The 72,089-nt window shown below is 44.5% G+C and overlaps 3 protein-coding genes across 4 annotated transcripts; all 3 read right to left on the bottom strand.

Annotated features, from left to right (window-relative positions):
* Positions 1-21,231: 21,231 nt before the first annotated feature.
* Positions 21,232-23,028, bottom strand: LOC125547814 (putative E3 ubiquitin-protein ligase SINA-like 6). The gene is made up of 3 exons (XM_087516555.1): positions 22,930-23,028; positions 22,345-22,511; positions 21,232-22,221 (listed from the first exon to the last, which is right to left on the bottom strand). The coding sequence occupies exons 2-3, from the start codon at positions 22,489-22,491 to the stop codon at positions 21,496-21,498; spliced, it is 873 nt and encodes a 290-aa protein (XP_087372681.1). The 5' UTR covers positions 22,492-22,511; positions 22,930-23,028; the 3' UTR covers positions 21,232-21,495.
* A 5,155-nt stretch (positions 23,029-28,183) lies between these two features.
* On the bottom strand, positions 28,184-30,471 carry LOC125547813 (E3 ubiquitin-protein ligase SINA-like 4). Of its 2 annotated transcripts, XR_015599569.1 has the most exons (4): positions 30,363-30,471; positions 29,791-29,969; positions 28,720-29,696; positions 28,184-28,634 (listed from the first exon to the last, which is right to left on the bottom strand). XR_015599569.1 is itself a non-coding variant. In XM_048711577.2 (3 exons), the coding sequence occupies exons 2-3, from the start codon at positions 29,947-29,949 to the stop codon at positions 28,878-28,880; spliced, it is 978 nt and encodes a 325-aa protein (XP_048567534.1). In that variant the 5' UTR covers positions 29,950-29,969; positions 30,363-30,471; the 3' UTR covers positions 28,645-28,877. The 2 variants fall into 2 exon arrangements, 1 of the variants encoding a protein (XP_048567534.1); XM_048711577.2 differs by lacking the exon at positions 28,184-28,634 and having other exon boundaries at positions 28,645-29,696.
* A 16,900-nt stretch (positions 30,472-47,371) lies between these two features.
* Positions 47,372-50,694, bottom strand: LOC147978277 (E3 ubiquitin-protein ligase SINA-like 7). Its single transcript, XM_087514694.1, has 4 exons — positions 50,515-50,694; positions 49,355-49,552; positions 47,779-48,429; positions 47,372-47,518 (listed from the first exon to the last, which is right to left on the bottom strand). The coding sequence occupies exons 1-4, from the start codon at positions 50,692-50,694 to the stop codon at positions 47,372-47,374; spliced, it is 1,176 nt and encodes a 391-aa protein (XP_087370820.1).
* Between the last annotated feature and the right edge of the window lie 21,395 nt (positions 50,695-72,089).

The following is a 72,089-nucleotide window of genomic DNA, read 5'->3' as shown; positions in this document are numbered from 1 at the left end:
TGGGATATTGGGGGATTTCACCGAGTCAGGCGGGAAGCTTGCGCGGGAACGGGCTCACCGATAATTTATTGGCACCACCGTTTGGCCAAAACAACACCCCCGCGCGCTGCGCAAGCTTGCGCTGTAAGCCGTCTGTGGCAGCGGGGTGATAAGACGTGCGAAAGGAGGACGGGAGCACACGTACAGATACAGTTAATAAAAAACGTTTGCGATTTAATTACCTACTATACGCCGTCCTGGTTTATAAGTAGGATTTCTATACCTACTAATAAAGCAAGGTGCGTTTCTCCGTTTTTTTCATCCGTTCACAGTTAAAAGATTTTTTTCTATCAGAGGTGGTACTTTTGTTTTTGAAAATAAACCGAGGTGGTACTAAACTTGTGTACGTCTATCTATTAGCAAAGGAAAAATGAATTCTGCAGAATTTCATATATGGGCCGCGGGCGCTATGACCTAGTAAACTCAGCCCATTTTTTCCTGCCCACACAGCAATAAAAATCCTATTTCCCGCACAATGCGGCAAATAGTTCGAACTACACACAAGGCGCCCAAGACTGGGCCGCCCATTTTTTTCTGTGTTGTGTTTTAGTTTTTCTTTTTCTGTTTATTTTTATTTGTAATTCCTGTTTCTTTTTAATTTTTCCATTCCAAGACTATTTTTTTCATTTTTTTCTGCAAATTAAAATTTCCAAACAAATTTCTGAATTTACTTTTTATTCAAAATTTCGTAAAAATTTAGGTATTCCAAAAAAGTGCTCCTATTTCTAAAAGTGTTTGGAATTTTTATTTTTATAGTTCCAAAATCCGTTCAAAATTAAAAAAACAATAACTCTTTTTTTTAAACAATCTCGTATTTTTCACAATTGTTCCAGATTTCAAAATACGTTCATAAAATGTTCCAAATTTGAAAAATATTCTTGTTTTAGCGATATGTTCAAAAATTGAAATAAAATTTCATTAAAGAAACACATTTTCAAAAATTCTTCTGAATATTCAAAACATGTCCGTATTTCAAAATTTGTTCACAACCTAAAAAATGTTCATATTTTTATAAAAGGTTCATGTTTTCACGAAATGTATGTGAAATTCAAGAAATGTTCCATTCATATTTTTTGTTCTTGGTCTTTTCCAAAAATGCATGGAATTTTCAAAAAAAAAGTCGTAGTTTAGAAAATTGTTCACGTTGCCAAGTATATTTGGTAGTTCAAGTTATGAATTCAAAAATTGTGTTCCTATTTCAAAAATGCTTGAACTTTTTAATTATGTTACATTCCAATTTTTTCAAAAATTAAAAAAAACATTCCAATTTTTTAAACTTACGATTTTTCCAATTTTGTTCAAGATTTAAAAAATGTTACAAATTTGAAATATATTCTTGTTTTTGTGATATGTTCAAAAATTGAAAATATATTTTGCATTAAGAAACACATTTTCTAAATTTCTATGTTCAAAACACGTTTCCATTCCCAAAAATTGTTCACAAATTCGAAAAATGTTTGTATTTTTATAAAAGGTTCATGCTTTTAAGAAATGTTTTTGAATTACGAAAAATGTTCCATTCAAATTTTTTGTCCGTCTTTTTTTAAATGTATGGATTTTTCAAAAATTGTTGGTAATTTTGAAAATTGTTCACGTTGCCAAGTATATTTGGAATTTAATACATTTCTTTAAAGTTCAAAAAAATATTCGAATTTGATGTTGCATTAGATTCTTAAATATTCACGCTGAACATTCGTTAGCAAGACGCATTTGTTTGAGTGGCTAGCAACATGTGGTTGGGTCTTTGAGGTCGTGAGTTCGATCACTCCCATACTGGGCCTACTCCGCATCCGGTATATCAAGCTAGGTCCGCTTCTTCAGAATAAGGGATGCCACAAATTATTAACGTTGGTAGCTTCCATGTGCCAATAAAAAAAATATGTTGGTTAATTGCAATTGAAAGAAATTGTAGGCACACGTCAATAAAAGAGAATATACTGGTTTGACTCTAATTAAAGGGCGCCATGTTGAACTAGAGAATACGGACATGTGGGGATCTTGATCCATTCTTGTATTGAGACAGGGGCATGTAATTTTAAAATCCCGTTGAAATGCACAGGCATGTGTGCTAGTAACTAATAAAATACGAATGCATGTCGCCATAGATTATATCGTTGGAGTCGTATTTGAACATAGTTTCAGCTATACAATTTTTGTAACATGCATTAACACTTTTTTGGTTAAATTTAAGGTTATACACCAGCAGGCGTTTGCCCACAACACACACGGCTTATTCCATCACAAACAGCTCTAATGGATCAACTGTCTGCCACGTATCGCACACGCAACTCTAATATGTTTCGTGCTTGATGTCTCCGACATCACTCGCACAGTTCGTCTTATTTGCCACGTATCACTATGTCGAGACGTCCTCTGCTCGCGTCCCTCGGCAAACTCTGCTCGCCGTTAGGAGCCGCAGCGCGCTGCGCTCACCGTTAGGCGCCGCAACGCGCTCTGTCGCGTCCGTTGGCGCGCTCTGCTCGCGCCCGTCGGCGTGCTCGGCTTGTGGACAGCTTTTCCTTGAGGCGACCGCACAGCACTCTGTTCGCGTCCCTTCGCGCACGCTCTGCCAGCGGTTGGGCGTGCGCACGATCACGTCGGGGGCCCCATATACATGCGGTTGCGCCGCGCGCGTTGCCACACGATGCAGTTACGTGCGGCACGATGGAGTTACGCGCTGCCAACTAGAACTGCCATTAGGGCCTGCCGATATTCCTAGCCGTCCGGCTTCCCCTTTAATTCCCGCTGCCATTATAAACTTAGTCTCTTCAACCTTTTGATCGCGCCCCATAACACAACAAGCACACCCACGACGACACATAGAGTGGGGATGTCCGGCGGCGCTCCAATGGAGTTCGGCGAGCATAGAGTGGAGACCCACGCGAGGGAGACGGATCTCTCGGTGGTGTACACCATCGACCTAGCCGTGGTGGACAATTACATCAACAACGTTGAGCAGTTGCTTGCTGGAGACAAGTATAAGGTGGTCAGCATCGACCTCCAGTACACCGCCGGTCGTCCCGGCATAGATCAGAAGGTTGCCGTCGCCCAGCTGTGCGTGCGCCATCATGTCCTCATCTACCCCTACTGCATGGCCATAGAGCCTTGCGACCGTTTCAATAGGTTTGTCAACAGCACCGACTACAAGTTCGCCACGGTGGATACCAAAGACGATGTAAAAGCGCTCAGTGTTACGGGTTTGGCCTGCAAGAACCTTGTCGAAATCCGTGACCACTACAGGGTCTGGGACAGCACGAAACAGGACTCCCTAGTCGAACTCGCCTCGGCCATCATCGACCCCTACTACGAAAAGATGAAGTAGGATTCCCAGAGAACAAGTCCTGTATCCTGGCACAAGGTCTGGATGTGGCAACTGGATGAACCTCACCTCAGGTTCGCGGCCAAGAGCGTGTACACATGCTACGAGATGCACAGGCGGATCGTTGACATGAGGAAGTGCCTCGTTACCCAAATCGACGAGTCCGGATCGAGCCACAAGAAGAGCAAGTGTCACAAGAAGTAGATGATAATCAGATGATCGTTTATGCTAGTTAATCATGCATGTAATATATAGTTTACTTTATTGGTGTGTGTGGAAATGTCATGGGTGTAGTAGCCACCTATGTAATTATGCATGTAATAGTTTACTTTGGTGTGTGCAAATGCCATGGTTGTAGTAGCCACCTATGTAAGTGGATGTTTAATTTGGTTATGCAAGCATGTCCTTATAAGTGTGTGTATATATATGTTGTTGTTGTTGTTGTTCTGTATGCAATCCCATCGCACAACACATGTCTTATTAGCAGCAACCGTATGTGTTCTTATCGGTCTTCAGACACATTTTTTATTACAGACCTGTTTGCCGCGTATCACACACATATGTTAAGTTGAACCATTTCTGTTCTCATGTCTCAACGCAAACAGTTCATCCGAGTGAACCATGATACGTCTCCATCGTATCTACTTTTCCAAACACTTTTGCCCTTGTTTTGGACTCTAACTTGTATGATTTGAATGGAACTAACCCGGACTGACGTTGTTTTCAGCAAAATTGCCATGGTGTTGTTTTATGTGCAGAAAACAAATATTCTCAGAATGACCTGAAACTCCACGGAACATCTTAGAAAAAATAATAAAAAATCCTCGCCAAAGATGAAGACCAGGGGGCGCGCGCCCCCTACCTCGTGGGCCCCCTGGATGCCCTCCGACGCCAACTCCAACTCTATATATTTGCTTTCGGAGAGAAAAAAACAGAGAGAAGAAATCATCGCGTTTTACGATATGGAGCCACCGCCAAGCCCTAAAAGCTCTCGGGAGGGCTGATCTGGAGTCCGTTCGGGGCTCCGGAGAGGGGGATTTGTCACCGTCGTCATCATCAACCATCCTCCATCACCAATTTCATGATGCTCACCGCCGTGCGTGATCGTAGGCTTGCTGGACGATGATGGGTTGGATGAGAATTATCATGTAATCGAGTTAGTTTTGTTAGGGTTTGATCCCTAGTATCCACTATGTTCTGAGATTGATGTTGCTATGACTTTGCTATGCTTAATGCTTGTCACTAGGGCCCGAGTGCCATGATTTCAGATCTGAACCTATTATGTTTTCATGAATATATGTGTGTTCTTGATCCTATCTTGCAAGTCTATAGTCACCTACTATGTGTTATGATCCGGCAACCCCGAAGTGATAATAATCGGGACCACTCCCGATGATGACCATAGTTTGAGGAGTTCATGTATTCACTATGTGCTAATGCTTTGTTCTGGTTCTCTATTAAAAGGAGGCCTTAATATCCCTTAGTTTCCAATAGGACCCCGCTGCCACGGGAGGGTAGGACAAAAGATGTCATGCAAGTTCTTTTCCATAAGCATGTATGACTATATACGGAATACATGCCTACATTACATTGATGAATTGGAGCTAGTTCTGTGTCACCCTATGTTATGACTGTTACATGATGAACCGCATCCGACATAATTATCCATCACTGAACCAGTGTCTACGAGTTTTCCATATACTGGTTTACGCTTATTTACTTTCCCGTTGCTACTGTTACAATCACTACAAAATACCAAAAACATTACTTTTGCTGCCGTTACCACCACTATCATATTACTTTGCTACTAAACACTTTGCTGCAGATACTAAGTTTCCAGGTGTGGTTGAATTGACAACTCAGCTGCTAATACTTGAGAATATTCTTTGGCTCCCCTTGTGTCGAATCAATAAATTTGGGTTAAATACTCTACCCTCGAAAACTGTTGCGATCCCCTATACTTGTGGGTTATCAAGACCTTTTTCTGGTGCCGTTGCCGGGGAGCATAGCTCTATTCTTTGAGTCATGTGGGATTTATATCTGCTGAACACTATGAAGAACTTGAAAGACGCTAAGACAACAATTTATTCCTCAACTACGAGGGGAGGTAAGGAACTGCCATCTAGCTCTGCACTTGAGTCACCTTCTGTTATGAGTAAGTTAACGACACCTAAACCTGCTTCTGCTATTCGTTCTGATATGTCGCATGTTATTGATGATGCCACTTCTGTTATGCATGATACTTATGATGAAACTGCTTCTATGCCTGATACTACTGTGCCCCTTAGTGAATTTCTTGAAGAACAAATTGCTAGGGCTAGAGAAAGAGAAATTGATGAATCTGAATACGACGATGAAAGTGATGATGAAAATATGCCTGTTATTCCTCAGGGTTATCTTTTTGATAAAGATTCTTCTTTAGCTATTTTAGCCTGCAAAGATAGATATGAGCTTAAGAGGTTATTGATTAAATGGAACAAAGAATCACTTAGAGATAAAATGAAACCTGATCCGGTGCCTACGAGTTTTCCATATACTGGTTTACGATTATTTACTTTCCCGTTGCTACTGTTACAATCACTACAAAATACCAAAAACATTACTTTTGTTGTCTTTACTTTTGCTGCCATTACCACCACTATCATATTACTTTGCTACTAAACACTTTGCTGCAGATACTAAGTTTCCAGGTGTGGTTGAATTGACAACTCAGTTGCTAATACTTGAGAATATTCTTTGGCTCCCCTTATGTCGAATCAATAAATTTGGGTTAAATACTCTACCCTCGAAAACTGTTGCGATCCCCTATACTTGTGGGTTATCAAACCGCATGCTGTATATCGCACACACCTTTGATCTGGCTGACCGTTTCTTTTGTGTTGCCTAATCACAAACAGTTCACCCGAGTGAACCGTATGCTATGTATCGCACACGCCTCCATCTAGCTGCCCATTTCTTTTGTTCCTCGTCATCGCAAAAAGTTCATTGAACTGAACCGTATGCCCTTCATCGCACACGCAACTAAAACCTCAACCGTGTTTGATGCATCCGTCGTCGCAAACGTTTTACACATTTCTGACGGTTTTCATACAACACCGTTTGCGATTATGGAATCGCACACAGTTTCTTGAAGGATCTCTGATCGTAGTGCCGCGTTAGCAGCATCCTGCAGTAGTGATAGCTAGTAGCTATATGGCTTCTTCTCTCTCTCTTTGAACTTCAATACAATATTCTCCTCAATGTTCTTGGAGACCTATTCGATGTAATCTTCTTTTGCAATGTGTTTGTTGGGATCCGATGAATTGTGGGTTTATGATCAGATTATCTATGAATATTATTTGAGTCTTCTCTGAACTCTTTTATGCATGATTAAGATAGCTATGTTTTTCTCTCCGATCTATTGATTTGGTTTGGCCAATAGATTGATTTTTCTTGCCATGGGAGAGGTGCTTTGTAATGGGTTCAATCCTGCAGTGCTTATTCCTGGTGACAGAAGGGCACATGACATGCATTTTTATTGTTGTCATTAAGGATAAAAAGATGGGGTTTGTTCATATTGATTGGATCTATCCATCTACATCATGCGAACTTGCTTAAAGCGTTACTCTGTTCTTGTTAACTTAATACATGATGGCTCGTGTCCGCTTCAGTATTTCCCCGAAGAGGAAGGGATGATGCAGCACAATTACAGTAGGTATTTCCCTCCGTTATGAAACCAAGGTTATCAAACCAGTAGGAGAAGCAAGCAACACTATGTAAACGGTACCTGCACACAAAGAACAAATACTTGCAAACCGACGCATAAGAGGGGTTGTCAATCCCTCTCGGGTAAAAGATAGATTGGTTTGTATGATTTTGGATAAATAGATCTGGCGATACAACAAAATAAAATAAAGAAAGAAAATGCAGTAAGGTATTTTTCTGTTTGTAGAATAATAGATCTGAAAACATAAGCAAATAAAAATAGATCTCAAAGCAAATATGATAAAGAATAGACCCGGGGGCCGTAGATTTCACTAGTGGCTTTTCTCGAGAAAATAGCACACGACGGGTAAACAAATTACTGTTGGGTAATTGATACAACTTCAAATAATCATGACGATATCTAGGCAATGATCATTATATAGACATCACGTCCAAGATTAGCAAACCGAATCCTGCCTGCATCCACTACTATTACTCCACACATCGACCGCTATCCAACATGCATCTAGTGTCTTAAGTTCATGGAGAAACAGAGTAATGCAATAAGAACGATGACATGATGTAGACAAGATCTATTCATGTAGGAATATACCCCATCTTGTTATCCTTAATGGCAACGATCAATATGTGTCTTGCTGCCCCTTCTGTCACTGGGAAAGAAAACTGTACGATCGAACCCATCAAAAAGCACCTCTTCCCATGGAAAGAAAAATAGATCTAGTTGTCCTAACTAAACCAAATATTCGAAGATGAAATATGAGGCTATAGGTAATCATGCATACAAGAGATCAAAGAAACTCAAATAATTTTCATGGATAAATATATCTGATCATAAACTCAAAGTTCGGCGGATCCCAACTAACACACCGCAAAAACAGTTACAACAAATAGATCTCTAAGAGACCATTGTATTGAGAATCAAAAGAGAGAGAGGAAGCCATCTAGCTACTAACTATGGACCCGTAGGTCTACAATGAACTACTCACGCATCATCGGAGAGGCACCAATGAGGATGATGAACCCCTCTGTGATGGTGTCTAGATTGGATCATGTGGTTCTAGAACTTGCGGCGGCTGGAATTGTGTTTCATCAACTCCCCTAGGGTTTTTGGATTTTTTAGGTATTTATAGAGCAAAAAGGCGGTGCGGGAGGCGGCTGAGGTGGGCACAACCCACCAGGGCGCGCCTGGGCCCCCAGGCGTGCCCAAGTGGGTCGTGCTCCCCTTGGAGCCCCCCTCTGGTACCTCTTTGGCCCAACAGGTGTCTTTTGGTCTACAAAAATTCTCCAAAAAATTTCGCTATGTTTGGACCCCGTTTGGTACTGATATTCTGTGAAGTAAAAAACAAGCAAAAAACAACAACTGGCACTGGGCACTATGTCAATTGGTTAGTCACCAAAAATGATATAAAGTTGCTACAAAATGATTGCAAAACTTCCAAGAATGATAATATAACAGCATGGAACAAGCAAAAATTATAGATACCTTGGAGACGTATCAATACAGTAGATGCATGTTGGATAGCGGTCGGTGTGTGGAGTAATAGTAGTAGATTCAGACAAGAGTCGGTCTACTTGTCACAGACGTGATGCCTATATTCATGATTATTGCCTTAGATATCGTCATAACTATGCGCTTTTCTATCAATTGCTCAACAGTAATTTTTTACCCACCGTATGCGTTCTTTCAAGAGAGAAGCCTCTAGTGAAAACTATGTCCCCGGGTCTATTTTTATCATTATATTTTCATATCTATAAAATCAAAAACACAAAAATACCTTGCTGCTTTATCTATCTTTTATATCTATCACTATCAGATCTCATTCTTGCAAGTAACCATGAAGGGATTGACAACCCCTTTATCGCGTTGGGTGCAAGTATTTGTTTGTTTGTGTAGGTGCAACCATTGGTGAGTTGTGTGTTCCTCCTACTGGATTGATACCTTGGTTCTCAACTAAGGGAAATACTTATCTCTACTTTGTTGCATCACCCTTTCCTCTTCAAGGGAAAAACCAACGCAAGCTCAAGAAGTAGTAGTACGCCGACATGACATGTTCTTCCTCCACCAGTGGAAGTATGCTCATGAGCTTCTTGACCGTGTCAGCACGCTAAATTGCAAGCTCGTGGCCACGCCAGTGGACATGAAGACTAAGTTATCCACCACCAACGGTTCCCTGGCTCCGTGCACCTCCATCTACCAGTCCATTGTTGGCGCTCTCCAGTGCTTGATGCTCACTTGCCTAGAGCTACAATATGCAATTCAGCAGGTGTGTCTTGACATACATGATCCTCATGATGCTCATTGGTCCTCGGTGAAGCGGATCTTGCGCTACATCTGTGGTCACATGGATCTCGGGCTTGCCCTGATACCATCACCCTCCACTGAGATTGTTGCATATTCTGATGCTGATTGGCGTGGCTGCCTGATACGTCCCAAACGTATCTACTTTTCCAAACACTTTTGCTTTTGTATTGGACTCTAATTTGCATGATTTGAATGGTACTAACCAGGACTAATGTTGTTTTCAATAGAATTGACATGGTGTATTTTCTATGCAGAAATAAAAGCTCTCGGATTGGGCTGAAAATTTACGGAGAATACTTCCATAATATATAAAAAATATTGGCAAAGAGGACTACCGGAGGGGGGCCACCCAGGTGTTGGGTTTCGTAGTAATTTCAAAAAATTTCCTACGCACACGCAAGATCATGGTGATGCATAGCAACGAGAGGGGGAGTATGATCTACATACCTAGTAGATCGACAACGGAAGCGTTTAGTTGATGTAGTCATACGTCTCCACGATCCGACCGATCAAGCACCGAAACTACGGCACCTCCGAGTTCTAGCACACATTCAGCTCGATGACGATCCCCGGACTCCGATCCAGCAAATGTCGGGGAAGAGTTCCGTCAGCACGATGGCATGGTGACGATCTTGACGTACTACTGCTGCAGGGCTTCGCCTAAGCACCGCTACAATATTATCGAGGACTATGGTGGCTGGGGGCGCCGCACACGGCTAAGGAATAGATCACGTGGATCAACTTGTGTTTCTCTGGGGTGCCCCTGCCTCCGTATATAAAGGACTAAAGGTGGGGAGGCGGCCGGCCAAGGAGGGCGCGCCAGGAGAGTCCTACTCCCTCTAGGAGTAGGATCCCCCCCCCCCAATCCTAGTTGGAATAGGATTCGCGGAGGGGGGAAAACAGAGAGAGGGGCTGGCCCCCTCTCCTTGTCCTATTCGGACCAAGGAAGGGGAGGGGCGTGCGGCCCATGTAGGGATGCCTCTTCTCTTTTCCACTAAGGCCCATCATGGCCCATTTAGCTCCCGAGGGGTTCCGGTAACCTCCCGGTACTCCGGTAAAATCCCGATTTCACCCGAAACACTTCCGGTATCCAAACATAGGCTTCCAGTATATCAATCTTTATGTCTCGACCATTTCGAGACTCCTCATCATGTCCGTGATCACATCCGGGACACCGAACAAACTTCGGTACATCAAAATGTATAAACTCATAATATAACTGTCATCGTAACTTTAAGCGTGCGGACCCTACGGGTTCGAGAATAATGTAGACATGACCGAGACATGTCTCCGGTCAATAACCAATAGCGGAACCTGGATGCTCATATTGGCTCCTACATATTCTACGAAGATCGTTATCGGTCAGACCGCATAACAACATACGTTGTTCCCTTTGTCATCGGTATGTTACTTGCCCGAGATTCGATCGTCGTTATTCCAAATACCTAGTTCAATCTCATTACCGGCAAGTCTCTTTACTCGTTCTGTAATACATCATCCCACAACTAACTCATTGGTTGCAGTGCTTGCAAGGCTTAAGTGATGTGCATTACCGAGACGGCCCAGAGATACCTCTTCGACAATCGGAGTGACAAATCCTAATCTCGAAATACGCCAACCCAACATGTACCTTTGGAGACACCTGTAGAGCTCCTTTATAATCACCCAGTTACGTTGTGACGTTTGGTAGCACACAAAGTGTTCCTCCGGTAAACGGGAGTTGCATAATCACATAGTCATAGGAACATGTATAAGTCATGAAGAAAGCAATAGCAACATACTAAACGATCGGGTGCTAAGCTAGTGGAATGGGTCATGTCAATCAGATCATTCACTTAATGATGTGATCTCGTTAATCAAATAACAACTACTTGTTTATGGTTAGAAACATAACCATCTTTGATTAATGAGCTAGTCAAGTAGAGGCATACTAGTGACACTTTGTTTGGCTATGTATTCACACATGTATTATGTTTCCGATTAATACAATTCTAGCATGAATAATAAACATTTATCATGATATAAGGAAATAAATAATAACTTTATTATTGCCTCTAGGGCATATTTCCTTCAGTCTCCCACTTGCACTAGAGTCAATAATCTAGATTACACAGTAATGATTCTAACACCCATGGAGCCTTGGTGCTGATCATGTTTTGCTCGTGGAAGAGGCTTAGTCAATGGGTCTGCAACATTCAGATCCGTATGTATCTTGCAAATCTCTATGTCTCCCACCTGGACTAGATCCTGGATGGAATTGAAGCGTCTCTTGATGTGCTTGGTTCTCTTGTGAAATCTGGATTCCTTTGCCAGGGCAATTGCACCAGTATTGTCACAAAAGATTTTCATTGGACCCGATGCACTAGGTATGACACTAGATCGGATATGAACTCCTTCATCCAGACTCCTTCATTTGCTGCTTCCGAAGCAGCTATGTACTCCGCTTCACATGTAGATCCCGCTACAACGCTTTGTTTAGAACTGCACCAACTGACAGCTCCACCGTTTAATGTAAACACGTATCCGGTTTGCGATTTAGAATCGTCCGGATCAGTGTCAAAGCTTGCATCAACATAACCTTTTACGATGAGCTCTTTGTCACCTCCATATATGAGAAACATATCCTTAGTCCTTTTCAGGTATTTCAGGATGTTCTTGACCGCTGTCCAGTGATCCACTCCTGGATTACTTTGGTACCTCCCTGCTAGACTTATAGTAAGGCACACATCAGGTCTGGTACACAGCATTGCATACATGATAGATCCTATGGCTGATGCATAGGGAACATCTTTCATATTCTCTCTATCTTCTGCAGTGGTCGGGCATTGAGTCTTACTCAACTTCACACCTTGTAACACAGGCAAGAACCCTTTCTTGCTTGATCCATTTTGAACTTCTTCAAAACTTTGTCAAGGTATGTGGTTTGTGAAAGTCCAATTAAGCGTTTTGATCTATCTCTATAGATCTTAATGCCTAATATGTAAGCAGCTTCACCGAGGTCTTTCATTGAAAAACTCTTATTCAAGTATCCCTTTATGCTATCTAGAAATTCTATATCATTTCCAATTAGTAATATGTCATCTACATATAATATCAGAAATGCTACAGAGCTCCCACTCACTTTCTTGTAAATACAGGCTTCTCCAAAAGTCTGTATAAAACCAAATGCTTTGATCACACTATCAAAGCATTTATTCCAACTCCGAGAGGCTTGCACCAGTCCATAAATGGATCGCTGGAGCTTGCACACTTTGTTAGCTCCCTTTGGATCGACAAAACCTTCTGGTTGCATCATATACAACTCTTTTTCCAGAAATCCATTCAGGAATGCAGTTTTGACATCCATCTGCCAAATTTCATAATCATAAAATGCGGTAATTGCTAACATGATTCGGACAGACTTAAGCATCGCTACGGGTGAGAAGGTCTCATCGTAGTCAATCCCTTGAACTTGCCGAAAACCTTTTGCGACAAGTCGAGCTTTGTAGACAGTAATATTACCGTCAGCGTCAGTCTTCTTCTTGAAGATCCATTTATTCTCAATTGCTTGCCGATCATCGGGCAAGTGAACCAAAGTCCATACTTTGTTCTCATACATGGATCCCATCTCAGATTTCATGGCTTCAAGCCACTTTGCGGAATCTGGGCTCACCATCGCTTCTTCATAGTTCGTAGGTTCATCATGATCTAGTAGCATGACTTCCAGAACGGGATTACCGTACCACTCTGGTGCGGATCTTACTCTGGTTGATCTACGAGGTTCAGTAGTATCTTGTTCTGAAGTTTCATGATCATCATCATTAGCTTCCTCACTAACTGGTGTAGGTGTCACAGAAACAGTTTTCTGTGATGCACTACTTTCCAATAAGGGAGCAGGTACAGTTACCTCGTCAAGTTCTACTTTCCTCCCACTCACTTCTTTCGAGAGAAACTCCTTCTCCAGAAAGTTTCCAAATTTAGCAACAAAAGTCTTGCCTTCGGATCTGTGATAGAAGGTGTATCCAATAGTCTCCTTTGGATATCCTATGAAGACACATTTCTCCGATTTGGGTTCGAGCTTATCAGGTTGAAGCTTTTTCACATAAGCATTGCAGCCCCAAACTTTCAGAAATGACAACTTTGGTTTCTTGCCAAACCACAGTTCATAAGGCGTCGTCTCAACGGATTTTGATGGTGCCCTATTTAACGTGAATGCGGCCGTCTCTAGATCGTATCCCCAAAACAATAGCGGTAAATCAGTAAGAGACATCATAGATCGCACCATATCCAGTAAAGTACGATTACGACGTTCGGACACACCATTATGCTGTGGTGTTCCGGGTGGCGTGAGTTGCGAAACTATTCCACAATTTTTCAAATGTACACCAAACTCGTAACTCAAATATTCTCCTCCACGATCAGATCGTAGAAACTTTATTTTCTTGTTATGATGATTTTCAACTTCACTCTGAAATTCCTTGAACTTTTCAAATGTTTCCGACTTATGTTTCATTAAGTAGATATACCCATATCTGCTTAAATCATCTGTGAACGTGAGAAAATAATGATATCCGCCACGAGCCTCAATATTCATCGGACCACATACATCTGTATGTATGATTTCCAACAAATCTGTTGCTCTCTCCATAGTACCGGAGAACGGCGTTTTAGTCATCCTGCCCATGAGGCACGGTTCGCAAGTACCAAGTGATTCATAATCAAGTGGTTTCAAAAGTCCATCAGTATGGAGTTTCTTCATGCGCTTTACACCGATATGACCTAAACGGCAGTGCCACAAATAAGTTGCACTATCATTATCAACTCTGCATTTTTTGGCTTCAACATTATGAATATGTGTATTACTACTATCGAGATTTAACAAGAATAGACCACTCTTCAAGGGTGCATGACCATAAAAGATATTACTCATATAAATAGAACAACCATTATTCTCTGATTTAAATGAATAACCGTCTCGCATCAAACAAGATCCAGATATAATGTTCATGCTTAACGCTGGCACCAAATAACAATTATTTAGGTCTAATATTAATCCCGAAGGTAGATGTAGAGGTAGCGTGCCGACTGCGATCACATCGACTTCGGAACCGTTTCCCATGCGCATCGTCACCTCGTCCTTAGCCAATCTTCGCTTAATCCATAGTCCCAGTTTCGAGTTGCAAATATTAGCAACAGAACCAGTATCAAATACCCAGGTGCTACTGTGAGCATTAGTAAGGTACACATCAATAACATGTATATCACATATACCTTTGTTCACCTTGCCATCCTTTTTATCCGCCAAATACTTGGGGCAGTTCCGCTTCCAGTGACCAGTCTGCTTGCAATAGAAGCACTCAGTTTCAGGCTTAGGTCCAGGTTTGGGTTTCTTCTCTTGAGTAGCAACTTGCTTGCCGTTCTTTTGAAGTTCCCCTTCTTCTTCCCTTTGCCCTTTTTCTTGAAACTAGTGGTCTTGTTGACCATCAACACTTGATGCTCCTTCTTGATTTCTACCTCCGCAGCTTTTAGCATCGCGAAGAGCTCGGGAATAGTCTTATTCATCCCTTGCATATTATAGTTCATCACGAAGCTCTTGTAGCTTGGTGGTAGTGATTGGAGAATTCTGTCAATGACGCAGTCATCTGGAAGATTAACTCCCAACTGAATCAAGTGATTATTATACCCAGACATTTTGAGTATATGCTCACTGACAGAACTGTTCTCCTCCATCTTGCAGCTATAGAACTTATTGGAGACTTCGTATCTCTCAATCCGGGCATTTGCTTGAAATATTAACTTCAACTCCTGGAACATCTCATATGCTCCATGACGTTCAAAACGTCGTTGAAGTCCCGATTCTAAGCCGTAAAGCATGGCACACTGAACTATTGAGTAGTCATCAGCTTTGCTCTGCCAGACATTCACAACATCCGGCGTTGCTCCTGCAGCAGGCCTGGCACCCAGCGGTGCTTCCAGGACGTAATTCTTCTGTGCAGCAATAGGATAATCCTCAAGTTACGGACCCAGTCCATGTAATTGCTACCATCATCTTTCAACTTTTCTTTCTCAAGGAACGCATTAAAATTCAACGGAACAACAGCACGAGCCATCTATCTACAATCAAACATAAACAAGCAAGATACTAATCAGGTACTAAGTTTCATGATAAATTTAAGTTCAGTTAATTTACTTAAAGAACTCCCACTTAGATAGACATCCCTCTAATCCTCTAAGTGATTACGTGATCCAAATCAACTAAACCATGTCCGATCATCACGTGAGATGGAGTAGTTTCATTGGTGAATATCTTTATGTTGATCATATCTACTATATGATTCACGCTCGACCTTTCGGTCTCCGTGTTCCGAGGCCATATCTGTATATGCTTGGCTCGTCAAGTTTAACCTGAGTATTCCGCGTGTGCAACTGTTTTGCACCCGTTGTATTAGAACGTAGAGCCTATCACACCCGATCATCACGTGGTGTCTCAGCATGAAGAACTTTCGCAATGGTGCATACTCAGGGAGAACACTACTTGATAATTTAGTGAGATATCATCTTATAATGCTACCGTCAATCAAAGCAAGATAAGATGCATAAAAGATAAACATCACATGCAATCAATATAAGTGATATGATATGGCCATCATCATCTTGTGCTTGTGATCTCCATCTCCGAAGCACCGTCGTGATCACCATCGTCACCGGCGCGACACCTTGATCTCCATCGTAGTATCGTTGTCGTCTCGCCGAGCTTGTGCTTCCACGACTATCGCTACCATTTAGTGATAAAGTAAAGCATTACAGCGCGATTGCATTGCATACAATAAAGCGACAACCATATGGCCCCTGCCAGTTGCCGATAACTCAGTTACAAAACATGATCATCTCATACAATAAAATTTAGCATCATGTCTTGACCATATCACATCACAACATGCCCTGCAAAAACAAGTTAGACGTCCTCTACTTTGTTGTTGTAAGTTTTTACGTGGCTGCTACGGGCTTAAGCAAGAACCAATCTTACCTACGCATCAAAACCACAACGATAGTTTGTCAAGTTGGTGTTGTTTTAACCTTCGCAAGGACCGGGCGTAGCCACACTCGATTCAACTAAAGTTGGAGAAATTATCACCCGCAAGCCACCTATGTGCAAAGCACGTCGGGAGAACCGGTCTCGCGTAAGCGTACGCGTAATGTCGGTCCGGGCCGCTTCGTCCAACAATACCGCCGAACCAAAGTATGACATGCTGGTAAGCAGTATGACTTATATCGCCCACAACTCACTTGTGTTCTACTCGTTCATATAACATCAACATATAAAACCTAGGCTCTGATACCACTGTTGGGTTTCGTAGTAATTTCAAAAAAATTCCTACGCACACGCAAGATCATGGTGATGCATAGCAATGAGAGGGGGAGTATGATCTATATACCTAGTAGATCGACAACGGAAGCGTTTGGTTGATGTAGTCGTACGTCTCCACGGTCCGACCGATCAAGCACCGAAACTACGGCACCTCCGAGTTCTAGCACACGTTCAGCTCGATGACGATCCTCGGACTCCGATCCAGCAAAGTGTCGGGGAAGAGTTCCGTCAGCACGACGGCGTGGTGACGATCTTGACGTACTACTGCTGCAGGGCTTCACCTAAGCACCGCTACAATATTATCGAGGACTATGGTGGCTGGAGGCGCCGCACACGGCTAAGGAATAGATCACGTGGATCACTTGTGTTTCTCTGGGGTGCCCCTGCCTCCGTATATAAAGGACTAAAGGGGGGGAGGTGGCCGGCCAAGGAGGGCGTGCCAGGAGAGTCCTACTCCCTCTGGGAGTAGGATTCCCCCCCCCCCCAATCCTAGTTGGAATAGGATTCGCGGAGGTGGGAAAAGAGAGAGAGGGGCCGGCCCCCTCTCCTTGTCCTATTCGGACCAAGGAAGGGGAGGGGCGCGCGGCCCATGTAGGGCTGCCTCTTCTCTTTTCCACTAAGGCCCATCATGGCCCATTTAGCTCCCGGGGGGTTCCGGTAACCTCCCGGTACTCCGGTAAAATCCCGATTTCACCCGGAACACTTCCGGTATCCAAACATAGGCTTCCAATATATCAATCTTTATGTCTCGACCATTTCGAGACTCCTCGTCATGTCCGTGATCACATCCGGGACTCCGAACAAACTTCGGTACATCAAAATGTATAAACTCATAATATAACTGTCATCGTAACCTTAAGCGTGCGGACCCTACGGGTTCGAGAACAATGTAGACATGACCGAGACATGTCTCTGATCAATAACCAATAGCGGAACCTGGATGCTCATATTGGCTCCTACATATTCTACGAAGATCTTTATCGGTCAGACCGCATAACAACATACGTTGTTCCCTTTGTCATCGATATGTTACTTGCCCGAGATTCGATCGTCGGTATTCCAAATACCTAGTTCAATCTCATTACCGGCAAGTCTCTTTACTCGTTCTGTAATACATCATCCCGCAACTAACTCATTGGTTGCAGTGCTTGCAAGGCTTAAGTGATGTGCATTACCGAGAGGGCCCAGAGATACCTCTCCGACAATCGGAGTGACAAATCCTAATCTCGAAATACGCCAACCCAACATGTACCTTTGGAGACACCTGTAGAGCTCCTTTATAATCACCCAGTTACGTTGTGACGTTTGGTAGCACACAAAGTGTTCCTCTAGTAAACGGGAGTTGCATAATCTCATAGTCATAGGAACATGTATAAGTCATGAAGAAAGCAATAGCAACATACTAAACGATCGGGTGCTAAGCTAGTGGAATGGGTCATGTCAATCAGATCATTCACTTAATGATGTGATCCCGTTAATCAAATAACAACTACTTGTTTATGGTTAGGAAACATAACCATCTTTGATTAACGAGCTAGTCAAGTAGAGGCATACTAGTGACACTTTGTTTGTCTATGTATTCACACATGTATTATGTTTCCGGTTAATACAATTCTAGCATGAATAATAAACATTTATCATGATATAAGGAAATAAATAATAACTTTATTATTGCCTCTAGGGCATATTTCCTTCACCAGGAGCCAGAAGCTCAGGGGGCATGCCCACGCCCCTAGGGCGCGCCTAGTGAGCTTGTAAGCCCCTGGAGCCTCCCATAACCCTAATTCCAACTCCATATACACCTATTTGTGGAGAAAAAAACAGGGAGAAGGAATCATCGTGTTTTACGATACGGAGCCGCCGTCACATCTTGTTTTTTCATCGGGAGGGCTGATCTGGAGTCCGTTCGGGGCTTCGGGGAGGGGGATTCAACGCCATCGTCATCATCAACCATCCTCCATCAACAATTTCATGATGCTCACCACCGGGAGTGAGTATTTCCTTCGTCGGCTTGCTGGACGGTGATGGGTTGGATGATATTTGTCATGTGATCAAGTCAATTTGTTAGAGCTTGATCCCTAATACCCACTATGTTCTATTATTGATGTTGCTATGACTTTGCTATGCTTAATGTCTGTCACTAGGCCCCTAGTGTCCTGATTTTAGATCTAAACTCTTTATGTTTTCAGCAATATATTTGGATTCTTGATTCTATCTTGCAAGTTAGATGCACCTATTACATGTTATGATCCGCATACTCCAAGGGGACAATAATTGAGATTCTTTCCGGTGATTACCGTAGTTTGAGGAGTTCATGTATTCACTATGTGTTAATGCTTTGTTCCGGTGCTCTATTAAAAGGATGCCTTAATATCCCTTAGATTTCCTTATGGGCCTTGCTGCCCCGGGAGAGTAGGACAAAAGATGTCATGCAAGTTCTTATTATAAGCATGTATGACTATATAGGAAATATATGCCTACGTTACATTGATGAATTGAAACTATTGTGTGTCGCTCTAGGTTATAACTGTTATATGATGAATGTCATCCAACATAAATATCCAATGCCTACGCTTTTTGCATGTTGATCTTTACTAAGTTACTACTATTGCTGCTACTGTTACAATCACTACAAAACTGCCTATTACTGTTATCGCTACTGTTGTTATGGCTATCAAACTATCATACTACTGTGCTACTAAACAATTTGCTGTAGATATTTAGTTCTTCAGGTGTGGTTGAATTGACAACTCAACTGCTAATACTTACAAATATTTTCTGACTCCCCTTGTGTCGAATCAATAAATTTGGGTGAAATACTACCCTCGAAAAATGTTACGATCCTCTGTACTTGTGGGTTATCACTGCCCTGACACTGGACGCTCCACCTCTAGATATTGTGTCTTCCTTGGGCCATTACTCAGCCCACGGTATCCCATTCGAGTGCCGAGGAGGAGTATCGAGCAGTGGCTAACACTGTTGCTGAGTGCACCTAGCTTCACCAACTCCTTCATGAGCTTTGTTTTCCGGTCAACAAGGCCAATGTGGTGTATTGGGACAATGTCTTCGCCGTCTACCTCTTCGCCAATCCGGTTCATCATCGACGCACCAAGCATACCGAGCTCGATATCCACTTTGCTCACAAGCAGCTGGCTCTTGAGAATGTTCGAGTTCTTCACGTTCCCACGACGCAGCAATTTGTGGATATCATGACGAAAAGCTTGCCAACGTCCACTTTTGAGGAGTTCCGGTCCAGTCTTTGCATTGTGCACGTACGTCATCATATTAGTTGTAGTGGTCCTGCTTGTTCCCCAAGTACATATTCTGTAACTGCTCTAAAAATGGTACATATTTTGTAATTAGGATCTTAGTTGTGGACGATACTACCCATGTACGTGCTATATTTGGGCACCCATCACGTGAATACAATTGTGTTGCGCCAAATGCTTTCACTACAATCTTTATTGCCCCGACTAGCTTCTCTTGAAGACAACAGAGTGTGCCATGACATCACGACTTGATTTTTCTAAATACATTTTTTATAACAAATTTGGAAAATTTATGCCCTAATTCAAAAAAAAATTCAAAACTATCACCCGGTCAGCCTTCATTATAGGCTGAAAAAGAACTCTTCGGCCTCCCTTAGGCTGAAGTGGTGTTTTCGGCCTTCTTTGGACCGAAGAGCAGATGGGCTGGGCCGAAGAGATTAACGCCGGCCTTTCGTAGACCGAAGAGATGTCTTAGGCTTCGCTCAGGCCGAAGAGTTGTGGATAAGAGCGACGCAACCGTCTTCTTGTACGCATGGGGAAAAAAAAATCATAACTTCCTGTGACATCTAAACTAGCATTTTAAATTGAGTTATAATCAAGCATGAGAAAATTAGTTTCCCACACAAAAAAGCATAATAAGAAAATTTGATTAGTTTTCTCACGGCTTATATGTTACCTCTCTCAACTCATGCTATTTTTAGAGATATTATACAGTTCCATCCTTTTCATTTGTATAACCAAGTCTGCACAACTGGTGCAAAAGAACCAACTCATTAACATGTGAATGGTAAACATTTTAACATAATACAATTGCTACAAAACGGATTCAAGATACTAATAGTGCTTAGCATATCTCCCCGGAACACAACCAGACAAACTCAAAAAAAAGGAACAAAAATCTTGTTGACGACGCTCTCAATGCCGGAAAAGAATTCTATGAGATCAGGTCTCACGGGTTAGCAGGTGAGACCCGACCTGATGGATGACACGTGGCATTCACAAATCACAAAGCATCTACCCCACCCCCCACTTGAAATCAGGGGGGAAGAGATTAGATGCTTTGTGATTTGTGTATGCCACGTGTCATTCATCAGGGCGGGTCTCGCCTGCTAAATATGAGACCTGGTCTCATATAGGCTGTGTGGTTGCTTTCTATGAACAGAAATGTGTTGTTTATAATGTTTTCATGAGATAGCATTTTTAGTAGTTTCCATACTATTGTATTCGACAAAACAAGTGATTCTCAGAGTAATTAATCATGTCCTGAGGATTGTAGCATACGGATTGAAGATAGAATGATTGAATTGATGCGCTGAAATACTAATTCGAACACTCGTCTACTACTCTACTGCTACCGTTACTCCAGTTCAGTTTCATGACAGTAAAACAGAACCTACTTCATGGATTGTACAGTCTCAACTCTCAACACATGCTGCAACAAAGAGCGATAAGAAGCACCAAAATAAACCGAATTCTCCCGCATCTTACCAGGAGACGATCCATCAGTCAGCCCCTACTCCTCACCGCCGTCCTCCTCCCCGTAGCTGTCATCATCGTCAGACGCTTCCTCCTCCAGCTCATCATCATTGATATCACACATCAGCTCCGTATCTATGGTGACTGTGAGCACGGCAGATGACTTGGGCACGAAGCTGAAGAAACTGCTCTTAGGCAGCCCGTCTGACAGCGACGTGCTCGTGATCGCGTCCAGTGACGAGAGCTGGTAGTGCCCCTTCCAGCACGAGAAACCGACGGAACATCCAAACCTGGACAACTCCGAGACCTTGGGCTGGATGCGCACGAGCGAGATGCCGTGCAGCACTGACTCCGGCGAGGACACGTTGAGTAGGAACAGATTGCCATCTTGGGCACGGAGGACATGCATGCCAGGCTTGGCAATGAGATCAAACGACACGTAGTACTTGAACACCGTAGTCGGCCACTTGTGCTGGGAGGTGAAGTGGTCCAGGAGCGCAGCTGTTGTGCCGGCGAAGCCACAGCCGGGCTCCGGGCAGTAGCACGGCTCGTGCGGACACGCCTGCTTGTGTTCTCCCTTGAGGTAGTAGGTGATCATGTCGGTGCATCCATGCTCAGCGTATGGGCAAGGAACAAGGATGGATTCGACGATGCGCTCGATGCCATAGCAGCTGCTCTTCAGGACAACTCCGGAGCAGGCCTGGCATTTGCTGTCTGGGAGCTTGTCGCGGCAAGGTGAACAGACGAAATGCCCAAGGGCACACTGCAAAGGATTCACCGAGCAAGCTCAGAATTAACTTCCACATAAATAAGGCAACACCACATCAAAATGAACACCTCAACAGGATTTGGATGTCAGCATAGTAGAAGAGATGCACCAGATTACCTGGAAAACGGGGGGCCTCAGAGGGGTAGAGCAGACGGGGCAGTCAAAGACCTCCATTGCCATGGTGACATTCTGCTTCTTGACAACCCTCTCCGCCTCTTCCATTGCTTCTGTTTCCTTCTTGATGCTGCTACTCTTTGCCTCCATGAGAGCTAGGGCCACCAGTGCTACAGATTACAAACCAATCCGTTAAAACGTAAACATTTCTCCACAATTTGTAGGCGATTAAAATTACAGTCAACGTAAGGAGTGCATGGCCATTTATTTTGAAAGTTACAATTACTTCCACACGAAATTGGGGACTCCTTGATATTGTACCATAACAATCAGAGAGTGAATGAGCTCTACATGTCCCACACAAGGTCCTAGACACAAGGCACAAAATGGAAGTAAAATTGTACTGTAGCAAATATGCAGACACGGGTGGCCTCTGACCAGGGAGGCAAATCAGCAAACACATGGACTGCATATAAAGCAAGCACCGAACAAGCAGCCACGAAGAGCCTCAAATCCTCTATCTACCGGGCAAATGCAAGAAGAGCAGTTGGATCCATAGACAATAGATGCAGAGCACCGGCTCGGTACCGTAGCCTGCAGGGAGTAGAGAAACGAGGTGCTCGGATCGTTCGACGGAGCGAGCGAGCGACCGCCGGCGGCTCGGCTGGACGAGGAGGAGGAGGCGAGACTCACCCACTCACCGTGGCGGGACCCGCAGTCCAGATGGAGCCGGCGGGGTTCCGGCGGAACGGCGGGGGGCGACTGGGCGAGCAGCAGGGAGGATGCGGCGGCCGGGGGATTCGGAGCTGCGTAAAGTGAGGAACCTAAAAAGCCAGCCGCTTTCTGATGTCAAAACAAAAGGAGAGTGGGTTTTAACTTCGACCACTGACTTCAATATAATTTAAAGTTTTAAATAAATTTCAAAAATCTACTCCCTCCATCTCATAATGTAAGACATTTTTTGACACTAATCTAGTCTCAGAAAACATATTACATTATGGGACGGAGGGAGTATAATTTTACCTTTTTGTGTGATTTATTGTGCTATTCTGAGGTGACAATATTTGTTCACGAAATCACTGAAGGGCAGACAAGTAAATTTTACCGAGACAGTATGCGGACCGAAAATGATAGACTTACGGGCAAACAACGGACTGTTATGGAAGCCTTAACGCTAACTAACCTCTCCCCATCTGATTTTCAGTGGGGTGGGACCCTTCCTCCCCTGAATCCCAATCAGATGGTGCCATGTGTGACAATCCGTGAAATCTGTAAAACTTTGTCCGTGTGTCTAGTATCGCTCGTATGCGGACTGTTCCATTCCTCCACGAGGCGACACACGAGATTAAAGTTTCCATCCTCTCGCTGACTCCAATTCTTCCCACCTCTGATGACCTTTGGGCCTTGGGGGTGCGGCGAATCCCGTCCCCTCGCCGGCGGATTGGATCCCGTTTTTCTTTAGGTAGTTTTAGTGTCTTGGTTGGGGTAGCGAGGTGGCAACATCCCAAAGTTATTATAATGTCTTCTCCGTTTCGATGGTGTGTCTAGCATTGATGGAGGACGTGTAGATGTATGTCTTTGATGGATCATGTTGGATTCAGTCGGCGTTGGTCTTTGATGGATCCGCTTGGATCTATTCCGTGTTCGTCACCGGTAGGTCCATCAGGATTCGGCTGGCCAGTGTGTGTTGTTCATGCGTTCACAAGTATGACCCTTCCGATCTATGCTTCTCATCGTCGGCGATGGTTGATGTTATAGTGCACTAGTCCTTTGGGGGCTTAGGCCAACTCCAACGCATGGATGCATTTCCTCCTTTTACGTTCGTTTGGGTCCGCGTGGGCAGAAATCACGGGCCAATGAGCGGATGCAAACCCCTTTTGAGTCCATCTGCTGTTCGCCTGGACGCAAATCCATCCCAAATGAGGGTCGGGTTTGAGTCCACATAGACAAACGGACACACCGTGACTCTGCCCCAGCCCCACGCACCAGTGACCCAACCGCCAAAGCCAGCCCTTTTAATGCGCCAGTGCAGGGTAAAGGGCGCATACCGTACCCACTCTTCCCCCTTCCTCTTCCTCCCAGAGGACCGATTGTCAAACCCTAGCCACAATCGCCGCCACCGCCCGGCCCGCCCGCGCACGATGTTGTGGGAGGTGGATTCCCTGGATGGCTGGGAAGCACGACCATGAGGCCGACTCTTCCTCAGGGCGCCGCCGTCGCGCGGCAACCCTCATTGTGACGCCAGTCGGGTCGACTAGTGCCAGCGGTACTGGGAGGAGGCCAACCCTGTGCCATGGCCCGATGTCCATTAGTCGAACAACTGACATCTGAACCCGGATAGGATTCCTGTGTCGATCTTTCTGGCCTCCGACCGCATGTGTGAGGCCGAGATTCATCGCCGCCGAGCTCAGCTCCTTGCTGACCTACCCCACGACCCGGCGTACGTCATCGACTCGCTATACTGGGAGACTTGGTTCGTCGACGAGCACGACCAACGTCGTCGGTCTTTCTTGGCCGCTCTTGTGCATGCTCCCAGTCCTCCGAGTGCGTGTGCGCATGCTCCCAATCCGCCATGCGCTCCATCGCCACAACTGGCGGTTGAGGTGGAAGCCAAGGCGGAGGCCGACGAGGCTTATAAGAAGGCTCTCGAGGACTCCCAACTCGACGAGTTTGCCATGTGGCTTGGCCTGGCACTGGCATTGGTCGACTCGGCCGAAGTACAGGTCGGCGTTCCCCCGCCCGCACCTAAGCCCGAGCCGGAGCATGTGGTAGAGCTAAATCCGGTAGATCTCAAGTAGGGGGTCCCAAACTAAGGGTCTTACACGTTGGTAACAGGGGCACGAGTTTTTACATAGGTTGGGGCTCTCCTTAGAGATAAAATCCTACGTTCTGCTTGTGTTGTATTGCTTTTGGGTGTAATACAAAGCACAGATGATCTACCTTGAGATTGTTGTGTGTCCTCTACGAGCCTACTCCTCGGTTTAAATAGGTATGGGAGGAGAGGTCTATGGTTACATCCTAGTCGGCCACGTACAAGAAGAACGTGTTGTAGCTGGTTTTTAATATCTTGAAGTATACATCAAGTCTTCGAGAGACTTCATTTCGTACGCCACAGGCCGTGGCCCAGTGGTGAACCGAGATGAGGGTCCTCGGCCCGGCCCACCTGATCGGGAAACAACGTGATTAGAGATTCTCTAACTCTAGCCGGAACACCGCTAATAGGAGTCATTGCCACTGGCACCACTGGTGGGTCACCAGTGATTGTGGACGTCCACAGTCGCTTGTACGCTCGAGTGGGCGGAGCATGAGCATCAGCAGCCGTGGCCACCGGAGCAGTAGGAGGCGCCTGCTGTGTCACCGCATGCGCTAGCGCCACATCCGGCGGCAGTACCGTGGCTGTTTCCATGACCGGCTCCGGTCTTCATCTACCTCAGCGACAACAACCACTATATCTATATTTTATTATGTTTTTGGTTTTAATTAATGTAATTAAGGGACTTCTGACCGTAATTTTTATATATTAAATTTGAAAATCGTGCAAAACCTAAAATGCGTCCCAACGTGTTGGGCGCACCTATGTGCAAGCAGACAATGCTGGACTTTGGTGTCCGCCTGACGGATCCAAATGTACAAAAAACAATTTGCGTGTCCGTTTAGGTCGACCGGTTAGAGTTGTCCTTAGCATGGTGACTTCCTGATTGTCCAATATAATAAGGTTTGCTCGGTTTCGATAAGGGAAGGATGATATGGTGGCGCGCCTTCGGCTCGCTTCAGTGTTTGTAATCGTCGCTAGGTGGTTCATTGACCTAGTTATAATTTTCGTTACTTCTGATGATTTTTGTACTACCATGACCGTTAATAAAAGACTGGAAGACTTTTCACAAAAAAAATTGTTTGTGAAATCACAACTTACCTTTTCTGCTCTAATTTGTTGCAAAATTTTCAGAGAACATAGACACGACGGATCTGGCAGTGGCACTAGCGATGCCTCCTTCAATGAAAGTGGAAGACTCGCCATTGGTGGCAGAGCTGGGTACTCTCCTTCCAAACGATTCCCAGACATATCAGAATGAAGCTTTCTCGTTGTACGTCGCCCAAGCAAACCTCAGTTTCGAGGTCACCTGACCCATTCCAACAATAATTATCTCATAAAACTCTTTTTTTTCGCGAATACGCAAAGCTTGCGTATCATTGCATTGATAGAAAGAAGTAGAATGAGTATAAAAGGGGTACAACACATAACACGAACGCAGGAAGGCGTGTACATGATGCCCAGAGCAGAGAGACAGGAGATGAGAGGATACAACACAGCTAAATCAGCCAGACCCTAGCCAAGAATGGTAATGCCAAACCAACAAGAATTCCACCATCGTCCGAGCTGAAAACAGGGACACCTCGAGCGAGCAAGATAGTGCCTTCAGGAAGGAAGATGACGCCAGGACATCGCCACTATCAGGTCTGGGGGACCCGGACCTAGGGTTTCCCCTGAGCTCGAAGAGGGGCTAAGCTGAAGGCCTTCGCAGCGCCTCCAAGAAGGACACGACACCCGCGGGCGCCATCGCTACCAGCACCGGCAAGCCGAGCATGGATCTCTCCCTGGCCTAGAGCTGAGCAATCCCATAGCCGCCAAATCGGGAAACGTAGATGGGGAGGCCAACGCTAGTCGAAACCACCATGTCAGGAAGGGGTAGGTGGGCTGCACCTGCCGTCGGAGGGTGGCACCTCCTCCGAATCCACGAGCGTAGGATCAGGCAAAAGGGGAAGCTTTGAGGTGTACTGGATAGGGCGGGCGACAAGGCGAACCACATGGGGGTACCAGGGTGACGGCGTCCAGCAACGGCAGCAAGCGAGGACCGGAGGACGCAAATCCAAACTACTGTGGCCTTAGCCGTCGGGACATCGGCAAGCAAGGTGAGCTGGAAGGGACGCAGCTACCTAGCCGCCAAGGCCGGAGCTGCCCGGTAGCGGACGCCGGCAGCGAGGAACACCGGAGAAACGCGGGCCTGAGGCTGCCTGGCCGGACAAGCATCGACAAGGACCACCACAAGAAGCCTAGTGCCAGCCACAACCGCAGATGTGTCACCGCCTCCACACAAGAGCCACCACCGCGGCTCGGGAGGGGAGGAAGGCCGCCAGAGACGAGGGGGCCGCCTACACAGGAGGCAGACCGCGAACGCATCCGTAACCGGCCGCAGGCCTAAGAACCAACCACGACCGGCCGAAACGAGACCATGTGAGGGATGAGGAGCTGCAGGGGGTGGCGCCCATGGCAGTGGCCAGGAGCACCGCGTCGCCGCCGGCCGGCAGGCTCATGCAACAGCTGGGGTAAGGGCGCTCGAGAATCGCCGGGGAGGATCCCGGGATCGCAGGCCGAGGGGGGTGGAGGCGCGAGCGGTGCAGGGGTTCGCCGAGGTCGAGGACGATGTGGGTGGCGCGGCCAGCCGGAGACGGCAGGGGCTAGGCCACTGGGGACCGGATCCGTCGCCGCCGGACAGGCGGGGGAAGGTGCGATGCGTGGGGGTGGTCGTGAGGCGTGGGGGGCACGGATCCGCCCCGCCACCACCTTCCCGGGGCCCGGCGCGGCTTCGCCGGCCGGCCCTCCGGCGGCGGCGATGCGGGAGAGGGCGGCGGGGGAGGTTGCTAGCGACGGCAGCTAGGGTTCCCCCGTGTCGCCAGAGGAGGGCGACGCAGGGGGAGGGGGTAGGGGGGAGCACCTTAAGTTTGCACTTCCCTTGTGCTCTCTTATCTCATAAAACTCAGTCTTGCTCTAGCTTCGATCCTCCGCAAATAAATATAAGAGCATTTAGATCACTAAAGTAGTGATCTAAACGCTCTTATATTTCTTTACAAAAGGAGTAACAATTAAGTGGATGTAGTAAAGTACATCATCCTCATTCCTCAAACTTGTCGGGCTTGATGGCAAGGTTTGGCCTCAAGACCACTACACAAGAAAACATATTTTCCTACGGATCTCTATTGAGAAAACACCATTGCCAACCCTTGTATGGCACGGGGCCGTGAGCGTGCTCCCGCCTCCCTCCATGGCTCCTCGCCGACCTTCGTCGCCACGCCACTTTCCCTTGGACTTGGAGTACTGCTGCCGCTCCTCGGCCACAGCTCCATAATCCTCCGCCGGACATCACAGTCCAGCGGCTCCTCGTGCCTCTCCATGGCGCACCTGCAAGCTCTCGGCATTCGGAGCCAACTCCACGGCTTCCTGAGTTCATATGCATGCCACCGTGCTCATTCAAAGTTTCTTTCACATGTCATTGAAAAATGATCATCAACGTCACCTGATGGATATTGCAATGATAGATCAGATGATGTACAAAAAGATCTTGTAAATAAAGATGATGTACAGAGCCCAGATTCGATAACCTTCAACAGAAAGCTGGTTATATTGTATCACCACATAGTCAGCTGGAAGCATGAGATCAAGCAGAGCCTACATTCAGTGATATTCCAAAACGTAGTCTCAACAACACACTGCCCATCAAACCAAAATCCCCCAAAACTTGCTCATCCAACAGATCGAGTCAATGCCTGATCAGACCAACGCATCCCTCGTCCACCTGATCCTCACCGTCATCGTCACCATCCTCCTCGCTGACCTCGTCATCCTCCTCACCATAGATGTAGCTCTTGTCGTCATCGCACTCCTCCTCCAGCTCGTCCTCCACGCCATACACCATCTTACTGTCTATGGTCACCCTGAGCACCACACGCCGGCTGCCCTCACGCTGAGCCTCGGGAACGAAGCACAAGTAGCCCGTTGGCAGTCCATCGGAAAGTGACGTGGTATGGATTGTGTCAGCCGTTGAGACCTGGTAATGGCCCTTGAACCACGAGAAGCCAACTGAGCATCCGAACCTGGACTCCGGCGGGTGCGGATGGACGCGGACCAGCGAGACCCCATGGAGGGGAGACTCCGGGAACGTCACATTCAGCAGGAAGAGGCCGATATCTTTGTCCTCCCCACCGCACCAGAGGATGTGCATGCCGGCCTTCACGGGCACTTCGAACGGCTCGTAGTATTTGAACGCTTTCACAGGCCACTTGTGCTGGGCGGCGAAGTGGTCCATGAGTGCTGCCTTGGTGCCGGCGAAGCCACAGCCTTTCTCTGGGCAGAAGCATGGCGCGTGCGGGCACCACTCCTCGTGCTCTGCCTTGTCGTGGTAGGCCATCACGTGGGCACATCTGCGCGCGGCGTAGGAACACGGAACGACAACGGAGGCGATGACGCGCTCCATGCCATGGCACCGGTCCGAGACGGGTTTGGAGCACACGCTGCAGGCCTTCTCGGTCCCCGGGAGCTTGTCGCGGCAGGGCGAGCAGATGAAATGCCCCATTGAGCACTGCAGAGAATCAACCAAATTTGTTAACTTCAGCTGAACAACATCAGACTAACACAAGAAATTCAGTGTGGCGAAATTGCATCAATTCGATTACCTGGAAGATGGGAGGGCTGAGGGGGGTGGAGCAGAGTGGGCAGTCCAGGACCTCCATCCCCATGGTGACCTGCTGCTTCTTGACCATGATGGCCACACCCTGTTGCAGACCATCATCTCCCCCTTCCTTGATCTTGCTGCCGTTGCTGTTCCCCTCCATGACAGCAACAGTCTCCAGTGCTGCAGATTTAAGCCCCACTAGTCAGTTAAAACAGATCAAAACGCCTCCAGTTAAGTAGTGAGGATTTATGGCGGCGATTGGCAACTCAAGAAGCAGAAATTCATCCTGACTAATTACGAAAAACTAGATAAAAGATGAACATTTCGAATGTGGGTCTGCAGATGTGCAGTTTGGGCGACTCCCGTAGCGGGCAGAGGGCAAAATCTAACCAGGGCTGGGGGCGCAAGAACACCTAGGGCACCAGAACGGGGCGGAATACATCAAGTAGGACAGCGCACGAACAGGCCGGAAACCCCAACAATGGCGGCGATTGGCAAATAAAGAAACCGGGGGGAGGCGATTAGCAAAGGGAGGCGGCGCGAGAAGAAGCAATCAGCGGAAGCGGAGCTCACCGGGTTGGCCGGCAGGCCGGGAAGAGGACGGCGGATGCGTCGAGGTCGAGAGGAGGAGCGGCGCTAGGTTTGCCGCCGGCGCTGCAAGCGTGGTTGTTCTGGTCGGACGTGAGCCCTTCACGGGCCGAGCCACGAGCCAAAAGCCCAAGCAAATACATCCCCACCCAGCCCACACTCCACTGCTGCCCTCAATCCTCTGACGCTACCCCTAAAAAAACAAATCCTCTGAAGCTTTTTGGAGCAAAAGTAATAAGCCCGAAATGAAACCATACTACAGCTGCTTCAGCACGCAAAAAAAAATTGTTCTTTCAAATAATTACATAAAATACAACCATTTTGGAAGAAGCGTCCAAATTTTACCGTTTTATTTGTTTGTCTTTAGAACAAGACTCTATTTTGGTACCCTCTCTGCTCAAAATAATGGAAGTTCTGGCTTTGTCCAAAGTCAAGCTTACTTTAGTGTAACAGTTCTATAGAAAATATGTTAACACGTATAATATTAAATTAGTGTTATTAGTTTCTTTATTATAAATAAATTCCCGTTAATTTGGAAAGGGGGGGAGCATATTATAGTGGAAAATATTGATGATACTTTTTACTTCAATTAAAATATTTAATATACAAACCTAAAAATTCTATTTAAATATATTATTTTTTGTTTATTTGAATTATTATTGAGTAATGACACTGTCTAAAAGTCAAATTTGCTAAACAAGGGTTTAGTTTTTTTATTTATGTCTACGGCGAGGAGTAAAAAAAGACTATAATATGGTACACTGCATTTTAAAATTATTGTAGCTTCCTAATAATTATTGTAGCTTCATAATAATTAGGGTTTAAAATTATGGTACACTGGAAAACTAAATATAGGTTTTTGAGAGATTGCACAATGTGAAATACCTCAATTTAAAATAGATCAAAATATGTTCATATTATTGAAGTATATTTTAATTAGGGTTTGATCCAATATCCAAAATTGATACTCCCTCCGTAGAGAAGTATAAGGGCGTTTAGATCACTAAAGTAGTGATCTAAACAACACTCTTATATTTATTTACAGAGGGTATACCTGTTAAACCTTAAGCATATGGGGCCCCATGCATTAAATATGAGGTTGTATCCAAATTATTTAGGGTTTGAGATGGGCATTTTGTATATTTGGATTTTTTATAGGGTTTTTGCCTTTTAAGAAAACCCGAGAGTTGATTAAATCCTCATTTTCATATTTCAATGATGCTTACGAGATGCTCATGATGCACAATCAATTTCCAATAAAATGTGTTGCTCCTGGGCTATTAGAATCGACCCCCCTCGAAGGACTCTCACCTCCAGATTCTAAGGCAAGGAAGAGGGAAGGGATTGGGCTGCAAATGGAACTAATCTTCTCGTTCATGTTGCTCTTTTTTTACAAGGCCGATTCATTGCATCATGGCTAATTTGGAATTGTTTCTTCAAGATCTTCATCTTTCAAAACTTGAGGCTGCCCAACCGTCTTGTCTGATAGGCTTGACAAAAGAAATGGAGTTGAAACCAAGCTCAACACAAGCAAGCCCTTCTGTCAATCTGATAGGTGTTACATTAAGTTGAACAACATCTCCAAGCAAAGTATTATGCAATGAGAACAAATAATATGGGCTTTAGCGTTGATGTCTGTACTCACAACTATTGATATTGATACTAAGAACATATGCTAGTAATGTCAGCTCCATTACCTGCTTAAGCATCGCCCTTTTAGTTATTTTGATCTTTTTGGGAGACTCCCTTGTTCTAAGAATAGAACTTTTCTTCCTGACGTTGACATTTTCGTGCGACTTATCATGCAACCTGCTATTGCTTCTGGAAGTGTCGGATACCCTACTTTGTGTTTGTCGTCGCCTTAATGTTCTCCGCCTCTTGAAGGAAGATTCAAGTACAAAGAATGGAATTTTCATCTGTTAGTGATATAATAACCCAAAATGGGATTTAATATATAACACACCTCGCATATTGAATACCCAATGAGTACTTGAAATGTATAATAATTCAAATGAAACAGGCGTGAACACAACAATTGTTAGATGGTATAATCTGAACACATAAAATCATATATTGTAAGATTAAAATGGCATTGGCATGAGTTGGTAATACAACCGCCCTACCCTCTTGTTATTTCAAGAAACCGAGCCTTCTTAGAGCTCATTGTTTTGGACCATCAACCATAAGGCATAGAATTCCCACCAAGATTTTTCCACTTTAGGCTCGAAGATGAATATTTTAGTGCCACTGCATCCTTTCCGCCAAGGATTCATAAACACAGCTTCCTACTTGGCCGAGCTACATGGGGAGTTGAGCGGGTCTCCTCTAGGGCCGAAGTATGAGTCCATTTAGATTTGGATGAGAAACAACGTAGACAGCAACCCGTCACGATGGACTTGTCATTACATCTTCAACAACTTTTCTCCCCCGACAGTTGGAATATTTGAAGCAACTATACTAACTATGCTAGGATATGCCAGTCCAACATGTTCTCAAGGATATAGTTGGCATAGATGACTTAATGTATGACCAGAGTGACTCGGTAAACCCCTAAATTCCATCGCAGTTCCAGTCTAGTTCATAAGCTCACCAGCTAAATATGTATTGGCAGCGAGAGATATCTTCGACGTAGTTGTTGAAATCAAATTCCGGTCGTCATACGCAAAAAAATAATCTAATTTTAGATTGGACAATTAATTTTACTCACAAAGTAAGATATGTTAAGGTTCTAGGCTCCATATAAAGTTGTGTCAACAGAGATTTTGAAAGTGCTAGATGGCGCTCATAACGGCGATGATATATACCACCACTACTAGGAAAAGGCCTACTAGTGGTGTACCTGTTTTGGCTACTAATGGCGCACTACAGATGCGCCACTAGCATCACGCCATTAGTAATTAATACTAATGGTGCACCCCTGGTGCGCCATTAGTATACCAGATACTAATGGCGCACCAGGGAGTGCGCCATTACTAACCCTTAGGTGCTCCACTGGTATTCCCTCTAGGTGCGCCACTAATAGCCATAGATGCGCCACTAGTAATAAAGGAAGGTGAGCCACTAATAAGGACTGAAATGCGCCACTAGTAATGTATTTGGAAAACAAAAAAAAATCCAAATTTATAGAAAACAACCTATAAGGAAAAATAATTTAAAAACAAAAAATGAAATAGAATCATAATTTTTATTATAGTAAGAATATTACAATGTCTTTACAAGTATCAAATAAAAGAAAAATTACAAAGAAATAAAAGGAAATTCTAAAACTAATCTTCGAGTAATCTTTTCTTCTTTTTCTTTACTCTGTCCCTGCAAAGAATGATAGAAATATGTGAGGATGAACATTGCAGAGAAGTGAAATTGAGCAATTATTTGCATCCGACATCGAAGATCTAAGATACCTTGAATCATAGACATGGGTCATTTCATGAAGCCAAGAGTCTATGCCATTCAGGATGCACAGTTCCATGTCAGAAGAACTTAATTATTCAGTAAACACAGTCCTAAGCTTTTTACATGAGACAAAACATAAGGTACATGCTTGACCTAAGCTACGGCCACGCTAATCCTGCTAACAACACACATGCAACTAGCTAATCAAGATTACTACTAACATAATTCACCAAAAAGAGTAACAGGTGATGCATCAAAAGGAATCTGGCCAGATCCGATCACATTAGACAAGCCTAGGTGTGTGGATCCAAAACAAAGGTTGCTGATCTTTGATAAATGAAAGTTAAGGTTAATAATCTAAACTTTAATATTCTGAACTTTGTTACAGTTTAGCCCAAGGAGAGATGCTCTATTCCTAAGAAATTAACTATTTAGTGACATAAACGTTGTGATTGATGTGACGATGAAGGAGTTTAAGTTCTGTACCTCATGCATTGTGCCACCGTCCAGTGCGGCTCGCTGTGCCGTAGGGTCCTCATCTCGACAGTGTGTGCGTTTTGAAATGAGAATGTGTTCTATTCTAGAACCATAACTGAATTCTTCAGCTCCAACGGTTTGATTAAAGCAAGTATAAGCTCCCTCCCTGCACAAAACAAATGAAGGAAGCATACGGTACATCGTTAGCATGTGATTATCATGAAGTACACTATGGTTGTAATAATCCTATATAACTATAAAGTCAATCCCCACTGAACATTTTTCCTGCCCTCACAGCCTACCACATCAGCAAATTACTAACTTCTTTTAGTTGTTCAAAGATGGAAACCAACACTGATATACGTGCAAAGTTCTGAGGACATTGTTTAACCAATAGTAAAATATGTACTTACATTGTTGGTTCTGAGGACATGGAGTAATAAGCTATAAAAAAGTTGCAAAATTATGAGAAGAATAAGAGTAGCAAGTAAAAAACAGGAGCCGCGATACCTTTCAGGGTATTTTGATCTGAAAGCATCCAATAAGGGACCTCCATGTTCTCTCAACATGTATCTCAGCCACTCACGAAACCTTGAATCAGAAGTAAAATTCACTAAAACACCTACACATGTTCTACTGCAACTAGGACATCCTAAGCAGTACATAGATTCCTATATACCTAAGAAACTACTGAATCGATCTAAACATCTAAAAATTCAGAGCTTGAACCCTAGGCTAGTGACAATTCAGTACATAATGCAGAAGCAGAGCAGAGAGAGAAGGAGGAGGATTACCTGGAGATCTCGATGCAGAAGGAGCGTCGATGCAGTGAAGAGGCGAGGCAGTGAAGGTGTAGCACCATAGTACCATCCAAGGCGGAACCCTCTGCTGCACCAGCAGACGACACCAGCCACGGTGGGCACCACAGCGCCGAACGGCGGCACCAGAGACGCCAGCACCACCAGTGTATACAAAAGAAAGTTAGGGCTTGCAAACAGGTCATGCTTATACTCTTCCTTTAATACAATTATACAATGTTTACAAATATATTACAAAAGTAATTTTTAAAAATCCTAAACTAATTTTTATTGCTTTAATACAAATACAATGTTTACAATATATTAAAAAAGCAATAAAGCTCCAAAGTCAAAATAGGGCATATTCTTATACATGAGACTAGAAGCGAGCCATCTCAAATCCTTGCTCCTTGCTCCTCACAGGCATCTCGTCCTCCAAACCACCGACTAGAAGAACCTGCAAAAGAGTAGTAGCAGCATTGGCAGATCAAATCTCCAAAACCAGGCAGTATTGCTTCAAGTATCATGCGGCATATTCTTCATGATCAATATGAATTCTTATAACTAACCAATACCGCTGTTGCCGAATGGCTAAGTCCACTGCCTACTGCCAATGCATAATTAGCACACACAAGGATTTTATTGAGTGAAACAAAATTACCATCCATACTTCTTCTACTGCCTACACATCCAACAGGATAAAAAGAAACATTTTTCAGCAAAATCGAGTTAAATAGATGGATTTCCATCTTGCATAAATGTGTGCTTAGCAAATAGATGTAGGGGGAGAAGATAGAGCTTACCAACAGCATCTGGTTGGGGAGGTGGTCATGAGCAGCATGTCGGAGAGGTTGCCGGCTAATGTTTCAAAATGAAGAATAGTCAAGTTAAGTGTTAACCAACATTGTACAAAATACAGTAATTCACCGTTTTGATAACTCACTTAACATTGTACAAATTGAGGTAACTGAAGATAAAATGGAGCTTATGGAAACAATATTCAGAGAGTAGGAGAATAGATCCTAAATTAAAAGGATCCACTAACAGCATAATATTTTTCGTAGATTAGCATGTAAATTTTTTTTGGCAGAACACAGAATGCACATCTGAATCAATCAAGACGGTCAGATCAAAGATTAATTATGATTGTGAAATTCCAAACAATATTCAGTCAATCACGGGCATCATTTAGCAAACAACTACGTAATGAAGCTTAGCAAAAAATAAGAAATGGGAAGCAATTATTATGCTCCCTTGAGGCAGTCGATATACAATATATCAGTAGAAGTGTAGAACTACAAGCTTCAGGTTCAATATTATGCAAGGAAGTGCTTTAAAGTGTTACAGAAGAAAAATAATTGCTTAGCATTAGCTTTATGGAAGCAAACAAATATCATCCCAGCACGGACGCCTCCACCAGCACTAGTAGAAAAAGGGTCAAATGTGAAGCACATTAGTGTCGGTTTGAATTAGAGCCGGCACTAATGTGTACATTAGTGCCGGTTCCAACGGCTAGCCGGGCCGCTCTCATTAGTACCGGTTCGTGGCGAACCTTTAGCACCGGTTCGTGCCACGAACCGGTACTAATGAGAGTGGTGGCAGGATGTTGTTAGTCTGGGGCCCCTCCAGCACCTTTAGTACCGGTTCGTGTCACGAACCGATACTAAAGGTCGTCCTACATAAACCCTTCATCCACCCGAGCTCGCTCTGTTCTTCCCCTTTCCCCTCCCTCTCTGTTCTTCCCCTCTTCCTCTCGAGCTCATCGCACATTTTACCCAAAATTTGTCAAGATTTGAAGGTCCCCATCGATTCAAATGATCACAAAGGTTAGCAACTTTGTCCTTTCATCTCTCATTGCTAGATTAGCTCTTGCAATGCTTTATATAGTGTTTAATTTGTGAGTTTAGTAATTTGGGAGGAATTATATGTGCTAGTATTTGATTTATATGCAATTTGAGGTCAAAAATAGCACTTAGTTTGCATATGTAGGTGTGGTTTACTTAGTGCCTTCTAAATCTCCGCCGTAACCACCGTCGATCGCCCGCACCGTCCCGTCGCCGGCACCACCTTGTGGTGAGCCTCTTGTTCATGAAATTTTATATAAAAATTGATGTTTGTGTGATTTGGATATATAGTTACTCGTATAATTATCTTACCCGTACGTTGTTTGTTATACATAGTGCCATGGTTTTGATATCCGTCCCCGTCGGCCCTCGTCCTTGTTATGATTCGGATGTGGTATATATATTCTCTTTTAAAACTAGTTGCATTTCGTGTTTACGACAAATTATGCCCATCAAGTTGACATAGATATTTTTTCTAGGAGGTATGTGAACCGGAAATTCCAACCGACCCTATTGTCGAGAGGCTAAATTTAGTTGAAAGAGAAAACGAGTACTTGAAAGAAAAATTGAAAAGAATTGAGGGGGAGAAGATGGAATTGGAGTTTCATGTTGCCGATGTCGTCGATGATCACAAGATCAAGATGGAGAAAATGCGCTTGAAGATTAGAAAGATTAGAAAATATTCCATCGATAGTGAGGCTTGGTATCATTATGCTGTTGGATCAATTGTTACCTTAGTTGCGATCTTGATTGCATTTGTTGTTGCATTTAAATGCTTTAGCTAGAGATTTATTTGTTTGTTGCATTTAAGTGTTGTATGAACTTTATGTATGAACTTGTATTAAGTTGGTGTTTTTGGTGCTGTGTATTGAAGATGAGCCGACAATGGATGTACGATGACCGATGCTCTCCCGAGTTCATTAATGGCGTGCAAACTTTTCTGCTTGCGGCTGAGGCAAACAAGCGGGCGAATGGTTTTATGCCTTGTCCATGTGCTATCTATAAGAATGGTCAAAATTACTCTAAGTCAAGAATCATTCACGTCCACCTGTTTAAGTCCGGTTTCGTGCCCCACTATAATGTTTGGACCAAGCACGGAGAAAGAGGGGTTATGATGGAAGACAATGAAGAAGAAGAGGACGACGATAGCTATCCTGGCCATGGGTTCCCTGAATACGATGATACAACAATGGGGGAAGAAGCTGAGCCGGTAATGCGGGAAGAAGCTGAGCCGGCAATGCGGGAAGAAGCTGAAGAAGAGGCATCAGATGAGCCCGTTGATGATCTAGGTCGGGCCATTGCCGATGCAAAGAGAAACTGCGCAAGTGATTTGGAGAAGAAGAAGTTGCAGCGCATGTTAGAGGATCACAAAAAATTGTTGTACCCAAATTGCGTAGGTGACAAGAAAAAGCTGGGCACCATACTGGAATTGCTGCAATGGAAGGCAGAGAATGGTGTATCTGACAAGGGATTTGGAAAGTTGCTGGTAATGATAAAGGATATGCTTCCAAAGGACAATGAATTGCCCGAGAGTACGTAGGAAGCAAAGAAGGTTGTCTGCCCTCTAGGGTTAGAGGTGCAGAAGATACATGCATGCCCTAATGATTGCATCCTCTACCGCGGTGAGTACGAGGATTTGAATGCTTGCCCGGTATGCGGTGCATTGCGCTATAAGATCAGCCGCGATGACCCTGGTGATGTCGAGGGCGAGCGCCCCAGGAAGAAGATTCCAGCCAAGGTGATGTGGTATGCTCCTATAATACCACGGTTGAAACGTTTGTTCCAAAACAAAGAACATGCCAAGGCGATGCGATGGCACAGAGAAGACCGTAAGAAAGACGGAAAGTTGAGAGTACCCGCTGACGGGTCGCAGTGGAGAAAAATCGAAAGAAAGTACGGGAAGGAGTTTGCAGATGACGCAAGGAGCGTATGGTTTGGTATAAGCGCAGATGGCATTAATCCTTTTGGGGAGCAGAGTAGCAACCATAGCACCTGGCCTGTGACTCTATGTTTGTATAACCTTCCTCCTTGGTTGTGCATGAAGCGGAAGTTCATTATGATGCCAGTGCTCATCCAAGGCCCTAAGCAACCTGGCAACGACATTGATGTGTACCTAAGGCCATTAGTTGAAGAACTCTTACAACTGTGGAATGGAACAGGTGTACGTGCATGGGATGAGCACATGGGGGATGAATTTGACCTAAAGGCGTTGCTGTTCGTGACCATCAATGATTGGCCTGCTCTCAGTAACCTTTCAGGACAGACAAACAAGGGATACCACGCATGCACGCACTGTTTGGATGATACCGACAGTATATATTTGGCTAATTGTAAGAAGAATGTATACCTGGGACATCGTCGATTTCTTCCGAGCAGGCATCCCGTAAGAAAGAAAGGCAAGCATTTCAAAGGTGAGGCGGATCACCGGACGAAGCCTCGCCACCGTACTGGTGCTGATGTACATGATATGGTCAAGGATTTGAAGGTGGTCTTTGGAAAGGGTCTTGGTGGACAACCTGTTCCGAATGACGCTGACGGACGCGCACCCATGTGGAAGAAGAAATCTATATTTTGGGACCTGCCCTATTGGAAAGACCTAGAGGTCCGCTCCGCAATCGATGTGATGCAGAAGAATCTTTGTGTGACCCTGCTTGGCTTCTTGGGCGTGTATGGGAAGACAAAAGATACACCTGAGGCACGGGAGGACCAGCAACGTATGCACAGAAAAGACGACATACATCAGGGTCATGCAAGCTACACTCTTACCAAAGAAGAGAAGGAAATCTTCTTTGAATGCCTGCTCTGTATTAAGATACCGTCTGACTTCTCGTCGAATATAAAGGGAATAATAAACATGGCAGAGAAAAAGTTCCAGAACCTAAAGTCTCATGACTGCCACGTGATTATGACACAACTGCTTCCGGTTGCATTGAGGGGGCTTCTACCGGAAAACGTTCGATTAGCCATTGTGAAGCTATGTGCATTTCTCAATGCAATCTCTCAGAAGGTAATCGATCCAGAAATCATACCAAGGTTAGAGAATGATTTGGTGCAATGTCTTGTCAGTTTCGAGTTGGTGTTCCCACCATCCTTCTTCAACATCATGACGCACGTCCTAGTTCACCTATGCGAAGAGATTAACGTTTTGGGTCCTGTATTTCTACACAATATATTCCCCTTTGAGAGGTTCATGGGAGTCTTAAAGAAATATGTTCATAACCGTGCTAGGCCAGAAGGAAGCATCTCCAAGGGCCATGAAAATGAGAAGGTCATTGGGTTTTGTATTGACTTTATTCCTGACCTGAAGCCGATTGGTGTTCCTGAATCGCGGCATAAGGGCAGACTGGGTGGAAAAGGCACACTAGGAGGGGAACAAATAATATGTATGGACGGACATTCTCTCACTGAAGCACACTACACAGTTCTACAGAATTCCGCCTTGGTGGCTCCGTATATGGATGAACACAAGAATTTGCTACGCTCCAAATACCCGCAGCGGTCTGATGACTGGATTACACGTGAACAAACCAGGAGTTTCGCCAGCTGGTTGCAGACACGTACCATGCATGACACCTCTATTGAAGATGACCTGTACTTGCTGTCCCAGTTACCATCTTCGAATATAATGACTTTCAAAGGGTACGAGATAAATGGTAATACATTTTACATGATCGCCCAAGATAAGAAGAGCACCAACCAAAACAGTGGTGTCCGCTTTGATGCAGAAACCAAGACGGGAAAGGAAACATATTATGGTTATATACAGGACATATGGGAACTTGACTATCGACGTGGTTTGACATATTTAAACTATTCAAATTTGGAAACTACGGGCACTAACAGAAAGTTTGTAAATTTTTGTACCTAAAGCAAAAATATTCACAAAGAAACTCTAAATACACAAAAAACAACTCAAAAATAAATAAAGCAAAAAAAAGCCCGCCTACTGGACCAGAGTGGCCTGCATACGACTAGAAACCCAAACTGTTGTTGGGCCAGGATGCAGCCCCGCAAAGGCCCAGTAGGCCAACAGGGCAGGGCAGAACATGTAGGCCCAGTAGGCCTGCTTTGGAGAGGAGCTCGAGAGAGCTACCGCACGGGGGGTTATAAACCAGTACGGACGCCCCTCGGCTAGCGAGGTGGGACTAAACTTGCCGCACCGCACCTGCGCCAGCGCACCCCCTTTAGTACCGGTTGGAGCCACCAACCGATACTAAAGGGGGGGCCTTTAGTACCGGTTGGAGCCACCAACCGGTACTAAAGGGGGGGCCTTTAGTACTGGTTGGAGCCACCAACCGGTACTGAAGGGGGTGCGCTTCCCGCTGCTTGGCCTGGCCAAAACAGGCCTTTAGTACCGGTTGGTGGCTCCAACCGGTACTAAAGGTCCATCCTATATAAGAATACACTTTAAAAATTTCAGTTTCTCATCTGCTTCTTCTCCTCTGCCCCGTTGCCCGCCGCCCCCGTCTCCATATCCCTCGTCGCCGCCCCGTCCCCGTCGTCGCCGCCCCATCGTCCCCGTCCCCCTCGTCCCCGTTGTCACCACCGCCCCGTCCCGCGTCGTCCCCGTCCCCGTCGTCGCCGCCCCATCCCCGTCGTCGCCGCCCCGGCTCGTACGTCCCCGTCCCCATCGTCGCTGCCCCGTCCCTGTCCCCGTCGTCGCCATCCCCGTCGTCGCCGCGCCCGTCGCCGCCCCCCGTCGCCTCTCGCCTCGCCGGGGAGCACACACACACATACATTTTTTAGTTTTTTAGTTATAGAAATAGTTATAAAAAAGTTAGAAATTTTTCTTTTTTTAGTTATAGAAATAGTTAGTTATATAGCATTGTTAGAAATGTTAGAATTGTTAGAAATTTTTCTGTTTTTCAGTTATAGAAATAGTTATAAAAAAGTTAGAATTGTTAGAAATTTTTCTGTTTTTTAGTTATAGAAATAGTTATAAAAAATTTAGAAATTTTTCTTTTTTTAGTTATAGAAATATTAGAAATGTTATACAAATGTTAGTTATATATATAGAAATGTTATATTTTTTTTTTTCTGTTTTTTAGTTATAGAAATATTAGAAATGTTATAGAAATGTTAGTTATATAGCATTGTTAGAAATGTTATAGAAATGTTAGTTATATAGAAATGTTAGAAATTTTAGTTATCAAAATCCAATCATGAAAAAAATGTTACTTTTTGCGGGCATATAGCTAGTACTAAAGAGGCTCGATCGGGGGGTGTTCCAGCCCAACAAAGAGAACGACGAGCTTACGCGTGCCCTGGGAAATCCTGAACACCCGGGAAGAACACGAGGCAAGGGCGCTATTCCGTGGTATGAGGGGTTTTCAGACTGGAACGCCGACTACAGAACCCGTGCGAGAAGGAAGATTGCGGAGGAGAAGAAGAGGAAGATGGAGGAGGAGCAGAGGAAGATGGACTATGAACGCCTTCAAGGCCTAGAATCAAAGCACGCGGACTTGGCAGTCAAATTCCAGCGGCAGCAGGAGCAGATCGACTCACTTAGCCAGCAAAGGGGGTCTCAGCAGCTGCAGCAGATACCAGATGATCCAGCATTGGATAGCACCGTCCCATCCATGCCGAGAAGCAGCGTGGGTTCCGCCCCGGGCGACGCAATGCTGGATAGATACCCCGTGGATGACATCATGGAGAACACTAACTATGAGCTACACTTCAAAATGAAGAACATATCCATGAAGGTGGCGGACGTCGTTGCTTTTACAAATCCCCCTGAGGCAACCTTCCATTGCAACCCGATTCCAGCAGGCTATGCTCGTATCTTGGTTGATGAGGTGGTGGACCAATATTCGGGGCTAGAGCTTGACATTCCTGGAGGTGACGACGAGCACACACTCGGAGAGGCCAAACATTGTATCATCCTATGGAGAAAGGATTGCATCATCTTTCGAAGGCCACCGACACCGCGTCAGCCGACTCCTCGTCGAAGTCCGCCATCGAGTCAGCAGACTCCCGCTCCTGCAAGTCCACCAACGCGTCAGGCCACTCCTCCTCCTCCAAGTCCGGCAAAGCGTCAGGCCACTCCTCCTCCAAGTCTAACACAGCGTCAGACGTCCACTCCTCCTCCAAGTCCGGCACAGCTTCAGGCCACTCCTCCTCGTCCAACTCAGCCCCGTTAGCCGTCTCCGCCGCCTCAGCAATCGCAGAAGAGACACCCCGCAGCTATGGTGCGTAGCGGTACGAGTCGAGGTAGTACAGGAAGTACAGGCGGAGGCAAGCGATATAAATATGGTCCAAGCCTCACTACTCCTCTTCCTCAGAGGGCTTACGACAGGACCGAGGAGCAAACCAATGCCATAGTGTGGGCAGAAGTGGACGCCCATTTTGGACCGAAACCGCCACCGCCGCCAAGGGAGAAAGTGCTTGAGGAAAAGATTGACCACTTCATTCGTATGGCTCAACCACCAGCTCTCAAGCCTGTTGACACAGACTATGAGCACCACATCAGGAAGTTAAATCGAGCACGTCTATAGAAGAAGGCGAGCTCGAGCTCGAGCAAACAACAAGCAACTGTCAAAAAATGCGGGAAAACTGTTCCGCAGCTGGGAGAACAGGCGGCGCAATCGATCCCCTCACTTGTTGTGCCAACAACACGTGACAGTACGCGCGCCTAATATTATTGTGGGCAAATAGTTTACGTTCCCGAGGTGGGCAATGTGGTAATAACCGAGAAGCATATAACGCAGGCTGAAATTCTCAACATCACTGTTGGATAACTCCTCGAGATCGAGCCCATGCCTGTTCTTACAGAGGAGGAAATAAAACGGAAATATGTCCAGGGCGAACCATTGGTCAAGCCAGACGAGGTCAAGAAGCTCCCAACGAGAATGTATGAATTGCATCAATGGTACATGGACATTACCAAGAGTTCCAATCGAGAGTCCCTCATGGTGGAAGTCAAGAAGGATCATTACTACCATCAGAAAGCTGTGGCCGTTGAGTATAATGAACTATTTCAGTTATACAATCAAGACGCACTCGACAAATCTATCGTCAGTTGCTATTGTCTGGAAGTGATTTCTTTCTGTAATTTAAATCTGAAGCTAGCTGTAGTGATCCTTTTGATCAATCATTACCTGTAATTATCCTCACTATATTCTTTTCTGTGGTATTATGCAGGATGAAGATGTATGAAATGAAAAAAGGTGGACGCTATGGCATTGGGTTCATTGACCCAAACACCATTAATGAATACACATGGAAAATAGATCCACATCATGAAAAGCATGTAGAGGACAGCATGCTAGAGTTCTTGAAGCGCCTCAAATACAATGAAGATATACTACTTCCTTACAACTTCCAGTGAGTCACATTGTCTTGTACTACAAATTCTCTGTTTTTGCCTACTAGCTAGCTACATGTTTTTGCTTACATATGTCCGCTTAATTAAGACATGCAAACGTGTGTGCATGCAGATTTCACTGGATCTTGTGTATCATTAAAGTTGACGCCGGAACAGTTAAAATACTGGACTCACTACTCAAAGTAAATATTGACTATAACATCTTGTTTGGGATAGTCAACAGGTAATTTCAATCATTATTAACTATATATTTCGGCCTATTTAGTTCGTCATTTCATGATATGAACTATTTAATAACCCCTTTATTCATTTTCTTTGTCGGCGGGCAAGGCTTGGGCAAGGTTTATCAGCGTCACTAAAGGTGAATGGAAACAAAAGCTGAAATGGTTTCGACCCAAGGTAAGTAATTAAGTAGTACTAGCTAGCTAGCTAGCTGCCATCTCTTTAATTATCATGCTGGATTAATTATTATCTGATCAAATTCCATTCTCGTAAAGGCCCTGAAGCAGGCGCAGGGGGCTGATCTGTGTGCATACTGCGTTTGCGAGAACATTCGCATGATGGCGTCCGAAAAGAGCAGATCTCAAAAACAGGAATGGGTACATTTGTCAGAACACTATTCACAATTTGTGTATGTGTGAATTAATATGGTGGTTTGTGAGACATTTGATGATATATATATGATCGGTTCTACTAGAAATTATATATATATATATATATATATATATATATATATATATATATATATATATATGCATAACGTGTACAATGTGTAGTATCGTAAAATACCAGCAAACGAAAAAGAATTAAATGGAAAACACAAAATTAAATGAAAAAGAAATCATAAAACCAAACCCCCCCAAACCTTGTAGTACCAGTTGGTGTTACCAACCGGTACTAAAGGGCTCCCGCCCCCCGGAGCTGGCTCGTGCCACGTGGTTGCCCTTTAGCACCGGTTCGTGCTGAACCGGTACTAAAGGGGGGGCCTTTAGTGCCCACACTTTAGTGCCGGTTACGGAACCGGCACTAAAGGGCCTTACGAACCGGTGCTATTGCCCGGTTCTGCACTAGTGCAGCACTATTGTTGTGCAGCAACTAGTTCCACAAACTTTGCCTCCCAACTCCTAAGATATAACTATTTACTGTTTAAATGGAGCAGTAGTGTGCCTCTCTTCTGATGGATGAAGCTGGTATCTCACGAGCCTGTACATCGTGAGTAATAAGTACTACACACATCGTGAGCTGGGTTTCTCAGTATCTCAGTTTCCTTCCGACGAGTACAAACTAGTAATGGGATGTACTACATACCAACTAGAAGCACTGGTCATCAGGGGAACACGAGGCGCCTATCTGCTTCGAGAACTAATTATCAACAAAGGTTTCAGACGTTCAGCCCGTCATCTCCTAGTATAGTAGTAGTAGGCAAATTAATTAATTCACTAGCAGTTTTTGAGCATGGTCCTATGATCCTCCTGACGAAAGATAGATTGATACACTAATGAGCACAAATTCGGGAGGGAGAGGAAGACAACTCACAGCCAGGTAGATTCCTCACCGCCCACCTCATAGTCACACCTCGCCGCCGGGCAGATTCCCCATGGTCGCCGCCCCCACCCTCTCACCCTTCCCCTCCACCTCCCCTCGCGCAACCGCACTGATGCGTCGTCGCCCAAGCAGAACAACCACGCAGAGGAAGCCACCCCCTCCTCTCCCGGCGGGGTGCAGCGCTGCAGCCGTCAATCTGGGAGCCGCCTGGCCATGGCCGCGGGGATCCCTGCCCGATGGAGGATGGGGACAAGAGCTGGAGATGGGGGAGAAGGAGATGTGGAGAGGAAAGGGGAGGGCCGGCTGGCCACTGGGTGGGAGGAGAACGGCGGCGGAGGACGACGAAGACGACCGCTAGGTGGGCAGAGAACGGCGGCGTCGACAGAAGAAGAGAACAGACAACGCCTCCACCAGCACAGACACGGCATCCAGATGCGAGGTCCCGGCTGGCCTAGGTTTTTGTGGCGGCGCGCTTGAGGCTCGATTGGAGGCGTGTCCGCGAGGGAATCTATAGGGGGGCGGCGTCGGAGCTTCCCCGGACGGTGGCGAGGTTCGGGAGGGCTGGTAGGCGGCGGGGCAGAGGTGGGGCGAGGTTGGGTCTCGCGCAAGCTCAGGGACAAAGGGGGATTCGGGAGAGGACAGGGAGGCGGATGGGGTAGGAGGGGTCTAGGGCCGGCAGCGGAAGGAGGGCTGCGGTGGCCGGCCGGCGGCGCAGGTGAGGGGACGTGGTGGCCGGCGGCTGTTGGTGGAGGTGAGGAATCGTGAGACGGAGCTCGAGCTATGCGGTGGATAGGTGAGAGGGGAAAAGAAAAGAAAAAGGCGGGCCGGTCGGTGCGGCACATAGCAATGGCGCATCAGGGGGTGGTGCGCCATTGCTAGCCAAAAATGCCCACCTCCTCTGGCTTACCAATGCCCACCTTTGCCAGGTGCGCCATTGCTACCTAAAATAGCAATGGCACAAGGTAGCAATGGCGCACCTGGCAAAGGTGCGCCACTGGTAAGCCTGTGGAAGGGGATGGACCCGGGGAAAAAATAGCAATGGCGCATTGGACTAAAGGTGCGCCACTACTAAAAAAATAATAATGGCGCACCTGCTTCTGGTGCGCCATTGCTATATAGCAGTGGCGCACCATCACTATGGTGCGCCACTAATAGGGATATTGGCTATTGCCATTTTCCTAGTAGTGCACCTTCGACCTACTTTCTTAGAATAAGACATACTGCATTCATAGTACTAATATTTAGCTGGCTTACACTGCCGCATAACTCGGTCAATCACCAATATGTACTTTAGAAAAATTACATGCTATCTAATAAAAGCCTCTGTTGTACTTTGTGCTAAATCCACCCAGCTTGTGGGTGTACCAGATGAGTAATAGCCATATGATTTGCTTTATCTATTTGACATAGAATAAACAGACCTTTTTATGAATCAAAACATTTTGATCACTTTAAGCAACCAACCTAGTGGCTCACGCATTAGGTTAAATCTACCAGCATCAGGACATCCCTAACGATCCTGCAGCCTTCCCATTCAATTATCTTCAAAGCATGTCGCCATAAAATTAGGCCGCCGTGGCTCATCCTTTGCTTCACTTTTGGAAGTGAATTTGGCTATCTCCTGAGTTGCAGCTGTGCAGGGTTTAGGGTTTGCAAAATGGCCATGTAATCATTGTTTGTACTCGGGTCGCCTCGGTCGATTTTCACTATCAAATCTATTTCTAGATCACACCTAAAGACGGCTTGACACAAGTTCGAGTGCTGGTAAAACAAAACATGGTGCGCATGTCATGCATATTTGCTGGAACAATCGAGTTCAACAATGTATTTCTGTGCTCCATCTCAATGATTTGAATCAATTTTTTTGCCAAGAATACAAACATAATGCTCAGTAATCGAATACAAACAGACAAAAATAACACTAGTGCCTTCTCCAAAGCTGAGAGATTCAGAAGTATAGTCACTTGTCAAACCCAATCACCCACACATGGGGCCTACTGTGGCGTGAGTTGCATACTCACCAGGACCGTTTCACTTGTACCAGCGCCTGGAAGCATCGCCTTGGGCACAAGGAATAGGAAGCAGTCATCAGGAAACCCATCATACAGGTTGGTGTTCCTTGTTTGAAACTCTGTAGCCTGGGAGTAGCCCGTCTCAGCCGACGACAATGACAGATTGCACTTGAACTTGGATCCAGTAGTAATGTGGGGCTGGACACAGCAGACCGCGATGCCAACGCCGAGGGACTCTGCCTTCATGTAGACAATAAAGAGGTGTCCATCCTCAGACACAAGAATGGTTGGTTCAGGAAGATCGCCATTAACATTGAAGCTGATGAGGATCCCGAAACCCTTGTTGTACGGAACTTCCGTGGAATCCAGATTGTGCTCGCGTGAGAAATGCTCCAGGAGCCTTGCGGTTGGTCCGCTGAAGCTGCAGTCGGCTATGGGGCAGAAGCATGCCGCCTGCGGGCAATCTTCCTCATGTTCTTCTTTTTGGTAGTATTTTATACTCGCAGCGCATCCATTATTGGGGCAAGCAACTTTGAGGGATTCAACCATATTTTCTAGCCAGCGGCAGCGACTGTAGACTGTTGTTTCGCAACAGAAGCAGCACTTGCCTGGGAGCTTGTCATGGCAAGACAAACATATGGTATGAAGCCCCTCAGTGCACTGAGGAAACACAAACAACAAATCAGTGCATATCATATGAATCAGTAAATATGCTAATTAGAAAATGCACCGATTTGTTTGTGTTAGGAGTGTGGTTTTGTGTAGCTTGAGCTACACGGTACCCCTTATCTTAGCCATCCATTTTGGCATCAAGATCCGTGCAGGCGCATTTATTATTTTTATTTCTCTCAAACGAAACAATGTATAAACTTCAAACTTTGCAGGACAACAAAACATTCTAATTACTACATGGGAAAAAAATCAGATTTTTTTATGCACTTAAAATGATAAAATTTATTTTTTTAATCAAAAAAAAAATCCTCATTTTGTATATTTATGTTGGCCCAAAAAATCTAAAAGTTTTTTCACACATTGAAGTTGTAAAGTGCGTTTGATCTGCAAAGTTTGAAGTCCATATGTTGTTTTATTTAAGAGAAACAAAAAAGAGAAATCTGCTTGTTGCAACTCAGTTGGAGAGTACGGTTCTCAAAGCAGTGTTGAAGGGCTGAAGATAAGAGGTTTCATGTAGGACGAGCTACAAAGGAACTTTGTGTTTTGTTAGGCATTTGGCCTAGTGTGCGCATCTGATGTGATGTTTCTCTGATTTTTCAGACTTCAGAGATGTCTACCTTGACTTGCAATTTCGCAACTACAAAATTACAGTCCAAAAACTTATAATCTGGTAATCACCCTTACCTATTCTAATTAACTAAATAATTTCGGGGAAATCCCTTCAGTTTGGGGACAAAATTAGGCTAACTGGACATAGCTAGTATATTAATTAGCGAATCTAATAATGAACGAATTTCGAAATATTATAAGACACCCAGATAGTTCCTCAGATCCATTGATGCTATCGTCTCGGAGGAGCTCCTAGGGATTGAGTTGTAAGAACAGAGATCAGATCAAACACAGGGGATATTACCTGGAAAATGGGAGGGCGCAGGGCGTCGCAGCAGACGGCGCAGTGGAGGACGTCGAGGTCCTCCATGGTGAAGACGGGGGTTGCCGCCCCAGCCTTCCTCCTTTTTCTGACGCCGCCCTCATCTTTCTCCCTCTCCTGCCGCTTTCCCGTCGCTTCCTCCGTTCCCTCGATCGGCCAAACGTAGTGGCGGGCTGGCGGCTGCGGCAAGCCCAGCCGCCCGATCACACACGAAGAGGTTTCTCGTTGCTCGGCCTCTCTTGGTTGATGTTGTCTCACTGGCGGCCGCCACCCTATTTATTTGGTCTCTGTCTGGCGTTGTAGGCGGGAGCGGGAGCCAAAAGGAGAAGGAAACACGAGAAAGATCAGATGTGGGCGGGAGCTGAAAATAGAAGGAAACACGAGCAACGGCCCAAATAAAAGACGCGCTATTTTATTGTTTTTTCTGCCGATCATACTTCTTTTAAAGGGTTTTTTTCGGCCCCAACTCATACCTAAGTGAGGTAGAAGACAATGAACAGGAGACTTGCAGCTTGGCTCATTTATTTTCCACTAACTAAAGAAAATCCTAACTGACGAAACTGAACTTTTTAACAGAAACTATGCCTGACAAAACTGATTTTTTCGGAAACTTTGACAGCAGCTGTTAACGGACATTGCCAGGTCATCCACAGGGCGTCGTCCTCAGCCTCGGTGGTGATCGCCACTCGCCAGCGTGAAGCCGAAGAGGATGCATATGACACACACCAGTACATTTTTTTTTCGAAAAGGGGGGACTCCCCGGCCTCTGCATCAGAACGATGCATACGGCCACATTTATTAGAAAGTAATAAGGTTCAACAAGGTCTTTAAGTCTGCGAACAAAAGGATCAGCTAGCTCACACGGAGCGTCAATGCCAAAACAGAAAGCCTAACAAGCCACAACCGGTTGGCAAAATGACACACACCAGTACATGCATCAAGGAGGATGTTGCTGTTCTTGAGATTCTTGTGTATCTAGGGAGGGTCAGTGTGGTTGTGCAGGTAGTTGAGCCCGCCTTCCGCGTCCAACGCGAACTGCACGTGCTGACTCCACTGAGCACCCCACCGCCGTGGATGTGCAGCTACTCGCTGAGCGCGCCGTTCTCGGTGAATTGGACATCACTCGATGGCTCGATGCTCACCTCGACTGCAGTGCCCACGTCGCCGGGCACGTCCTTCACGATCGTCTTGTTCGTTATGGGCTGGTACACTGCCAACTCAATCCATTTCATGCCGCGGTCGATGGTCAAGTACATGGGCTCCAAATACGACGCCGTGGACATGGACGACGACACGAAGGTGTCATGCTTCCTGCGTGTCATGATGCATCTCCGCCTCGAAAAGGAGCATTGACCACTAGCTCGTGCCGGGGGGGGGGGGCACCTCTCCATGGCCGGAGGGGGAAGGAAGTAATGGGCGACGACGCCAATGGCAGTTCCCGGTCTGCTCAGTAGGACCGGGCGAAATCCTGACCGGACCGGTAGTGTATTCGGGCCGAATTATACAGACGGGACTGGCCCAATATACCAGCAGGCAGGGACCGTTCGGTCCGGTCCTTAGCGGGCCACGAGCGAGCCGGTATGTCCACCCTGAGTAGCAACCAAGCTCGACAAGGGGCGGCGGTCGAGGTCCTGGGTAAGGAAGGAATCCTGGAGGATTTGAACGGTGGTGGCAGATGAGAGTCACAGGAAGGATATAGCGCCTCACATGCGGGAGAGATCACTAAGAAATTCCTGGTTGTGAATCTAAGGGATACGAATATGAGGACACCACCATCGAGGAGGATTTGAAGGAGTTAGAGAAAGATTCTGACTTATGGCGCTCGCTAGGGTTCATACTACCAGAATGTTTAGCCATGCCATGTTCTTTGGAGGGATGAGATCCGCTTGGAACTTGACGCGGGAAGTGGAGTTTCGGGATACGGAGGATAATCTAGTCTTTGTACCACTATAATGCCTTGTTGATTTTGGAGGGTGTGATGATGGATGGCAGGCCCCTCCATATTTCATAGTGTTGGACTTGAAAGAGAAATAGACGACGGGTGACATCACAAGTGAGTAACAGAAGGAAGGAAAAGGTGGACTGAGTGGATGAACAATCGGTGAAGGGACAATTTGGTTGAATCAAGGTCCATGTGACTTTGGATGTTTGCAAGTCATTTACAAGGTGTGCAAGTTAACACCCAAAAAAGGATTCACTTTAACTTTAAATATGATAAGATGCTAGTGTTCCATGTGTGTTGAATGGTGAGTTACGTTCAGGAAGAGCACGTGAACAAACTTCAAGAACAGAAGGATTTGATATACCCACTCACGTTAATCGTGCAGGAATTTTGTAGGGAGGAGCAATAATGGATGTATCGAGGGTAGTGGAAGAGGGTGAAGGACATGAGGTGGAGGGCGGGGGTGCGATATGCATGAAGGAGTGGGGACGTGGAAGCTTTTCCCCAAAAGAGTATGATAGGCAGGAAAAGTATCTTAGGAGCTCAACATCGAAGCCATGTATGTCTGACTCGAAGTTGGCTCTCTCAGCATCTAATGGGAGTAGACTGTAGTTGGATAAGAAAATGCGAGGAGTAGTGGGGTACTGATGCTCACGGATAAGCCACGTTATGTAAAACGGGACATGGAGGTGACATAACATGAAGATGGTGGGGATACTGCCTCGCAAGAATCAAAGAGGTTGAAGAAAGGAGATGTGTAACAGGTGGAATAAGACTTGGAGAAGTCAGTGGGCTCCCCCGAGGAGCACCATCAAGCCTAATGGGTACCTTAAGCAGGAACTGTCGGGAGCAAATGCGACCCTGAACAGTGCAAGATCAAGCAGGGACCATGTCTTCTTGTCGGAGACAAGGCAGGAGAAAGAACTGTGATGTAATCTAAGGTGGATGACAGGGCTCCGCCATTGTTTTGCAATGAATGGAAGTGAGAAGTAGGCGAAATTGCCATATTTTGGATGTTAACGTGCAACCCAAGACTTATAATGTGAAACATATCAATGTGCCGATAAAAAGGAAACACTAAAGAGTGCGAAATGCTATTGGAGTTTGGCGTATGGGTGAACTGAGAGCACAAGATACACATGAAATGTGTATGTTGCTAAGAGGAATGAAGAATAACACGACTAAGTTGTGGAACATGATTGGTGATTTTAATGGTTCCACCACAGTTGAAAGATCACTCTCGCTCTATGAGCTCCGAAAGACTAATGATGGACTTCAAATAAGTACTCTCACATTATGATCTCCATGACTTGGACTCTAAGGGAGTACAATGGACATACGACAATAAGTTAGTCGGGGACAATGATGTGAGAGTTTTCCTCAAATAGTTGGTGGCCAACCCAGCATGGTCTCAACATTTTGAGCAGGCTATGGTGACACACTAGCTTACTCCGAGTTTCATATGCCTTTGCTACTAGAACCAGAGACATCGAGAGCAGCGATAAAGATGCCAAAGACGAGAAGATTCGAAGGGCACTAGGAAAGGGTGGCAAACCTGGGTAGAGTAATTCTACATACATGTGAGCAAGAACCCATATCACACAATTTAGGAGATGTCTATGTGAACTTCAAGGACACAATGAAGAAACTTCTGAAAATGGAGTGTTTTCAAGATTGCTGATGTGAAGAAATAAATAGAGAGGGTGTGTTGTCAGCTAAAAATCAGCGGATGCAAGGGATGTTTGATACCATTGAGCAAGTAACTATGGTGATCACAAAAACTTGAGGACCTACTGCATTGGGAGGGAAAAAAAGTGGAGGCAAAGGTTGGGGATCACATCGCTGAAAGAATGTGATTGCAATACTCGTTGTTGAGTATTATTATTATTTAGGGAATATATATATGGTAGTGTAGGATTTATTCTTCCTTGCCTTGTACTCCAAGAAGGTCATGTACACATTATATATATGCCCACAAGACTCAAGCAATACAACCTCAAAGCCACCAATATCATCTCTATTCCTCTTACACTCGCTACATTCACTAAGAGGCATCGTGGATGAAAAAAAATTTAAAAATGAAAAATATATTATGGCAGTTGTATAGTACTCCCTCCGTTCCATAATATAATTCATATAGATTTTTGAAAAGTCAACTTTGACCAAGATTACAGAAAAACTATTTATATCATAAATAACAAAATATAATATATAAAATTACATCTTATGATGAATCTAATGATATATGTTTAGCATTCTAGATGTAAATGTTTTTCTCCACAAACTTGATCAAAGTTTATGAGGTTTGACCTTTAAAAAAATCTATATGCACTACATTATGGAACGAAGGGAGTATCTATAGAAGAGATGCAAGATATATCAAGAAAGTGTTTTCAGGTGAAATATAAGCGAGATGATGGTATTAACCCGAGCACCCTACGATCGATATTTCATCAAAATATCACAACACCCATAGATGAGGAATTCACAAAGTCATTTACATATGAAGGGACCGATGACGAACTTTTCCAAATTTGGCCCTAGTACTACAAAAACGAGCTTTGGCGGCGGTTTTGATACATGACCTCAGTCATTTTCTCGTTCTGCATCTCACCTATCATCACTAATTTGTTCCATACTGAACAACTTGGAATATTATATCATTCAAAGCAGTTACAATTCAGAACTACCTCCATTTCTTTGTCTTGCAGTTTATTCTCATGCGGTAACCAACTCTACAAATGAAATTCACATAAAACGCTCGCATACACATCGTCATTCATTTGTACAAGTCTAATACATCTTGTAATACATGCATATATTCTCAATAATTCATAGCCATGTACAAAAGTTCTATATAGTTCACAACCAACATAAGAATATACATCGTGTTGAGTATCCTACCCATCTCGTCTTTTCATGTCACCTTTTCATACTAATCGTTGCACGACAAGTGTGCAACAAGTAACATAGATCACCTGTATGATACACAAAATAGGTTACAAAATTAATGCAATATATCGATCGTTTAATTAAATGTTTGTAGTTGAGAACAATAGACCCCCACCTTAGACTTAGGATGTTTTTTAGCGCACAAAGAAATGGGAGTCAATAGCTGGTGGTAATTATCTGACGGAGGGTGGAGAAGTGAGGCGGTCACAGAATCACAGTAAAGAATCACAGTAGCGCTGGTCAGAGATTAGATTTTTGGCCGAAACAACAAATTTGAGCCGAATTCCGGCCATCTCGCTTGGGCCCGTCATATATCCCTTTCGATCAAAAATTTCGGCCCAACTTTGAAATTTCTGGCCCGGCCTAACTTCTACAACGTTGTGTTCGTGAGAGAAAACCACGATCCAGAGCGCCCTAACCCTAAAGTTTTCATCTTTCCTCGGTCCTCCTGTGTGCGGGGTCGCCGCTACGCTGGTCACATCACACCGAACGCAGCTTCTCCAGCCGTCCGACCAAGGCTCTCTCCTCTGCGGCTCCATGCACTACTAGGAAAAACCTTATACACAGAGGCTTATCAGTAGCGCTTGTTAAAAAGAGGCACTATTGATACTTAGAAGTGGCACATGCTAGGGTTGTGACTGTCCCCACTTAGCAGTAGCGCGTGCTTGCTGTTATGGCCAGCCCGGGCCTAGATTCCCGTCCCCTCTTAGCAGTAGCACGGGTCTTGGACCGGCGCTACAGCTAATGACATTAGCAGTAGCGTTGGGCCGCGACCCGCGCTACTACTAAGCCCATGTTATCATCGTCCTCCCCCCGCCTGACCTCTTAGTGTCCCTCCTCACTCTCCATCTCCACTCTCTCTCCCACCCTTGTCGGCCCGCCCCCGCACTGCTCCGGCCGCCCTCCCCTGTGGCCGCCCTCCCCACGCGCGGCTTCCCTCCCCCGGCGCCGGCCCTCCCCAACGCGTGGCCACCCTCCCCCGTGCCTGCCACCTCCATCCCCTTTGTCGGCCCCAGGATGCCTACCATGAGTACCTCCTTCTCCTCTATGAATGTGTTGGATGAATTAGCAAATGCAATACGTTCAGATTTTATTACTAATTTTGCTCATATATATGAACCCTAGGTGTTCATATATATGAGCCCACTTCATCATTAGAGCACTAAATAGTTTTTTTAGTACAATAGTATGTAGATATATGTAACCCTAGGTGTTCATATATATGAACCCACTACTAGTAGAAAGCTTATAGATAAATGGGTGGGTGAAATTACGTTTTTTTTGTAATGCTTGGATAGATAGATGGATAAAACTAGGTTTTTTTAGTAATGCTTTGGATATATAGATGGATGGATGGATAGCTGTTAGGGTTAGTAATACAAATTTTTAGTAAAAAAACTAGTTTTACAATTTTTTAGTAAATGTAGGTCTTTTGAATCAGCATAATAATGTTTAGTTGATAGCTTATAGGGTTTCACTATGTCCTAAAATTAGGATAATAATGTTTTTTTGTTTATTTTGTTTTTGCAGAAATTAAGTAGCGCCTACATCATCCCCATTGTCGTCCCCGTCACCAACCCCCTCCGACCATGAGGTGAGAGCAGCCAAATCCCCATGTCGTCGAAGTCGATGATGATGTAGATGTCTAGATGAGTAAGGAAGCTGCTAACTTGTCACATGAGTTCATCGATTGCCTCCTCCGCCGGACTAATTTTCTTAAAGTCCATCCCATGTGCGACCAAGTACTCCTACTTTAATATTCTGCTTCAATACTTTTGTTTCATTGGTGCTTTTGATTTTTTTGACAAAATGGATGCATAGATGCAATTTGCAGGGAACACCTCGGAGTGGCCTATGTTTTGCTGGAATGTTGATTCATTTCCGTTCTGCCAAATTTCAGGCATTCGATATGTCCAATTTTAGCAAAGGTCATGATATATTTTTTTCCGTGAATTTTGGCATGACTTGTGCTACAATGTGTAGGAAATATCGAGTGGCCCGGATTCTCTAAAAAGATAATTAAACGACATTACGGGTTGACTTTAAGTTTGTCGGGGCTCCATACATGACAGTCACAAAACTAGTGAGGGAGTGTCCACCATATATGAGAAAGGAAGAGGAATCTTGACTGTTGTTGTGGGGGTAGCTTCTTCTTCATGCCAAGGTGCTAGACATTTTGGTGTAACACACTTTGGAATGATAGGAGGAGCTACCATCACCGACGGTCGCAAAATGTCGAAGAGGAAGAATCCTGACTGTTGTCGTCGGGGTCGCTTCTCCTTCATTCCCGTGTGCTAGACATTTTGGTGTAATGCACTCGGGGACGAAGGGAGGAGTGACCATCACCGACAGTCGAATATATACACCACGTGAGCTGAGAATTTTCAAGAAAAGACTCGATAGGCCGATAGTCAACCCGTGATGAATAATAATGATCTAATTTAGTTCTTGTACTACATATATTAAATTTTAGAAGTTTAATCTTTGAACTATGACCATAGGAAATGTTTGACGATGACGATAGGATCCCGGAGTGTGATTACTGCGGCGATGACCGGGGTCTATGCTGCAGGCCTCACCTACAAGACAGTCGACGCTTTAGTATTAAGCTCGAGAGACCTTCTATCCTGAAACAGTACGCAACGACGACACGTCTTTTTTTGTAATTAAGCATGACTTCTGCTTCTTCAACGTGTAATTTCTGTCTTTTACAATTCGACTAGTGCATCCCATGCAATGCAAGACGGCTATGTCTTCGAGAAGCTAAATTTTGAAGATCATGAGAACATGGAGACAAACAGAGTTCACCTCAGGACCCATCATGGTTATACTTTTGGCGCAAATCTATACAATGCGGTGAACTACTCCCACATTGGTTGCTCAAACTGGGGACACTGTATTTTTTTATTTTTCTCTTTTTTGAGCACTGTGCAAGGCATCCGGTTTTCACGAGGGTATGCATGTCACCTTTGTTGGAAATATGCCCTAGAGGCAATAATAAATTAGTTATTATTATATTTCCTTGTTCATGATAATCGTTTATTATCCATGCTAGAATTGTATTGATAGGAAACTCAGATACATGTGTGGATACATAGACAACACCATGTCCCTAGTAAGCCTCTAGTTGACTAGCTCGTTGATCAATAGATGGTTACGGTTTCCTGACCATGGACATTGGATGTCATTGATAACGGGATCACATCATTAGGAGAATGATGTGATGGACAAGACCCAATCCTAAGCATAGCACAAGATCGTGTAGTTCGCATGCTAAAGCTTTTCTAATGTCAAGTATCATTTCCTTAGACCATGAGATTGTGCAACTCCCGGATACCGTAGGAGTGCTTTGGGTGTGCCAAACGTCACAACGTAACTGGGTGGCTATAAAGGTACACTACAGGTATCTCCGAAAGTGTCTGTTGGGTTGGCACGAATCGAGACTGGGATTTGTCACTCCGTGTAAACGGAGAGGTATCTCTGGGCCCACTCGGTAGGACATCATCATAATGTGCACAATGTGATCAAGGAGTTGATCACGGGATGATGTGTTACGAAACGAGTAAAGAGACGTGCCGGTAACGAGATTGAACAAGGTATCGGGATACCGACGATCGAATCTCGGGCAAGTATCGTACCGCTAGACAAAGGGAATTGTATACGGGATTGATTAAGTCCTTGACATCGTGGTTCATTCGATGAGATCATCGTTGAACATGTGGGAGCCAACATGGGTATCCAGATCCCGCTGTTGGTTATTGACCGGAGAGTCATCTCGGTCATGTCTGCATGTCTCCCGAACCCGTAGGGTCTACACACTTAAGGTTCGGTGACGCTAGGGTTATAGAGATATTAGTATGCGGTAACCCGAAAGTTGTTCGGAGTCCCGGATGAGATCCCAGACGTCACTAGGAGTTCCGAAATGGTCCGGAGGTAAAGAATTATATATAGGAAGTGCTATTTCGGCCATCGGGACAAGTTTCGGGGTCACCCGTATTGTACCGAGACCACCGGAAGGGTCCCGGGGGTCCACCGGGTGGGGCCACCTGCCCCGGGTGGGCACATGGGCTGTAGGGGGTGTGCCTTGGCCTATATGGGCCAAGGGCACCAGCCCCAAGAGGCCCATGCGCCAAGAGAAGAGGGAAAGGAAGAGTCCTAAAAGGGGAAGGCACCTCCGAGGTGCCTTGGGGAGGAGGGACTCCTCCCTGGCCGCACCCTTCCTTGGAGGAAGGGCCAAGGCTGCGCCCCCCTCTCCCTTGTCCCTATATATAGTGGGGGGAAGGGAGGGCAGCAACACCTAAGCCCTGGCGCCTCCCTCTCCCTCCCATGACACATCTCCCTCCTCCCGCAGCGCTTGGCGAAGCCCTATTGGAATCCCGCTACTTCCACCACCACGCCGTCGTGCTGCTGAATCTCCATCAACCTCTCCTCCCCCCTTGCTGGATCAAGAAGGAGGAGACGTCGCTTCTCCGTACGTGTGTTGAACGCGGAGGTGCCGTCCGTTCGGCGCTAGAATCATCGGTGATTTGGATCACGACGAGTACGACTCCATCAACCCCGTTCTCTTGAACGCTTCCGCGCGCGATCTACAAGGGTATGTAGATCCACTCCTCCCTCGTTGCTAGATGACTTCATAGATAGATCTTGGTGACACGTAGGAAAATTTTGAATTTATGCTACGTTCCCCAACAGTGGTATCAGAGCTAGGTCTATGCGTAGTTTCTATGCACGAGTAGAACACAAAGTAGTTGTGGGCGTTGATTTTTTTCAATATGCTTACCGTTACTAGTCCAATCTTGATTCGGTGGCATTGTGGGATGAAGCGGCCCGGACCAACCTTACACGTACTCTTACGTGAGACTGGTTCCACCGACTGACATGCACTAGTTGCATAAGGTGGCTAGCGGGTGTCTGTCTCTCCCACTTTAGTCGGATCAGATTCGATGAAAAGGGTCCTTATGAAGGGTAAATAGCAATTGGCATATCACGTTGTGGTTTTGCGTAGGTAAGAAATGTTCTTGCTAGAAACCCATAGCAGCCACGTAAAACATGCAAACAACAATTAGAGGACGTCTAACTTGTTTTTGCAGGGTATGCTATGTGATGTGATATGGCCAAAAGGATGTGATGAATGATATATGTGATGTATGAGATTGATCATGTTCTTGTAATAGGAATCACGACTTGCATGTCGATGAGTATGACAACCGGCAGGAGCCATAGGAGTTGTCTTTATTTATTGTATGACCTACGTGTCATTGAACAACGCCATGTAATTACTTTACTTTATTGCTAACCAGTAGCCATAGTAGTAGAAGTAATAAGTTGGCGAGACAACTTCATGGAGACACGATGATGGAGATCATGGTGTCATGCCGGTGACGATGATGATCATGGAGCCCCGAAGATGGAGATCAAAAGGAGCAATATGATATTGGCCATATCATGTCACTATTTGATTGCATGTGATGTTTATCATGTTTATACATCTTATTTGCTTAGAACGACGGTAGTAAATAAGATGATCCCTCATTAAAATTTCAAGAAAGTGTTCCCCCTAACTGTGCACCGTTGCGATAGTTCGTTGTTTCGAAGCACCACGTGATGATCGGGTGTTAGATTCTTACGTTCACATACAACGGGTGTAAGCCAGATTTACACACGCGAAACACTTAGGTTGACTTGACGAGCGTAGCATGTACAGACATGGCCTCGGAACACAGAAGACCGAAAGGTCGAGCATGAGTCCTATGGTAGATACGATCAACATGAAGATGTTCATCGATGTTGACTAGTCCGTCTCACGTGATGATCGGACACGGCCTAGTTGACTCGGATCATGTAATCACTTAGATGACTAGAGGGATGTCTATCTGAGTGGAAGTTCATAAGATGAACTTAATTATCCTGAACATAGTCAAAAGGTCTTCGCAAATTATGTCGTAGCTCGCGCTTCAGTTCTACTGTTTAGTTATGTTCCTAGAGAAAATTTAGTTGAAAGTTGATAGTAGCAATTATGCAGACTAGGTCCGTATACTGAGGATTGTCCTCATTGCTTCATAGAAGGCTTATGTCCTTAATGCACCGCTCAATGTGCTGAACCTCGAACGTTGTCTGTGGATGTTGCGAACATCTGACATACACGTTTTGATAACTACGTGATAGTTCAGTTGAACGGTTTAGAGTTGAGGCACCGAAGACGTTTTAAAACGTCGCGAAACATATGAGATGTTTCGAGGGATGAAATTGGGATTTCAGGCTCGTGCCCATGTCAAGAGGTATAAGACCTCTGACGATTTTCTTAGCCTGCAAACTAAGGGAGAAAAGCTCAATTGTTGAGCTTGTGCTCAGATTGTCTGAGTGCAACAATCATTTGAATCAAGTGGGAGTTGATCTTCCAGATGAGATAGTGATGTTTCTCCGAAGTCATTACCACCAAGCTGCTAGAGCTTCATGATGAACTATAATATATCAGGGACATATATGATGATCCTTGAGTTATTCGCGATGTTTGACACCGCGAAAGTAGAAATCAAAAGGGAGCATCAAACGTTGATGGTTAGTAAAACCACTAGTTTCAAGAAGGGCAAGGGCAAGAAAGGGATACTTCATGGAACAACAATTTAGCTGCTGCTCTCATGAAGAAACCCAAAGTTGAACCCAAACCCGAGACTAAGTGCTTCTGTAATAAGGGGAACAGCCACTGGAGCAGAATTACCCTAGATACTTGATAGATAAGAAGGCTGGCAAGGTCGATAGAAGTATATTGGATATACATTGTGTTGATGTGTACTTTACTAGTACTCCTAGTAGCACCAGGGTATTAGATACCGGTTCGGTTGCTAAGTGTTAGTAACTCGAAATAAAAGCTACGGAATAAACGGAGACTAGCTAAAGGTGAACTGACGATATGTGTTGGAAGTGTTTCCAATGTTGATATGATCAAGCATCTCACGCTCCCTCTACCATCGAGATTGGTGTTAAACCTAAATAATTGTTATTTGGTGTTTGCGTTGAGCATAGACATGATTGGATTATGACTATCGCAATACGGTTATTCATTTAAAGAGAATAATAGTTACTCTGTTTATTTGAATAATACCTTCAATGGTCTTGCACCTAAAATGAATGGTTTATTGAATCTCGATCGTAGTGATACACATGTTCATGTCAAAAGATATAAGATAGTACCACCTACTTGTGGCACTGCCACGTAAGTCATATCGGTATAAAACGCATGAAGAAGCTCCATGTTGATGGATCTTTGGGCTCACTCGTTTTGAAAAGTTTGAGACATGCAAACCATGTCTATTGGTGTATATGCATGAAGAAACTCCATGCACATGGACCGTTTGGACTCACTTGATTTTGAATCACTTGAGACATGCAAATCATACCACATGGGCAAGATGACTGAAAGCCTTGTTTTCAGTAAAATGGAACTAGAAAGCAACTTGTTGGAACTAATACATTTTGATGTGTGCAGTCCAATGAGTGCTGAGGCATGTAGTGGATATCGTTATGTTCTTACTTCATGGATGATTTGAGTAGATGTTGAGTACATTTACTTGATGAATCACGAGTCTGAATTATTGAAATGTTCAAGTAATTTCAGGGTGAAGTTGAAAGATCGTCGTGACAAGAGGATAAAATATCTATGATATGATCATAGAGATGAATATCTGAATTACGAGTTTGGCACAGAATTAAGACATTGTGAAAATTGTTTCACAACTAATACAGCCTGGAACACCATAGTGTGATGGTGTGTCCGAACATCATAACTGCACCTTATTGGATATGATGCATACCATGATGTCTCTTATCGAATTACCACGATATTTTATGGGTTAGGCATTAGAGACAACCGCATTCACTTTAAATAGGGCACCACGTAATTCCGATGAGATGACACCGTATGAACTATGGTTTAGGGAAACCTAAGCTATCATTTCTTAAAAGTTTGGGGCTGCGACGCTTATGTGAAATAGTTTCAGGCTGATAAGCTCGAACCCAAAGCGGATAAATGCATCTTCATAGGACACCCAAAACAGTTGGGTATACCTCCTGTCTCAGATCCGAAAGCAATAAGGAATTGTTTCTGAAATCGGGTCCTTTCTCGAGGAAAAGTTTCTCTCGAAAGAATTGAGTGGGAGGATGGTGGAGACTTGATGAGGTTATTGAACCGTCACTTCAACTAGTGTATAGCAGGGCACAAAGAGTTGTTCCTGTGGCACCTACACCAATTGAAGTGGAAGCTTATGATATTGATCATGAGACTTCGGATCAAGTCACTCCCAAACCTCGTAGGATGACAAGGATGCGTACTACTTCAGAGTGGTACGTAATCCTGTCTTGAAAGTCATGTTGCTAGACAACAATGAACCTACGAGCTATGGAGAAGCGATGGTGCACCCGGATTCCGATAAATGGCTCGAGGCCATAAAATCCGAGAGAGGATCCATGTATGAAAACAAAGTGTAGACTTTGGCGGAACGGCTCGATGGTCGTAAGGCTGTTGAGTACAGATGGATTTTAAAAGGAAGACGGACAATGATGGTAAATGTCACCATTAAGAAAGCTCGACTTGTCGTTAAGAAGTTTCCCGACAAGTTCAAGGAGTTGACTACGGTGAGACTTTCTCACTCGTAGCGATGCTAAGAGTCTGTTGGAATTATATTAGCGATTACTGCATTATTTATGAAATCTTGCAGATAGGATGTCAAAACATTGTTTCCTCGACGATTTTCTTGAGGAAAGGTTGTATGTGATACAACCGAAAGGTTTTGTCAATCCTGAAAGATGCTAATAAGTATGCAAAGACCCAGCAATCCTTCTGAGGACTGGAGTAAGCATCTCGGAGTTGGAATGCATGCTTTGATGAGATGATCAAAGATTTTGGGTGTATACAAAGTTTATGAGAAACTTGTATCTCCAAAGAAGTGAGTGGGAGCACTATAGAATTTCTGATGAATATATGTTGTTGACATATCGTAGATCAGAAATGACGTAGAATTTCTGGAAAGCATATAGGGTTATTTGGAAAGTGTTTTTCAATGGAAAGCCTGGATTAAGCTACTTGAACATTGAGCATCAAGATCTATAAGGATAGATCAAAACGCTTAATGGTACTTTCAAATGAGCACATACCTTGACATGATCTTGAAGGTGTTCAAGATGGATCAGTCAAAGAAGGAGTTCTTGCCTGAGTTGTAAGGTATGAAGTTAAGACTTAAAGCTCGACCATGGCAGAATAGAGAGAAAGGACGAAGGTCGTCCCCTATGCTTAAGACATAGGCTCTACAGTATGCTATGCTGTGTACCGCACCTGAAATGTGCCTTGCCATGAGTCAGTCAAGGGGTACAAGAGTGATCCAAGAATGGATCACAGGACAGCAGTCAAAGTTATCCTTAGTAACTAGTGGACTAAGGAATTTTCTCGATTATGGAGGTGGTAAAAGAGTTCGTCGTAAAGGGTTATGCCGATGCAAACTTTGACACTAATCCAGATTATTCTGAGTAGTAAACTGGATTCGTATAGTAGAACCGTTATTTGGAATAGCTCCAAATAGAACGTGGTAGCTGCATCTAGGAGATGACATAGAGATTTGTAAAGCACACACGAATCTGAAAGGTTCAGACCCGTTGACTATAACCTCTCTCACAAGCATAACATGATCAAACCCAGAACTCTTTGGGTGTTAGTCACATGGGGATGTGACCTTGAGTGTTAATCACATATCGATGTGAACTGGATTATTGACTCTAGTGCAAGTGGGAGACTGTTGGAAATATGCCCTAGAGGCAATAATAAATTAGTTATTATTATATTTCCTTGTTCATGATAATCGTTTATTATCCATGCTAGAATTGTATTGATAGGAAACTCAGATACATGTGTGGATACATAGACAACACCATGTCCCTAGTAAGCCTCTAGTTGACTAGCTCGTTGATCAATAGATGGTTACGGTTTCCTGACCATGGACATTGGATGTCATTGATAACGGGATCACATCATTAGGAGAATGATGTGATGGACAAGACCCAATCCTAAGCATAGCACAAGATCGTGTAGTTCGCATGCTAAAGCTTTTCTAATGTCAAGTATCATTTCCTTAGACCATGAGATTGTGCAACTCCCGGATACCGTAGGAGTGCTTTGGGTGTGCCAAACGTCACAACGTAACTGGGTGGCTATAAAGGTACACTACAGGTATCTCCGAAAGTGTCTGTTGGGTTGGCACGAATCGAGACTGGGATTTGTCACTCCGTGTAAACGGAGAGGTATCTCTGGGCCCACTCGGTAGGACATCATCATAATGTGCACAATGTGATCAAGGAGTTGATCACGGGATGATGTGTTATGAAACGAGTAAAGAGACTTGCCGGTAACGAGATTGAACAAGGTATCGGGATACCGACGATCGAATCTCGGGCAAGTATCGTACCGCTAGACAAAGGGAATTGTATACGGGATTGATTAAGTCCTTGACATCGTGGTTCATCCGATGAGATCATCGTGGAACATGTGGGAGCCAACATGGGTATCCAGATCCTGCTGTTGGTTATTGACCGGAGAGTCATCTCGGTCATGTCTGCATGTCTCCCGAACCCGTAGGGTCTACACACTTAAGGTTCGGTGACGCTAGGGTTATAGAGATATTAGTATGCAGTAACCCGAAAGTTGTTCGGAGTCCCGGATGAGATCCTGGACGTCACGAGGAGTTCCGGAATGGTCCGGAGGTAAAGAATTATATATAGAAAGTGCTATTTCGGCCATCGGGACAAGTTTCGGGGTCACCGCTATTGTACCGGGACCACCGGAAGGGTCCCGGGGGTCCACCGGGTGGGGCCACCTGCCCCGGGGGGCCACATGGGCTGTAGGGGGTGCGCCTTGGCCTATATGGGCCAAGGGCACCAGCCCCAAGAGGCCCATGCGCCAAGAGAAGAGGGAAAGGAAGAGTCCTAAAAGGGGAAGGCACCTCCGAGGTGCCTTGGAGAGGAGGGACTCCTCCCTGGCCGCACCCTTCCTTGGAGGAAGGGCCAAGGCTGCGCCCCCCTCTCCCTTGGCCCTATATATAGTGGGGGGAAGGGAGGGCAGCAACACCTAAGCCCTGGCGCCTCCCTCTCCCTCCCATGACACATCTCCCTCCTCCCGCAGCGCTTGGCGAAGCCATGTTGGAATCCCGCTACTTCCACCACCACGCCGTCGTGCTGCTGAATCTCCATCAACCTCTCCTCCCCCCTTGCTGGATCAAGAAGGAGGAGGCGTCGCTGCTCCGTACGTGTGTTGAACGCGGAGGTGTCGTCCGTTCGGCGCTAGAATCATCGTTGATTTGGATCACGACGAGTACGACTCCATCAACCCCGTTCTCTTGAACGCTTCCGCGCGCGATCTACAAGGGTATGTAGATCCACTCCTCCCTCATTGCTAGATGACTCCATAGATAGATCTTGGTGACACGTAGGAAAATTTTGAATTTATGCTACGTTCCCCAACAACCTTCGATCTTGGTGATCCTGAAGATGACATTGACGAAGATAATGTCGATGAAGATAGTATTGACGAAGCTAATATCGACATTTGGGTCCTTGTTGATACGCTCCCACTTCTACCTCTATGTGATTTTCTCAAGCTATTTTTAAGTAATTTATATTTTTTATAGGGAACTACTTGATAGCTTATATATTTCCTTGACAGCTTATTTACATTCTTCAAAAAATTCTCAGAAAATAGTAGACAAAACCTACTACACTGATGGCTCCGAATTAACTTACGAGGAGAAAGATCATCTTTGTGTGCAGCAATTATGAAACTCCTCCACATTATGGTCAATACGCGCCACTAGTCCACGTGTTGAACTACGCCAACATCCATAGAAATGGCATGGTAAGATTTTCTATTATTATGACACCAATGCATCATTTCCATACATTCTTCTAGAGCTAAACTACATTGCTATCTACGTTACTATTATGCTCTTCAACAGAAAATCCCAAAGAATTGTGTGCCTCAGTTGATGGATACGAAAGGTCACATGGATGTTGTTAGCTTGCGTACAAGTCCGCCTACAGGTCACCGCTGTTCATGCAACTTTTTGACTGGTGTTCTTCATTGACTATATATATATTGGAGTTTTTCTATGTCCTCAGCAACATTCACTTATTGTTAGTTCTTCAAGTGGATTTTTCCTCTAAGTGAATGTGATCAGACCCGTTCCCCTTCTACGCTAAACTCAACCCAATCTGTTCACAAGTTCTTCATGTGTGTTCTATTTGAAACCAGTTCAAAGTCTTCACTGTGTCCTTAATAGCTGAAGAATTTGTGAACGAAACTTTAAAGATTTTCATATCTAAATTTTTGGCTGTTGCCGCTCAAACCATTCTGCTTCCCATGATGTATTAAACTACTCACCAACGATCCCCCACGATCTCCACCTCTCTGTACGTGGGTGACAAATGTCGTTAGAATAGTAAGAGTCAGGGGCATGTTCGTCCAAAATCTTCGGACAAGTAGTTTTTCACCGCGGCTATAAAAACCCCTTCCCTTCCTTAGACCTCATTTACTCCGCTCGACCTCAATCTCGCTCGAGCTCTCAGACATAGCGCCATCACTAAACTCCATCATCGCCAGTGAGGAAGAGCTTCACTTCCTCGTCGCCGCCGTACTCGCGCCGACCGCGGAAATCTTCACCCCGCCGCCGCCGTAGCTGTCTCCCGCCGCCAAGTTAGGGCATGGGAGATCTGAACGGACGAACTTCTCCATCTCCACTCCCAGTTTTTTGTGTTCTTCGACAAGGGTAATTAAAATCTAATTTTACTGCCCTACTTTGTTTCTTATGATCTCCTCAAAATCCTCAAAAGATGTTTATTCTTCAACTTCCCACTCCCTAAACACCCGAATACTTCTATTCCTTGATTTGTTTCTCTAAGCTATGTTTTTCTTCATGATTCCTCAATTGTGTGGATTTTCTAATCTATACAACTCTGGAACCTAATACAAGAACGCTTAGCGAAATTCCTCAAGACTATTAAATTCCTCAAACTTGATTCTTTTGAAAAAATTATGAGAACGCGTATGACCTCTCCAAATTCTTCGCACATATACTCTGTTCACAGGTCCAAATGTCCGCTGCTGAATCACTAGGTTCTCATCAACTTAACTCATTTGTAGCGTTCTGATACGTCTCCAACGTATCTATAATTTTTGGTTGTTCCATGCTGTTATCATTCTTGGATGTTTTACAATCATTTTATGTCATTTTTTGGGACTAACCTATTAACATAGTGCCCAGTGCCAGTTGTTGTTTTCTGCTTGTTTTTTACATCGCAGGAAATCAATATCAAACGGAGTCCAAATGCAACAAAACTTTTTGTGGATTTTTTCCAGACCAGAAGACATCTATTGGGCCAAGAAAGTACCTGAGGGGAGCTCCGAGGGGAGCACAACCCACCAGGGCACGCCTGGGGGCCCAGGCGCGCCCAGGTGGATTGTGCCCACCTCGGTGGCCTCCCGCACCGCCTCTTTGCTCTATAAATACTCCAATATTCCAGAAACCCTAGGAGAGTCGACGAGAATCAATTCCAGCCGCCGCAAGTTTCAGAACCACCAGATCCAATATAGACACCATCACGGAGGGGTTCATCATCCTCATTGGTGCCTCCCCGATGATGCGTGAGTACTTCATTGTAGATCTACGGGTCTGTAATTAGTAGCTAGATGGCTTCCTCTCTCTCTTTTGATTCTCAAGACAATGGTCTCTTGGAGATCTATTTGATGTAACTCTTTTTGCGGTGTGTTTGTTGTGATCCGATGAACTTTGAGTTTATGATCAGATCTATGTTTTTATCCATGAAAGTTATTTGAGTCTTTTGATCTCTTATATGCATGATTACTTATAGCCTCGTATTTCTTCATTGAATGTTTTGTTTAGTTAGGCCAACTAAATCGATGCCATGGGAAGAGGTGCTTTGTGATGGGTTCGATCTCACGGTGCTTGATCCCAGTGACAAAAGGGGAACCGACACGTATGTATCGTTGCTATCAAGGATAACAAGATGGGGTCTATTTCTACATAAATAGATCTTGTCTACATCATGTCATCGTTCTTGTTGCATTACTCCGTTTCTCCATGAACTTAATACACTAGATGCATACTGGATAGCGGTCGATGTGTGGAGTAATAGTAGTAGATGTAGGCATGAGTTGGTCTACTAATCTTGGACGTGATGCCTATGTAATGATCATAGCTTGGATATCGTCATGATTATTTGAAGTTCAATCAATTGCCCAACAGTAGTTTGTTTACCCACCATATGCTATTTTTCTCAAGAGAAGACACTTTGAAATCTACGGCCCCCGGGTCTCTTCTTTATTATATTTGCCTTCGCGATCTATTTTTATTTGCTTTTATTTTCAGATCTATTAATCCAAAAATACCTTGTTGCAATTTTTATTTATTTATTTATTTTATCTCGCGTTCCCGCGAAAACTATTTATCCAATCTACTACAATTTTACCTATCTTTTTACCAGTGAGGGATTGACAATCCCTCTCTTACGTCGGATTGCAAGAATTTGTTCTTTGTGTGCAGGAGCTGGTTACATGGTGTTGCGTGATTCTCCTACTGGTTCGATAAAATTGGTCTCATCACTGAGGAAAATACCTACAGTAGTTGTGATGCATCATCCCTTCCTCTTTGGGGAAATACCGACGTAGTTCAAGCTGCATCAGAAGGAATTTCTCGCGTCATTGCCGGGGAGACATCATCAACATCTACCAGGTTCCTAATCGCAAATCTCATCTCCTTGCAATTTACATTATTTTTCATTTGCCTCTCGTTTTCCTCTCCCCCACTTCACAAAAATTTGCTATTTTATTCGCTCTCATTTTCGTTCGCCGTTTTGTCATCAGATCTGTTTTGTGTGCAGCTTTGTTTTTCATCTTTTGTCGCTATGGATAGTTTCCTCTATTGTGTGCACCCCCGAGGACGAAGTTCTTAATTTTAAACAAAGGGGAGGGGAGAATCTAAAAGATGCTTGGTACATGATTTGCAATGCTCATAATAGATCTATTCACAAGCAATCTACCATTGTTCTTCTTCGTTATTTTTATGTGGGCATAACCACTTGGTATAGATTCGTCCTGGATACGATTACCGGTGGAAATTTCTTGATGTGTCCCTCTCTTGATGCTTTTAATCCTATGGGAAATTTAGTGGGTTCACTATCGCTTATGATTAATGAAACAACTTTGACTCTCGAGCATGTGATGGAAAGACCAGATGCTATTGAAAAGAAAATGCTTACCGAAGAACATTTTGAAAACATGGATAAAAAGTTGCATAATTTTGCTACCAAATTTGGGTCAAAAGCAGCAGAAGTTTTTAAGTTGTTAAAATAAAAGGGGACCATAATTCATGAAAGGATTGAAGAAAGCCCGTCTCGGATTGATAAACTGGAAGAAATCTTTAGTAATCTAAGTACGGCTTTTGCTTCCGCTAAAACTATCAAAAAACTCCCGTAAAAATTAGCAAGATTACTCAAGTTACTAAGAACAAGGGTGCAACTTCTAGTAATAATAAAGGATATCTTAAAATGATTAGTGTTCACCCGAATTTTGTTGAAGTTGTAAGAGATCCCATTGATAAGAATGAATTCCTCAATTTTATACCTAGGAGTTTTGATATTTTACTTGCTAATTCTTCAAAGAAATCTGATTGTGTGATTGAAGAGTTGGTGACCAAAGATGATAATACTTAGATCTTTGCATTATGCCTAGCTAGGGGCGTAAAATGACAACGCTTGTTGGGAGGCAACCCAATGAATACAATTTATTTTTGTCTTTTTCTTTCTGTTCTTGAGTGTTGGCACAATTATGCTACTGTTATGATTGTGTTTTTTGTGTTTTAATTAGTGTCCGTGCCAAGTAAATCCTTTGGGATCATGTAGGGTGATAGTGGATTTGATCTTGCTGAAAAACAGAAACTTTTGCGCTCACGAAAATAATTCTCGTTTTCAACAGAAGCATGATAAAATACTGATTCTTTTTGCAGAAGATTAATATACAAATTTCTCACGTTTTCCTAATTTTTCAGAATTTTTGGAGTTACAGAAGTATTCAAAGTATTCAGCTTGCTACAGACTGTTCTGCTTTTGACAGATTCTGTTTTCGTTGTGTTATGTGCTTGTTTTGATGATTCTATGATTTACTTTGAAGAGTTTTTGCCATGAAAAACTTAGAATACAGTAGATATAATACAATAACAAAATATGAATTGGTTTGCAACAGTACTTGTAGTAGTGATTTGCATTCTTATACTAACGGATATCGCGTAGGTTTTGTTGAGTTTTGTGTGATTGAAGTTTTCAAGTTTTGGGTGAGATCGCGATGGATGACGGAATAAGGATTAGCAAAACGCTAAGCTTGGGTATGCCCGAGGTACCCCAAGATAATATTCAAGAAGTATCAAACAAGTGAGCTTGGGGATGCCCCCGAGTGGCATCCCCTCTTTCTTCTAACAACCGTCAGTATTTTACTTGGAACTATATTTTTATTCGTCACATATTATGAGTTTTGCTTGAAGCATCTTGTATGATATGAGTCTTTGATTATTTTTATTTTTAATTTTTAATAAGCATCCTTGCTGTACACACCTATTTTGGAGAGCCAAATTATGCTATGCTTGCTCCTATTCTTCACTTACATTTTTAGAGCCTTGGAATTAATCAAGTGCTTCACTTATATCTTTTTGGCATGGTGTGCTTTGTTATCTTGAGGGGGAAAATCATGGAGCAGAGGTGGTGCGCGACACTCATAACCCAATATGACATTAAGACCTATTCCCTCCGTTCCTAAATGTAAGTCTTTTTAGAGATTGCACTATGGACTACATACAGAGTAAAATGAGTGAATTTACACTCTAAAATATGTCTATTTACATGTGTATTTAGTTTGTAATGGAATATCTAAAAAGACTTATATTTAGGAACAGAGGGAGTAAGAAATTGGAATAGCAGAACATATAAGCTGCAAGGCAAACAGTGTTATGGTCCCATTCCCTACACAGGCCATATGGGCATTTCTAATTCTTTTCGGTCCTCTTAGTGCATGTTCTAACTTAGTAGGACACTATTCTTCACACGGGTAACCCCTAAGCGTGTAACGAGTAAAATAATCGCTAGAAAAAAACACTGACAGTTAAGCGACTTAGAGCATTGTACGGAACTATGGATAAATGGAATCTGGACAACTCTTCTGCTTCTGGTCGGTGGTCATGGCCATTGCTGTCGAGCAGAGCCTCCCAACAGCACGTACCAACCCACACGTCTACAGCCTAGATTTTGTCCAGCTAGGTTTTGGACCAAAGGATTTTACAAGATAACGTTGGATTAGGTGAAATCCACATGATGAAGCACTAAAGTGATGCACGCATGCATGCTAGTGCCAGAGCACAGAGCTGGAAAGGTGTCCCCTTACTGAGGTTAAAGACAAACCCACATCGGCTCGCAACTGACGTTTGCCATAGTGGGTGCACTCACGCGCAGACTAGCAATTCCAATAATAGCTCGGATGACATCCGTTGAGTGCTAGTCCGGTGTGTGTGGTCTTCGCAGGATTCCCTTAATTAACCGTATCATGTATGGTTTTTGGGTCCAGTTTCCCTTATTAACCGAACCAACTCTCTTCTTCTTAATGCAATGCGGGAGCTCCGCGCCCTCTGATGAGGTTGCGTCAGAAAAAAAAAAAACAAGAAACAGCTTGGTCAGCGAGAGGTCACCAACTCATTGGCAGGAAAAAATGTCCAGTCAATCCACAAA

Source organism: Triticum urartu, chromosome 3A, assembly GCF_056163025.1.
Source record: "Triticum urartu cultivar PI428250 chromosome 3A, HENAU_Tu73, whole genome shotgun sequence".
NCBI classification, from domain to species: Eukaryota; Viridiplantae; Streptophyta; class Magnoliopsida; order Poales; family Poaceae; genus Triticum; species Triticum urartu.
Note: the sequence above shows the minus strand (reverse complement) of the source record. Positions and strands in the feature narration are given on the sequence as shown.

Coding starts and splice junctions, on each gene's coding strand:
- LOC125547814 (XM_087516555.1), bottom strand. CDS start 22,491: ATGGAGGCAAAGAGTAGCAGCATCAAGAAGGAAACAGAAGCAATGGAA. Junction 22,222..22,344: donor TGAGGCCCCCCGTTTTCCAG/GTAATCTGGTGC, acceptor AATCCTTTGCAG/TGTGCCCTTGGGCATTTCGT.
- LOC125547813 (XM_048711577.2), bottom strand. CDS start 29,949: ATGGAGGGGAACAGCAACGGCAGCAAGATCAAGGAAGGGGGAGATGAT. Junction 29,697..29,790: donor TCAGCCCTCCCATCTTCCAG/GTAATCGAATTG, acceptor GATTCTCTGCAG/TGCTCAATGGGGCATTTCAT.
- LOC147978277 (XM_087514694.1), bottom strand. CDS start 50,694: ATGACACGCAGGAAGCATGACACCTTCGTGTCGTCGTCCATGTCCACG. Junction 49,553..50,514: donor ACGTGGGCACTGCAGTCGAG/GTGAGCATCGAG, acceptor GGCTTGCCGCAG/CCGCCAGCCCGCCACTACGT. Junction 48,430..49,354: donor TGCGCCCTCCCATTTTCCAG/GTAATATCCCCT, acceptor GTGTTTCCTCAG/TGCACTGAGGGGCTTCATAC.